The 72,089-nt window shown below is 40.4% G+C and overlaps 5 protein-coding genes across 5 annotated transcripts; all 5 read right to left on the reverse strand.

Annotated features, from left to right (window-relative positions):
* Positions 1-12,441: 12,441 nt before the first annotated feature.
* LOC144234215 (olfactory receptor 4B1-like) lies at positions 12,442-13,374 on the reverse strand. The gene has a single exon (XM_077767493.1). It carries the CDS (start codon positions 13,369-13,371, stop codon positions 12,442-12,444), a length of 930 nt encoding a protein of 309 aa, XP_077623619.1. The 5' UTR covers positions 13,372-13,374.
* A 16,179-nt stretch (positions 13,375-29,553) lies between these two features.
* LOC144234216 (olfactory receptor 4S1) lies at positions 29,554-30,483 on the reverse strand. Its single transcript, XM_077767494.1, has one exon. It carries the CDS (start codon positions 30,481-30,483, stop codon positions 29,554-29,556), a length of 930 nt encoding a protein of 309 aa, XP_077623620.1.
* Positions 30,484-48,291: 17,808 nt separating this feature from the next.
* On the reverse strand, positions 48,292-49,224 carry OR4X1 (olfactory receptor family 4 subfamily X member 1). Its single transcript, XM_077767496.1, has one exon. It carries the CDS (start codon positions 49,219-49,221, stop codon positions 48,292-48,294), a length of 930 nt encoding a protein of 309 aa, XP_077623622.1. The 5' UTR covers positions 49,222-49,224.
* A 10,021-nt stretch (positions 49,225-59,245) lies between these two features.
* Positions 59,246-60,190, reverse strand: LOC144234218 (olfactory receptor 4X2-like). Its single transcript, XM_077767497.1, has one exon. It carries the CDS (start codon positions 60,173-60,175, stop codon positions 59,246-59,248), a length of 930 nt encoding a protein of 309 aa, XP_077623623.1. The 5' UTR covers positions 60,176-60,190.
* Positions 60,191-68,618: 8,428 nt separating this feature from the next.
* On the reverse strand, positions 68,619-69,551 carry LOC144234219 (olfactory receptor 4B1-like). The gene has a single exon (XM_077767498.1). It carries the CDS (start codon positions 69,546-69,548, stop codon positions 68,619-68,621), a length of 930 nt encoding a protein of 309 aa, XP_077623624.1. The 5' UTR covers positions 69,549-69,551.
* Between the last annotated feature and the right edge of the window lie 2,538 nt (positions 69,552-72,089).

A 72,089-nucleotide genomic window follows, 5' to 3' on the forward strand; every position in this document is an offset into this window, starting at 1 on the left:
TCTCACCTTCCCCCAGGGCACCCAGTGGCCCCCATCCCTCCACAGTGTTTTCAGCATCCCAACTTTTTAAAAAACTTTTTTTAATGTTTTATTTATTTTTGAGAGAGAGATAGAGCATGAGCAGGGGAAGGACAGAGAGACAGGGAGACACAGAATCTGAAGCTAGCTGTCAGCACAGAGCCCGACGCAGGGCTCGAACCCACGAACCATGAGATCATGACCTGAGCTGAAGTCAGACACTTAACCGACTGAGCCATCCAGGCGCCCCTCAGCATCTCAACTCTTAAATGAAGCTCTGTGAGGTTTGGAGCTAAGCTTCAGTGCGCTAGTGCGTGGTGTCACCTGCTTCATGCATTTGTCTATTTCCTCCTCCCACTGGTCATTCATCACCCAGAGGGTGCATAAAAGAACTGTAAGAAGGAAACTCTATGAAGCTTATTAAAATTTTCTTGAAATCATGAAATATAAAATCTAGTACGGATGATGAAAGGTTTATATAGATCTAATATGTCATTTTCACAGAAAGAGAATAGCAGCTCAGAGAAGTCAATGAAAGAAGGGCAAATGGTGGAAATCAAGAGGTAGGATCCAGCTCAAAAAAATCTACAGGCTTGTCAAAGCCACTTCACCTCTCTGGCCTTCAGTCCATCTGTCCATTCTTCCATCTAAAAGGAACCAATACCAATGAGCTGAACACAAAGCATAGGGAGATGTAGGATTCAGGAAGATTAAATAGAAACACACACACACACACACACACACACACACACACACACACACACCTCCTTACCTCATGGCATAGTCAAGCTAGCAGATATAACAGTTCATTTGGGGAATATAATGTGGGTTCAGGAAGCTTTCTCAGTAATCCAACAACATAATCCAGGGACAGCCTAGAGTTGAAGACTATTGAAAGGAAGAATTGTGTTTGCTTGTATTAATGCATTCAATTTTACAGAGGATTTTCTCATCCATTAACATCTCTGTTCATCAGAATGTCATGTAGAAGACAGAGCAGATGTGACTAACAGCATTTTACACTCACTTATTCTATAATGTGGAGCTGCTCCACTAACCACTCATCCAGCTAAGGGGTCTCAAGTTTCCTAAGTTCAGAAACACCCCCAAGTAAAATTGTGATGTTCTTCCACCCCTGATGCAGTATTTGGGTACAGAGTACATCCTCTGGGCTGCAGGTGGCTGGGGGCATTGTGGGGAGGTATCCACAGGGATAGAAGGATGGTGATCAGTGCAGTCCTGAGGTACATCATGGCAAGGGCTCTACCCAACAGCTGGCCCCATGCCTAGTGCTCCTAAGAATGGTCCATTCATCCAGCCCACCCTAGGGGACCCCATCCCTACATTCCATCCCTCATCTTCTTGAATAAATTCATTAGAAGCCCTCTCTATTAGTTCTCTCTATTAATTAGCATGGGTTAGAAATGCTGCAATAATACAGAACAGCCCCAAATCTCAGGGGCATAATCGCAGGAAAAGTCATTCATACTGAATCCAATATAGATTGGCCTAACCAGACAGGTCTCATATGCAACTCTTCACCGAGGCATGAACCCCACATACAGTCCCATTCCCATTTTGTGATGCCTCCTGTCTCCTGGAACTTCAGGACCATGTGCTGGGTCATCTACACCCACCTAGCCAATGACCACACAGAGATTAAGAATCATGGAGGACATTTTATGAACTAAGCCTAAACTAGGATACATCTTCTACCCATTATTGATAAGACCCCATGTGGATGTAAGGAGGATAGGAAATGTAGTCTGTGTGCCCAAAAGAAAAAAATTTAATGATCTGATAAACACATTGCATTGTCTGAATCCTACCTTCTCACTTGCTGGCCTTTTTCCTTCCCCTTTTCCCTTCAAAATGTATTAGTCTACTCAAGACGCCTCTGAATCTCAGTAGGACTTCATGATCAAATCAAAACCAGAGTCAAAATCATTATAACACAAAAAGAAAGTTTAATGTCCATATTCTGCCATGTTGCAGTCATAAATATTTAGCAAGAACCTACTAGCATTTGTATAGTAAAAATTTCATATTTTAGACCCAGTCTCTATTATTTATAGGTTTATGATTTTTTTTTTTTTGAGAGAGAGAGAGAGGGAGCACGCACATACACAGGAGCAGGGGAGGGGCAGAGAGAGAGGGAGAGAGAGACTCTTAAGTAGGCTACACACACAATGCGGGAGCTGACATGGGGCTTGATCTCATGACTGTGATATCATGACCTGAGCCAAAAACAAAAGTCAGACACTTACCCAACTCAGCAACCCAAGTGCCCCTATAGTTCTATGATCTTGAGCCAGTAACTTACCTTCTCTGTGCCTCAGTGTACACTTTGATAAAATGGAGAGAATATTGAATTAGGGAAGTATTACGATTACAAGAGTAGTATTACAGAAAATAGCAGAGCAGGGAACTCTAGGGCTCCATCCCCCTAACCACCAGGAACAACTAATGAGATGACAAAAAACTGGTTTTGCAGAACCCTGGAATTTAGTGACCAGTGATCATCAGGGAAAACTTGGTGAGAATGAAGCAGATGTTTTGTTGTAAGACAGGGCTGTGAAATTGTAGCTGCCTGCCTACCATACCCCATACCCTAGAACTGGGGCAGCCAAGCGAACAGCAACCCCACTCCTGGTTCAGGTTTCTGGGTCACTAAGGAAATGCAAGTCAAATCACAGAGAGATTACTACTTCCCTCCCACTAGGACCGCTACGCTCAAAAACACGAGAAGTAACACATTTGCAAGAATTTGGAGATACTATGTACTGCTGATGGAATGTAAAATGGTATAGCTGGAAACATTTTTGTTATACTATATACTATATCCAGAGATCTAATACACAGTATAATGAATATAGACGATATTATATGATAATATATAATGTAAATAGCACTGTGTTGGTAATCACATTATAGTATAAAAGTGTATCAAGCAACACACTGTTCATCTTAAACTTACATGGAACACATGGAAATTATTCAATGAAACAATATTTTTAGGGGACTAGGTTAAGATGGCAGAGCAGCATGGAGACCCTCAGCTTGTCTCATCCCTGAAATGCAGCTAGAACAGCACCAAACCATTTTGCACACCTAGGAAATGGATCAGAGGATTAACAGAACAATCTGCATAACTTGAGCCACAGAACTCAGCAGATACGTGGTACAGAGAGGTGAACTGGAGGAGAGAAAAGCAGGGGAGGGGAGGGACCTGTTTTGCGAAGAGAGGACAGAAAAAGGGGAAGAGTGCGGTGCATCTGGAGAGTGCAGAAGGGGCACCTGGGTAATTCAGTCAGTAAATCCTCTGACTTAGGCTCAGGTCATGATTTCACGGTTCGTGGGTTCAAGTCCCATGTCAGGCTCTGTGCTGACACTTCAGAGCTTGGAGCCTAGAGCCTGCTTCAAATTCTGTGCCTTGCTTCTCTCTGTCCCTCCCATTTGTTCTCTCTCTGTCTCTGTCTCTCTCTCTCCCTCAAAAATAAACAAAAGATTAAAAAAAATTTTTTTAAGGCAGGGAGAGTGCAAGAAAAACACTCCCTGAAAGCAGCTGAAGAGAAAGAGAGGGAAATAATGAAAACACTCGCAGGGGACTGAACAAGAAATCTGTTCCCCAAAACCACTGACAGGAAGAAAGGAGAGTGTTTCAATAACACGAGGATTCTACAAACAGTGGAGTGCAGAGTCTGAAGATTTGGAGCCCAGTGCCTGGCAGCGCTCTGGTGAGGAAGTAGGGCAGATTCCCAAGAGCAGGCAGCAGGTCTGAGTGGTCCATATGCCACATGGGGAGAAATGGATCCCCTGCTTGGAGAGCACTTACTAGATAGAGGCCATTTGGCCTCCCAGAAGGCAAGCGTCCCTGCAGACCCCAGAGAGCAGCCATATTTGCCGGTATTGGGACAAAGACACTAGAGTGCAGTGAAACCTGGCACTGGCTGTGTGCTGTGATTTACTATAATCTCTGAACCTCTGCCCCTGCACGATTACACAAACGTTTTTTGGGGCAAGCCAGTACCCCGCCACTGCTCAGCTAGACACTCCCCCAGAGAGTCATCATGGGTCCAAGTTGCAGGGGTCTCTGAAGTTTGGAGTTTTGAAACACAATCCCATCTGAGATAAAACTCTGGAGGGAGGTGCTGCCTGGCAGGCCAATGGCTTGAACATGGACAGGGTAGAGGTAGGGAGTGGACAGAGGCCTGAGACAAAGGAGAGGTGCTTGATTGCAGGTCAGTGAGAGCTGGGTGAAGTCATTTCAACCTGCACCACAGGTGCACAAGCACCAAACTAATCCACCGTAGTAAGCTAAGCAGTGCCATCTAGTGTAGAACGGAGCTGTCATACCAAGCCCCATCCAACTGTACCATCCAAGCACATCCCAGAGAAGACGAGCATAAGTGCCTCTACCTGCTTAGTGTACAGACTATAGAAAGCTTCATAGTTTCAGTTCTAGGGGAAAATGGATGGAACTTCATTCAGGTTTCATTCTGTTTGCTGGTTCATTTATTAGTTTCTTATTTTTGCATCTGTTTTTGTTTAAATTGTTTTTTTCCTTTCTTTTCTTTTTCTAGGATACATAAAAGATATTTATTTTTCTTTTCTTTTTAAATTTTCTATTATTCTTTATTTTTTATTTTTCATTTTTTATTCTATTTCATTTTATTCTATTTTATATTTTTAATATTTAATTTTTTTCTTGCTTTTTTTCTTTCTTTTCCCTTTTTACTCTATTCTATCAAGTTTCTTTCAACAAGCAAACCAAAACACATCTAGGATCTAGCTTCCTTTATTTGTTTTTTTTGTTTTGTTTTTATGTTTTTAATTTTAATTTTTTATTTTATTAATTTTATTCTCCTTCCAAAATGACAATACAAAGGAATTCACCCTGAAAGAAAGAACAGGAAGAAATGATAGCCAGGGTCTTAATCGACACAGATATAAATAAGATGTCTGGACTAGAATTTAGAACCATGATAATAAGAATACTAGCCAGGGTTGAGAAAAGCATAAATTACTTTCTGTGGAGATAAAAGAAAATCCAGTCAGGATAAAATTAAAAATGCTGTAACTGAGATGCAGTCTCGAATAGATTCCATGACAGCAAGGATGGACTAAGCAGAACAGTGAATCAGCGACATAGAAGACAAAATTGTGAATAATGAAAAAGAAAAAAGGAAGGAAACAAAGGCAAAAGAATATTATACAAGACTAAGAGAACTCAGTGACTTATTAAAAAGGAATAACATCTGAGTGATAGGAGTTCCAGAAGACGGGGAGAGAAAAAGGGGCAGAAGGTTTATGTGAGAAAATTATAGTGAAAAACTTTCCTAATCTGGGGAAGGACACAGACATCAAAATCCAAGCAGCACAGAGAACTCCCATTAGAGTCAACAAAAACCTACCATCACCAAGGCATATCATAGTCAAGTTCACAAAATACACATACAAGGAAAGAAACATGAAAGCAGCAAGGGGAAAAAAGCCTAAACCTACAAAGAAAGACAGATCAGGTTAAGAGTAGACCTATTCATAGAAATTTGGCAGGCCAAAAAGGAGTGACAGGATATATTCAACGTGCTGAATCAGAAGAATATGCAGCCAAGAATTTCTTATCCAGCAATGCTATCATTTAAAATTGAAGGAGAGATAAAGAGTTTCCTGGTCAAAGAAAAACTAAAGGAGTTTGTGACCACTAAACCAGCCCTGAAAGAAATTTTAAGGGGGTCTCTGTGAGTAGACAAAGGTGAAACAAAACCAAAAAGGCCAAAAGCAAAAAAGACTAGAAAGGACCAGCCAACATCACCAGAAACACCAGCAGTATACAGTCAACACAGTGGCACTAAATTCATATCTTTCAGTACTCACTCTAAGTGTCAATGGACTAAACACTCCAATCAAAAGATAAAGGGTAACAGAATGGATAAGAAAATAAGATCCATCTATATGCTGCTTACAAGAGACCCATTTTAGACCTAAAGATACCTACAGAATGAATGTAAGGAGATGGAGAATCCTCTATCATGCTAATGGTTGTCAAAAGTAAGCTGAAGTAGCTATACTTTTTTTTTTTTTAATTTACATCTAAGTTAGTTAGCATATAATGCAACAATGATTTCAGGAGCAGATTCCAGTGATTCATCCTCTACGTATAATACCCAGTGCTCACCCCAACAAGTGTCTTCCTTAATACCCCTTACCCACTTAGCCCATCTCCCCATCCACAACTCCAGTAACCCTGTATTATTGGTCCATAAAAAGAAATGAAGTAATGATACAAGCTACAATGTGAACGAATCTTGAAAACATTACATGGAAGCCACATATGGTCCATATCTATATCATGCATCATTTGCAACCAGGAAATTTAGAAATACTCCCCTCAAAATTAGAAACAAGAATCTTATCATCACTGTTTATATCTGACATTGTGCAGAATTTCTACCCAGAGATGCTTAAAAATAAAATAGAGAGGGGGCGCCTGGGTGGCTTAGTCGGTTAAGCGTCCGACTTTCGCTTAGGTCATGATCTCGCGGTTCGTGGGTTCGAGCCCCGTGTTGGGCTCTGTGCTGACTGCCAGCTCAGAGCCTGGAGCCTGTTTCAGAGTCTGCGTCTCCCTCTCTCTCTGACCCTCCCCTGCTCACACTGTCTCTCTCTCTCCTAGAAATAAATAAAAATAAAAAAATAAAATAAATAAAATATAGAGGAAGATAGAGCACCAATAGCATTCCCAGATGAATTACTGTCTACTAGAAAACCCTAAAGTGTTTACAGAAAAATTACTGGCAATAGTAAAGGTTTGGTAATATAGATGGCTATTCAATTAAAAACAAAAAATCATTACATTTCTATATGACACAATTTAAAAGATGCAATTCTTTTTTAAGATTTTTTAAATGTTTTTTTTATTTATTTTGAGAAAGAAAGAGTGAGTAGGAAGGGGGCAGAGAGAAGGATAGAGAGAATCCTAAGCAGACTCCACTCTGTCAGAGCAGAGTCCAACACGGTCCTCCATCTCACAAACCACGAGATCATAACCCGAACTGAAATCAAGAGTCAAACGCTTAACCACCTAACCCACCCAGGTGCCCCAGAAGATGCAATTCTTAAGGACACTATTTACAATAGCAATAAAATCTTAAGTTTCCTAGAATAAATTTAATCAAAGGAGCTAATGGTGTTTAAAATATTTAAAAACACCAAAATTTAAAAAAATAATAAAAATAAAGAGCACCAAAATAAAGGAAAGCATGGCAAAAAAGGTCAAGGTTTATCCATATCCCTTTCCATATCATTTTCTCTCTCTCTCTCTTTTTTTTTTTTTAACCCATGAACTTTATGTGCCTTCACTGTCAACAGCTAACACATGCTGCCATTTTTTCCTGTATGAAAGTGTCTGAGAATTTATACTCAACCCAAACCCAGAGAAGCCCTTAGCTAACGTATAAAGAATCTGGGAGTATCGGGGTACCTGGGTGGTTCAGTCAACTGAGCATCTGATTCTTGATTTTGGCTCAGGTCATAGTCTCACAGTTCAAACCTTGTGTCGGGCTCTGTGCTGACAATGCAAAGCTTGCTTGGGATTCTCTCTTTCTCCCCCTTTCTCTCTGCCCCTTCCCTTTTTTTCTCTCTCTCTCTCTCTCAGTCTCAAAATAAATAAGTAAACTTAAAAAAAAGATATATTGGGCACCTCTGTGGCTCAGTTGGTTAAACGTCTGACTTCAGCTCAGGTCATGATCTCCAGGTTCGTGGGTTCGAGCCCCTCATTTGGCTCTGTGCTGACCCCTAGCTCAGAGCCTGGAGCCTGTTTCAGATTCTGTGTCTCCCTCTTTCTCTGACCCTCCCCTGCTCACGCAGCCTCTCTCTCTCTCTCAGAAATAAATAAAAACATTAATATATATATATAGTCTGGGAATATCAAAATTCCACTCACTTGCTTCTAATCAAACTCTAGGCATAATTTATACTCCAGCATTCTGCAAAATCAGTCTGAAGTGACCCCCTGCTGGAATTTACCTGAAACAGCACCCTTATTTATATTTCTCTCTTCTGTCCTGCTTTCTTTACTCCCTTTACAGTTTCCCTGGAAACAAATGTTTCATAAGTCACTTGTTAGTCACCGAACTCTATGCCTTTAGATTTTTCAGGAGACTTTGTTTATAGTAACACATAACCAAATCAGCTTATCACATACCTGTGAAAATAATGACACAATCTCATACAAGGTAAGTTCTTCCCAAAGCAATATAGAACAATACAAACAAAATCCCAGTAAGTTATTTTGTGGAATTTAACAATTTAGATTTAAAACTGTCCAGAAAATAAAGGATTCAAAACAGACAAGATATTCTTTGAGAGAGACAGAGAGACAGAGAGACAGAGAGAGAGAGAAACATGCCCTACCATATATCTAGACATAAACTATAGTAATTAAGAGCGTATAGGGTTATCCCCAAAACAGGCTCATGCAAATATAGAAATTTGATATATATGTGATGATAGAACACTTAGTGTTCCATATAAGAAAAAGTAAATAAAATTGAAGCCTTTCCTCAATAATCCATAACAATCAATTTCAAGTGGAATAAGGACTTAAGTGAAAAAGGCACATTACGCATTTGAAATAAAATATCAATTAAGATCTTCCTGACCTTGACCTAAGACAGTATTTCATAAACAGGTGCAAAAATTACTAACAATAATGGACCATGTAAAACTATTAATGACATGGCATAGCCACTCTGGGAAATAGTACAGAGGTTCCTCAAAAAAAGTTAAAAACGGAACTAACCTACAATTCAGAAATTACATTAAGTATTTACCATAAGTGCATAAGAATACTACTTCAAAGAGATACATGTACTCCAATATTTAGAACAGCATTATCTACAATAGCCAAATTATGTAAACAGCCCAAGTGTCCATCAGTTGATGAATGGATCAATGGTGCAGGTAGAGCTAGAGAATATAATGCTAAGCAAAATAAGTCACCCAGAGACAAATGCCATATTATTTCAATCATATGTTTAAGAAACAAAACAAGCAAAGGGAAAAAGAGAGAGAGAAACCAAGAAACAGACTCTTGATTCTAGAGAACACACTGATGGTTACCAGAGGGGAGGTTGGTGGGGGATGGGTTAAATAGGTGAAAGGGATTAAGGAGGGCACGTGGGGAGAGCACTGGGTGGTGTATCAAAGTGTTGCATCACAACACTGTACACGTGAAACCAATATAACACTGTGTACTGTCTAGAATTTATATAAAAACTTAAAAAAATGAAACTCTAAATCAAAATGGAAAACATTTCAGAGGTAATCGCATAAAGAGATCATCAGGCCAGTAAACCATTGACAGTGCAGTAACATGTCACCTGTAGCGTGACTTTAATTCTGACTCTTTAATTGGCAGGGCCAAGGAAGGGACACTGAAAGATCAGTATGTGTTCTCCTCAACACATTTCCAGGCTTTATGGTTAAGAAATCCTAAACAGGGGTGTTCCTGGGTGGCTCAGTCAGTTAAGCATCCAACTCTTGGTTTTGGCTCAGGTCACAACCTCACGGTTTGCGAGTCTGAGTCCCACATTGGGCTCTGTGATGACAACGTGAAGCCTGCTTGGCATTCTCTCCCCATCTCTCTGCTCCTCCCCCACTTGTTCTCTCGCTTTCAAAAATACATAAATAAATTTAAAAAACAAGAAAAAGAAATCCTAAACAGGGAGGCACTTAGAAGCCTAAACACAGTGGCCCCAATAAACAACTTCGGTGAACATTATTTAAATCTTCACAATAAATCTGCCTTACCTCATGATTTCTCATTATGCTTTTCTGTCATAGAACTCCTCCTTCTGTGCATTCTGACAAATAACATTGCTCTGACCAGCCTTTTCCAGCATCCTTTTCTCCTCTTTTCCTCCAATAATATCCTTCCCCAGAGGAGTCAAGAGGGGCTTCTCCTGTAGCTCCCTCGCTGAGCCTCCATCAGCTGTTTGATTTGGAAGGAAGCTCGTGGAATCCTCCCCCCACAGAAGGGGAATCTGGACCCAGAACCACACGACCCTTCAGACGGAGCTTGGACTAGACCAGGCTCCAGGGCTTCCACCCACCATCGCCAAACTGGGCCTCCAGGGAAAGAAGCCCGTGCCAGACTCGCCTCGGTGACCTGAGATCTTGTCTGCAGCTCCTTGTCACCAACGATTATATTATCCATAGGTTTACGACCTATGTTACACCTTGTCCCAGGCTTGGAACTCAGATGTTAATAGGAGTTTTTATTTGATCCCTGAATCATCGATCTGCTACTACGTCTATTTCAAAACCAAGGTATCACCATGGGTGTCCTGTACCAGTACAGAGGCTGAAATATAAGAGTAGCCATCTAGTACAAAATAAGTAAGCTCTTTTTGAAAATAATTCCACAGCACACCTCATAAAGATTGAAAGAATGAACCTACCTTGTTGCCCTGAGTCTTAAACTTTATTTTCTGAAGATTTTGTAGACAGAAAAGTGACTTCTCAAACCTGAGGACACCTGGACATCCAAATACAAGAAGCTGATAGATCACCTGATTAAATCAATGTAAAAAGATTTTCTCTAAGACACATTATATAAAAATGTCAAACCAAAGATAAAGAGAATCCTAAAAGCAGCCAGAGGAAGAAAAGGATTGTAACCTATAAAAGAATGTCCATTAAGCTATCAGATTTCTCAGAAGAAATCCTACGGACCAAGAGAGTACAACAGGACACATTCAAATTTTGAAGAAAAAAAAAAAGGAAAGTATATTCCATCTGGCAAAGTTGTCCTTCACAAATAAAGGGAGAAATTCTCTCCTAAAATATTTCCCAAATACTTGCCTTGCAAGAAATCCTCAAAGGAACTATCAAGCTGAAATGAACAGATGCAAGTTAGTAACACAAAAACATACCAAATTACACAACACAACAGTAAGGTGAAATATACAGATTTTGAAACCTATTTCTATAATACAATGATGTGAAAATCACTTAACAGTTGAAGGAAATGGTATTAACATAACAATATATACAGTAATTTGTTAATGAATACACAACATAAAAAGAAGTAAATTGTGATATCAAAAATACAAAGTAGAGAGAGGAGTAAAGGGTGGATATCTTATATGCAGTTGAGGTTAAGTTGCTATCAACTTAAAATAGATTGTTTTATTTATAAGATATTTTATGTAAGCCTCATAGTAACAACAAAGCAAAAACCCAGAGTAGATTCTCAAAAGCGTACCACCACAGAAAATTACCATTTTATAGAGGTAGACGGAAGCAGGGGCACTTAGTTGCTTCAGTCATTTAAGTCTCTTGATTTTGGCTCAGGTCTAGATCTCATATCAAGTGGCTTCTCTCCCTCTCTCTGCCCCTCGTCCACCCATTCTCTCTCTCTCTCTCTATCTCAAAATAAGTAAATAAACATTAAAAAACAAAAAACAATGTTACACAAAAACAAGAAAAAACAGAAATGCAAAACAGCCAGAAAGCAATTAATAAGATAAACACTAGGCTTACATATCAATAATTCACTCTGAATACTAATAGATTAAATTCAATCAAAAAAGCATATGGTGACTGATTGGGATAAGGAAAGAAAAAAAAAAGACCTAACTATGTGCCTAAAGGCGACACACTTCAGATTTAGGGGCAAGTATGGGCTCAAAGAAAATCAACAGAAAAGACATTCCAAAACAAAAGAAGCAGGGGTAGCTATATTTATATCAGGCAGAATAGATTTTAAGCCAAAAGTGGTAACAAACAACAAAAGATTGTATAGGGATAAAGGAATCAATCCATCAAGAAGATATAACAAATATAAGCATTTGTATTTCACCTCCAAGAGACACACCATTCTAGTAAAACCCTACTGTCATGAGATAAAGCTCCTATTATGGAATTTTAGGCACTGGAATTAGATTAATGGGGTAGGGACACCAAAAGAAGTAAAGATGCTTTCCTGTGGGAGTCACAGGATCACATCAGTAGGAAAGGACAAAGCAAATGATAAACTTAATTCTCCAAGTCCACAAACTTTTCACACACCATGCATGCTAACACCAAAAGGCAAAATGTATGGACCCAAGGTTGTACAGGTAGAAGATGAGAGGGTGAGAATTCCAGTTGGAAATTCCAGTCTAGATGATCCCTCTTGAAATCTGTGCACTTTGCACTATGGACAACAAAAGAAATGCAGCTCAGTTTAAAAATTCTCCAAAATACAGACAGCAATGAAAAAGCTATAATTGATAACAGGGAGTGTAAAGGGCTCATTCAACTACCGCACACATAAAAATATATATGAATAAGTTAGCTTTTGTTCTATTCTTTACATTTAACCAAAAACAGAATGCATATATAGCCCTGTTCTTAAGAATGTTATTCATGTTTTCATTTTTATCCCACTCCTGAGTACACTTTCTTCTCCCACAGCTTCCTCATGGCATTTTTCATCTCTGCATTTCTGAGTGTGTAGATGATGGGGTTCAGCATGGGGGTGACAACCGTGTAGAACACGGCCACCAGTTTGTCCTCAGTGAAGGTGGAGGAGGGTCGCATGTAGAGGAAGATGGCAGGTCCAAAGAACAAGAGGACCACGGTGATGTGAGAGGCACAGGTGGAGAGGGCTTTGCGCCTCTCCTCTGCAGAATGGTTCCGCAAGTTGACCAGGATGACAATATAGGAGGACACCAAGATGAGGAACGAGACGACAGAGATTAATCCACTGTTGGCCAACACAATAACCCCCTCCACAGAAGTGTCAGTGCAGGCAAGCTTGAATAAGGGATGGAGGTCACAGAAGTAGTGGTCAATCACATTGGGGCCACAGAAGGGCAGTTGAACAGTAACAAGGATCTGGACCATAGAGTGAATCATTCCCCCGAGCCAGGAGCCAGCCACCAGAAGGTGACACACAGACCGGCTCATGATGGTTGTGTAGTGAAGGGGTTTGCAGATGGCCACATAGCGGTCATAGGCCATTACCGTCAGCAGGAAGATCTCAGTAACTCCAAAGAAGTGGAAGAAGAATATCTGAGCCATACAACCTTCCAGGGAGATGGTTTTGACGTTGGCAAGTAAGTCTATGATGAATTTAGGGACAACAGTAGAGGAGTAAGTGATCTCCACCAGGGACAGGTAGCTAAGGAAGAAGTACATGGGGGAATGTAAACTCTTAGTGACATTGACTGTCAGAACAATGAGTCCATTGCCCACCACTGTGGCCAGGTACACAGGAAGAAACATCACAAAGCACGCCCTCTGCACTTCTGGATCCTGGAAAAGACCGATGATAATTAACACAGTCACGTTATTTGTACTCGCCATGAAATCTAATCAGGTGTTCTGGGCACAGGTAATGAGAGACCTGCAATAAAACAAACACTGATTGCAACCAGTTTACCTCATTTATAGCACGTTATAGCATGTTAGCACATTAGACAGTATAAACCCCTTCACTAACTCATTCATTTAACCCATATGTACTTATTCAGCATTAAAAATAGGCAATCTAATGACAGCTTGTATATTAGAAAACTATGGCTCAGGAAGATGGTTATTTACCCAGGATCACACAGAAAGTGGTGAATTATGGGTCTCAGAACCAGGCTTTCAGACTTCAGCCAGTATACTTTCTAGTTCACTACAAGGGATTCTGAATTTGGGGAGCCATTCAAATTCATAGCCTTTATCATCTTCATTGCATTTTAATAGCTCTCTTCGGTTGGGGAATCCTCATGAGACACTTCTCCTGAATTCCTGGTTTCCTTCATTTCTCCCTTGGGAAACATCTTCTTTCCTTTCCAAAAGGTTCTGAGTATATTTCCTTCATTCAGTTATAATAGTCTTCAACTTTCTCAGGTCAGAATCTTTTACCAGTCTTCAGCTTCAATGACTGTATGACAAATGCTCAGATCCTGGACAAAATTCAACTTACTCGTTTGTCTCCATCATTTCATATTACTTTCACATCTCTTGCCTCACTTTTCAAACTACTGAGATACCTGAATTCAAAGAGATTGTCCTCTGAGAGCATCATTTGGCTGCCCAATCTGCCTGCTCTAGTTCCATGTTGGTAGTTAGCAGCAAAATGTACAAGAGTTAAGAGATCTCTAGGAGTTACTCTTCTGGAACAGATAATTACAGAGCACCTCTAATATATGTATAACCACACTAGACTATATGGAATAAATACATATCTGATATACACCTCAAGCTAACAATGTCATGTGATTCAAAACAATAGTATCTAGATTAAGGTGTCATGTTAGGATTTTTTTCCACGGCAGATGACCCATGAAAAACACGAATGAAAAATCACCATACCTTGATTCTCTGCTCTAAAGTTAATCTCCATGGGGGGAGGCGGGGGAGAGGGGAAAGTAGGTGATGGGCACTGAGGAAGGCACTTGTTGTATGGAAACTAATTTGACAATAAATTATATTTAAAAATGATAAAGTTAATCTCCACTGTTTTCCCCCTTAACTCTGATTTCATACTGAAAATTTCAAGAAATATACTTAAGAACTAAAAACACACCTGAACATCTAGTACCAGAATCCAGAGAAAACAAGTCAGTAATATGGATAGAACAGAACAAGGTACTTTGTTCTCAGAATTCCTCATATAAGCACACATGTTGAAGTTTAAAACTAAATAAAAATCATTGAGCCTTAAGACTAATAAAGAAATTCATGTTCTAGAGCAATATAACCCAACATGAAAACAACCTTCTCTAAGAAATATACCTGTATCCCAATAGAAAATGGGCAAAAGATACAGATTCACAAAAGAATAACAAAAAATATCAGTATACATATGAAAAGATTTTAAGAGTCACTAAGAATCAAATGCTCATAAAACCATCCAAGATGCCCAGGCTGTAGCTCTGAGGTTATATTTGATCCATGCCTCTCATTCATGTCCTCACCGGTCATTATCACCCCCCACCCCTTTAATTTCTCATTAAACCATCCCCCTGTGTGCCCTTTCTCTCCATTCTTCCCACCGCCCTTTCTCACAGGCTGTCAGCAGATGCCTAAATTACTAACACTTCTTTGTCTCCAGATGCTCTTGTCATCCATCCCGCACACCACAGGCAAAAAGTTGTGTCCTAGACCCTTCTTTCCTTGGATCCTCCCGTGTGGGAATAGCTGGGAGAAAACCTGAACTCCTATGATTCACTTTTAAAGACTTTCACAGACTGAGCCACCTCACAATCACCCTCTTACTCACTAACCTTTGACTCACGTCTTTCAGGTTCTCTCCCTGTCCCATGGCCCACCCTGCTTATTCTCACAACAGAGCCCCCCTTTTCCAGAAATGCCCACTCCTTGTCCTTCCAATACTACCTGCCTTCCAACCCAGTTCCAGTCTTGTGTGTTGAACAAAGCTTGCATTTAATACTGCAACCCATCTGCACCTTCTCGTCCCTGAGCATTGGACAATACTTTGGTGATTATCCTTCAATGTAAATCTGGTCATGTTACTTCTCTACCTAAAATCTATCAGTATTCCCCATTGCCCACAGCCTAAATTACAACATTCTTAGCATAAAGTCCAGGCCCTGCTTGAACTGTCCATTCCCTATTTTTGCATCCATGTTATTTCCAAATGACTGCTATATGCCTATTTCCAGCTCCAAGGTGCCTTTCTCCCTTCTCTGTGTTTAGTGTTCCTTCCTTCTAGTTGCACAAAGAATATCACTGTATCAGGAATAATATATCTCTCCTTTGTGCTCCTATGGTTTGTTAACAGGTTGTTTTATAATTATAGCTTCAGGGACTGTATCTTCAACTAAGAAATATACCATCATAATAATCAAATATATCTGTTTAATATTATTAAATATTTTTATTAACTGCATTTTTTCATTAATAATGATGTCTAACATTACAATAGTATTTGAGCCATATATTTTATAAATGTTCTAGATACATTATGGATTTGACTCTCAAAATAAACCCATGATTTGGGTATTAATATCACCCCCTTTTATACATAGAAGAAAATGGAATCAAAGAGAAATTAATTACCTGGCCAGAAGCTCCACAGTAGAGGAGTCAGGATTCCAATCCAAGTAGCCTCACCATGGATCCAGAGCTCTATACCACTGCCCTGTACAATTTCTAAATACATAACACATAAATGAAGAGTTAACTATGTCCTTTCATTAGAGGTCCAAGGTATATTTGTTGGCCTACAGAAACATATACCTTCTATCTGAGCATGAACTTAACTAACTGTTTTCTTATCCATTCCTGAAATTAAGGAAAATATAATAGGACCAATCTGAGAGATCACTCAGAGGCAAGAAAGAAATCATTAGGTCAAGTTTTTCCCGGTTTTATCTCAAAGAGATAAAATAATTGGTAGTCTTTCTTTCTGAAAACCACCTTTTTCCTTTCAGTCATTTCTGTCTTTTCTGCATTTATTCCTCTCTCTGCCACCTGCCACTCCCATCATCTCTCCCACAGAGCTGATAAGAAATACCTCCTCTCTCCCACAGTATTGCCTTAGTGAGAGGCATGGAAAGAAAATGTGATGAGCAGGTAAAAGCCTAAATCAGCATTAGAGCATGTAGATTCTACATCACGTGACCTAGAATGCAGACAATGCCCAGAGTTCAACGTAAGAAAGAGCTTGATGTGCTGATGGGACTGATCTCAGGTGACCTAATGAAACCTCCATTCCAAGCACGCATGCCCACTTCATAATTCCCAAATGGGACCTCACAGAATCCCAAAATTGAAAAGATCTTTGAATTCATCAAATTTTATGTCATATATATTTAACAATAAAAACAAATGAATAAATTTAATCCATAGCCTCCCCCTGAGGACACCCCGAAAATTACTCCAAACCAAACCACCTCCTTTAAAATTAAAAACTTGTGGCTTAAAGAAAGGAACTGACTTGCTCAACATCACATGGCTGACTCTGTGCCTTCTTTCCAGCCATATCACTTAGTTGGTGTGGTTTTATTCTGCTTTGGAACTAGGAATTGGGTCAGATGGATCTCAAATGTACTCAAGTGCCTCTAGTCAGCATGAAGGTAGTCATTCTGTTAGAATAACTCATTTTCAAGGCAATGATCTGGTACAATAAGATGGAACATTAGATTCCTCTCTGGAAGTCATGATCCCCTGGATAAGTAAGGTACTTTGGCTAATATTCCCCACCCAGCTGATTTTTCACTGAAGGGTCCAATGAGCACAGTTCAAGTCACACTCAACTAAGCCCGAGAGAGGTGCTGAAAATATGTAGACCTTTTACTCAAATCTCCTCTAATTACAAATGAGGCAACAGAGGCTGAGAGGGGTTAATTGCTTCCCAAAGCCACACGCTAGATACTTGCCAAGCTACTCACTCAGAAATCAGGGCTCTTGCAACAACACTAAGCTACCTTCTGATGGCCCTGGGTGGTTGTCGCTACTGCAATTCAAGAATCAGGTCCCCAAGAACAAAACACCATGTTCCTGGGGGCTTTTAGAAAACAAATGATGGCATCTAAGATGAGTCACAGAAGAGGAAAGTTCAGAGGATCTGGATCTGGGTTGACAGTTGGATAATATCTAAGAAATAAACAAAAGCCACAGAAATCAGCAAACTCAGAGAATTTAAGATGTTGTGTTTTATGTAGAAAACATACCCACCCACTGAGCCCAAGGGTTCTGATTAAATGCTTAGATTCTTGAACTATTTAAAATAAACTAAGCCACACACTATAATCAAGGGAATGACTTCCCCATGGAATTTCTTTTCTCTCGGGTGAAACACTGCCAAGTAAACTATGATCAGGAAAGGTTCAAAATCTGTTTCAATTAGTAAGATTTCTGTAAAGTTTTTGCACCAAATAATGAGGTGCAAAAGAGAATAGAGAAGAAAAATAAAGAGAAGGAAGTTGAAGAAAGGACATAAAGGGAATTCTTTTCCAGACTGAACTACGGAGAATGAAAAGGAGAATGAAGAGAGAGGAAAGTGAGGGCTGGACAGGGGCCAGGACACTTGGGCACCAGCTCTGGTCATTAATGATCAACTAACTAACTTGAACATGTCATATATATCTCCACTTCTCCCCCCACCCCCACCCCACTCCAGTTCTGATTCTATATAAAATGACTGAGTTAGGCTGGATTGTCCCCATGGTACCTGCCAATGCTAATGTTTATGGATTCATGTATAAGTCCCTTAGATTCTAGTGCCTCACTCTCTATCAGTATCTGGCATATAGTACATGTTCATTAAGTCCTGTTGATGTAGTCCATACTATCCAAAGCAATCTACAGATTCAGTGCAGTCAAAATCATAATTCCAATGGCATTTTGCACAGACATATCAAAAACAGTCCTAAAATTTGTATGGAAACAAATAAAACCCACTATAGCCAGTTGTTAGAATTAATAAATGAATCAGTAAAGTTTTAACATAGAAAATCAATATTTAAAACTCAGTAGTGCATCTACACACTAAAAATGAAACCATCTGAAAGAGAAATTAAAAAACTCCACTTATGGTTGCACCTAAAGATATACAATACCTAGGAATAACTTTAACCAAGTTGGTGAAAGATCTGTGCACTGAAAACTATAAGACATTGATAAAAACATTGGAGACACACATCAGTGGGAAGATATTCTATTCTCATAGACTGAAACAATAAATATTATTAAAATGTCCATACTACCCAGAGTAATCTATAAACTCAATGCAATCCCCATCATAATTCAAATGTCATTTTGCATAGAAATATAAAAATCTGTCCTAAACTTTGTATAGAAACAAAGAAAACCCTCCAGAGCCAGAACAATCTTCAGAAAGAACAAAACTGGAAGCATCATTTTTATTTTAAACTTTGTTACAAACACATAAATCAGTGGAACAGAATGGAGAACCCAGGAATAAACTCATGCATACATAGTGTTTAATTTATGACAAGTCGCCAGGAATACGCAATGGGGATAGGATAGTCTCTTCAATAAATGGTGATTGGAAATCAGGATAGCCACACACAAAAGAATGAAACTGGGTCCCTTCTTAACCATACATATATATCAACTCAAATGGATTAAAGACTTGAACATAAGACTTGAATGCATATCGTAAACTCAAGCCCTGACGGTGGAGAACCTGCTTGGGATTCTCTCTCTCTCTCTCTCCCTCTCTCTCTGCCCCTCCCCTACTCACACTCTCAGTCTCTCAAAATAAATAATAAATAAACTTAAAAAAGTAAAATACTTGAAACCATAAAAACCCTAAAGGAAAAATTGGGAGAATTCTCCTTGACATAGGTCCTGACAACTTTTTTTTGGGGGGGGTGGGGGGGTGGCAGAGGGGATTTGATGCCAATTTTAAAAGAGCAAAATTAAACAAGTGGGGCTATATCAAACTGAAATCTTATGCACTAAAAAGGAAACCAACAACATGATAAAGCAACCTACAGAATGAGAAAAAATAGCATAAATCCTATACCTGATAAAGGGTTAGTATCCAAAATATATAAAGACCTTACTCAACTCAATAACACACACACACACACACACACACACACACTAAAATGTTGGGCAGAGAAATGAATAATGAATATACAGTTTTCCAAAGAAGAAAAATAGTCAACAGGTACATGAAAAGGTGCTCAAAAGCACTAATCATCAGAAAAGTGCAAATGACAGCCAAGGAAACAACCCAGAAAATTAATAGGCAACCAACGGAATGGGAAAAGATAGTTGCAAATGACATATCAGATAAAGGGTTAATATCCAGAATCTATAAGGAACTCACCAAACTACACGCCCGAAAAACAAACAACCCAGTGAAGAAATGGGCAGAAGATATGAACAGACACTTCTCCAAAGAGGACATCCAGATGGCCAACAGACACATGAAACGATGCTCAGCATCCCTCCTCATCAGGGAAATACAAATCAAAACCACACTGAGATACCACCTCACGCCAGTCAGAGTGGCTAAAATGAGCAAATCAGAGAACTCTAGATGCTGGCGAGGATGTGGAGAAACGGGCACCCTCCTACACTGTTGGTGGGAATGTAAACTGGTACAGCCCCTCTGGAAAACAGTGTGGAGGTTCCTCAGGAAACTAACAATAGAACTCCCCTATGACCCAGCAATAGCACTGCTAGGAATTTACCCAAGGGATACAGAAATGCTGAGGCATAGGAGCACATGTACCCCAATGTTCATAGCAGCACTCTCCACAATAGCTAAAACATGGAAAGAGCCTAAGTGTCCATCAACAGATGAATGGATCAAGAAGATGTGGTTTATCTATACCATGGAATACTACATGGCAATGAGAAACAATGAAATCTGGCCATGTGTAGCAACATGGATGGACCTTGAGGGTGTTATGCTGAGCGAAATAAGTCAGGCAGAGAAGGACAAATATCACATGTTTGCACGTATAGGAGGATTAGGAGGAACTTGACGGAGGAACAAGGGGGAGAAGAAGGGCAGAAATGGTGGGGGAAAGGGAGAGAGGCAAACCATGAGAGACTCTTGAATGCTGACAAAAACTGAGGACTGATGGATGTGGGGGGGAGGGGGGGATGGGCATGGAGGAGGACACTTGTGGGGATGAGCACTGAGTGTTATGTGGAAACTAATTTGACAAACTATTTGTAAAAAAAAAAAAAGAAAAAAGAAAAAAGAAAAAAAAAAGTGCAAATGAAAACCACAATGAGCTACTGCCTCACACCTGGCTATTAGCAAAAAATGACAAGAAATAACAAGTGTTGGCAAGAATGTAAGGAAAAGAGAACTTTGTGCACTGTTGATGGGATTGTGAATTGGTACAGCCACTATGGAAAACAGTATGAACATTCCTTAAAAATAATTAAAAATAGAATTACTATATGAACCAGCAATCCTCCTGGGTATTTATTCGAAGGAAGAAAACAGTATATCAGGGAGGTATCTGCACACTCCCTTGTTTATATTAGCATTATTCATAATAGCCATGATGTGGAAACAACCTAATGGTTGTTAACAGATGAATGGATAACGATGTGATAGATAGACATATAGATACACACACACACACACACACACACACACACACACACACACACAGAAATATANTGGAAAACAGTATGAACATTCCTTAAAAATAATTAAAAATAGAATTACTATATGAACCAGCAATCCTCCTGGGTATTTATTCAAAGGAAGAAAACAGTATATCAGGGAGGTATCTGCACACTCCCTTGTTTATATTAGCATTATTCATAATAGCCATGATGTGGAAACAACCTAATGGTTGTTAACAGATGAATGGATAACGATGTGATAGATAGACATATAGATACACACACACACACACACACACACACACACACACACACACACAGGAATATAATTCAGTCATGAGAAAGAATGAAATCCTACCATTTCATCAACATGGGTTGTCCTTAGGGACTTATGCTAAGTGAATAAGTCAGACAGTAAAAGACAAATACTGTATCATATCACTTACATAAATTCTAAAATAAAATACTAAATCTAAAAAAACTCTGAGAAACAGCAAAGTAGTGACTATGAGGGACTAGGGGATAAAAAGAAGAGGGAGATATTTGTCAAAGCGTATAAATTTTCAGTTGTAAGATTAACAAGTTCTGGAGATCTAAGGCAGAGCATGGTCATATACTTAATAATACTGTTTTATATAGTTGAAAGTTGCTAAGAGTAATTCTTAAATGGTCTTACACAAAAAAGAAACAGCAAATGTGCCGTGGGGATGGAGGTGTGTGCTAATGCAATGGTGGCAATCTATTTGCAATATATAAATGTATCATACCAACACCTTGTATGCCTTAAATTTACACAATGTCATATGTAAAGTATATGCAAATAAAGCTGGAAAAAATAAAGATGCTGTTTACAATAGCAGCAAAGCCATAAGGTTCCTAAGAATACATCTAATCAAAGGAGCTGGATGCAGAAATTTATCAACCTGATTTAAAATGTTAAACAACACCAAAATAAAGAAGAACATGACAAAGAACGTCAAGGTGTGTCGAGAGCCTTGTCCATATCTCTATCCTTTTTTTTTAACCCATAACTTTTATATACTTTCACTGCTAACAAGGAACACATATTGACCTGAGGCTGTAGTCAATTTTCCCTATATTAACACACAGACAAAAGTGTTGGGAATTTATGCCTCAACTCAACACCAGAGATGCCCTTAGCTAATGTCTAAACAGTCTGGGAGTGGGGCGCCTGGGTGGCTTAGTCAGTTAAGCGTCCAACTTTCACTTAGGTCATGATCTCGCAGTTCGTGGGTTCGAGCCCCACGTCGGGCTCTGTGCTGACTGCCAGCTCAGAGCCTGGAGCCTGTTTCAGAGTCTGTCACTCCCTCTCTCTCTGACCCTCTCCTGCTCACGCTGTCTCTCTCTCTCTCCTAGAAATAAATAAAACATTTAAAAAAATAAAATAAATAAACAAACAGTCTGGGAGTATCAAAACTCCACTCATTTGCTTCTAATCACACTCTAGGCATAATTTACACTCCAGAGTTCTCCTGCAAAATCAGTCTGAAGTGACCCTCTGTTGGAATTCACCTGAAACTGCATCCTTGTTTATATTTCTCTCCTCTGTCCTGCTTCCTCTACTCCCTTTACGGTTCCCCTGGGAACAAATGTTTCATAAGTCACTTGTTAGTCACCGAACTCTATGCCTTTAGATTTTTCAGAGGACTTTGTTTACAGTAACACATAACCAAATCAGAGTTACTTCAATGTAAGTTCTTCCCAAAGTGATCTATAGAACAATACAATTCAAAACAAAATCCCCGTAAGTTATTTTGTGGAATTTGACAGTTTAGATTTAAAACTGTCTAGAAAATAAAAAGACTCAAAACAGACAAGATATTCTTTTTTTAATGTTTATTTTTGAAAGAGAGACAGCGCACGAATGCAGAACAAGATGTTCTTAAAAAGGAAAAAAGAACAAATTAGAGAAATTTGCCCCTACTGAATATCAAGACATAAACTATAGTATTAAGAGAGTGTAGGGTTGGTCCAGAAAGAGAGTCATGCAAATACAGAAATTTGATATATGTCAGAAGTGGCACTATAGATGAATGGAGAAAAGGACTATTCAATAAATGATGTTGGAATATTTGGTTTTCCATAGGGAAAAAATAAAATTGAATCCTTTCCTTCACAATGCCCAATAATCAATTTTAAATAAATTAAGAAACTAAATAAAAAGGCACAACTTTAAATTTTAGAAATATCAATATCATCCTGACCTTGATGTAAGAAACTATTTCATAAGGCATAAAAAGCACTAACTAACAATAATGCAAATTTAAAACTATTAACTACATTGAAAACAAAAATGTTAAACAGCAGAAAGTGAAAAGACAAGTTATGAGCTAAACTTATAATAGACATATCTGACAGAAGGTTAGGCCAAAATATACAAAAGAACATAAAACATTTAGAAATCTACTTTTTTTAATTCAAGAAACTCAATAGAATAACAAGCAAAAGATAATAATCGACAAATCATAGAAAAAAGCAGCATGTAGGCCCAGAACCATGAAAATATTCTCAATTATTCTCAATATCCTTAGTAGTCAGGAATTATATACCGTACATACACTCTAGATTGGCAAAACCATTCAGAAGTCTTGGCAATACCACATGTTGGCAAGAATGTACATCAGAATGTACAACAGAATCTCTTATGCATTACTAGTGGGAATGAAAACTACCACCACCATTTTCAAAAGCAAGTTGGCATGTTTGTTGTAAAGTTGAACAATCTGCATACTCTTCAATGCAGCAATTCCATCCCTAGGTATCTATCACAGGTAAACTTTTCCACGTATTCATAAATGCTCACAAAAGCACTCTTAGTATGGAAACAACCAAAGTACATTGACAGAATAAGAAAAGATGACATATTCACCCAATGGAATATTGTATACTGAGACCAATGGTGAAATATGGCGAGAGGCAACAACATGGATGAATCTCTGAAATATGTTGAGGGAAAGAAACAAGTCCAGGAGACAATATATGTATAACAACATTTTTATAAAATTAGAAACAAGCAAAACTGAACAAGTATTATTAAGGCATATATCCACATGTTAGAATATTTTCATAAAGGAAACCCAAAAACCCATCTTCAGTATATTGGTTATCATTTGTGAGAAACAGAATAGAGAAGAAGCACATAAATACAAATTACTAGGAATGTTTTAGTGCTTGAATTGGATATCAAATTCATGGATGTCCACTATATAATGATGTTTATAACGTGTATATTTTATATCATGTATTTCTTCATACCAAATATTTTTAAAAGTACATAAGAAAAAAATACTTTTTTAAATGTTTTATTTATTTTTTGAGAAAGAGAGCGTAGGCAGGGGAGGGGCAGAAAAAGATGGGGATAGAGAATCCAAAGCGGGCTCTGTGCTGACAGGCTGACAGCAGAGAGCCTGATGTGGGGCTCACAACCTGGAGATCATGACCTGAGCTGAAGTCAGATGCTCAGAGCCACCAGGTGCCCCAAAATTACTTTCATGAAAGATATCTGCCTCAGGGTGCCGGCGCCTTTAACTTCTGCTCCACCTTCCTTTTCTGCCTTCATTGCAGGCACTTTTTTTTTTCGTTTTATTTATTTCTGAGAGAGAGAGAGACAGCGTGAACAGGGGAGGTTCAGAGAGAGAGGGAGATACAGGATCTGAAACAGGCTCCAGGCTCTGAGCTAGCTGTCGGCACAGAGCCCGATGCGGGGCTCGAACTCACAAACTGTGAGATCATGACCTGAGCCGAAGTCGGAAGCTTAACCAACTGAGCCACCCAGGTGCCCCCATTGCTGGCACTTTCAACCTCCAAGGAGTTCACAGTCCTTTCCCCAAACCACAGCTACCACAACATCGCCTATCTACTCTCTCTCCAATGATGCAGAAGAAATAAATATGCAGTAAAAATTACATCTTGTTTACATTTGGAATTAGGCAGTCCTCCTGGGAGACTCCGTACCAGAGGGTGAATGACAGTTAAGAAAACAAAAGTTATTAAATGGGGTTTAAAGACAGCAGAGAGCAAGTGGCTCAGTGTCCAGTCAAGAAGCTTTATCTATTTACAACTTCCAGGATGTCTGTAGTAGAAACATTAAAATGGGGTTTCACTGAGGAAAGAGGAGTAATTGGGAAACAATGAGGTCTTCTTATGTGATGGTTTTGTCTATTGTGATAAGGGCACTAACTAGCAATGAAAAGTCCTTGTATGTAACTCTACGTAGGTGATTTAGCCTGTGTCTCTCTACGCTCGCATTTATCTTTAAATTTTTTTTTTTTATGTTTTATTTATTTCTAGGAGAGAGAGAGAGACAGCGTGAGCAGGGGAGGGTCAGAGAGAGGGAGTGACAGACTCTGAAACAGGCTCCAGGCTCCGAGCTGGCAGTCAGCACAGAGCCCGACGCGGGGCTCGAACCCACGAACTGCGAGATCATGACCTAAGTGAAAGTCGGAAGCTTAACCGACTAAGCCACCCAGGCGCCCCTCGCATTTATCTTCAAACCTCAACAGCCATACATGTTCCTGCATTCTTCTAAGGACTTTTAAAGGAAGGTGATTTATTCAACACAGATTAAGCTGATATATGCAAACTTCTCAGAATATTGTGTTTTTGAGGTGTCCACTGCTGTTTTATTGCTATTATTTTCATAGTCAAGATCAACATTTGCACCTACGTTAGGCATCAGATGGAACGAAGTTTTACAGCACTACCGTCCCCACCCAACCTGATCGCACTTCTGAGGAGTCTGTCTACTTCATAGGTTGTCCTAACAACCAAAGCAGTTAATACAGTCAAAATAGGGAGAATGGAGATTCCAGTTCAGTTCCCACTGAAGGAGCTTGGAAGTCACCACTCCATCCTAAGTAAAAAAGCTGAACAGACTGAGAAGTCAATAACTCCTTTTGGATCCGTAAGAGGGAGGACACAGGGCAAACCTCTGCCCCCAAGACTGGGGAGAAGGCGGATGGACATAGGGGTTGCAGCCTCCCAAAGAAGAGATGCACAGAGGAAACCACATCAGGGATCAGTGGCGGGGTAGGAAAACCTGAACTATAATCCATGAAGTGCTGGTGGCTCAGCATGAACAAGCCTGGGAGTTAAAAACTCCAGGGGAGCCCAGGAAGGAGATCGCCCACAATATTGCGAGATTTACCTACAGGATCTCGACCAGGTGCCCACAGTAAATATCAGAGAAAACTCCCCTCGAGCTTCCAGCAGGGAACAAAGAAGGAACCATTTTTAAATATACCAGAACACCTGTTCTTCACAAGGCCTGCACGCAGGAGGAACTAGCTAACCAGCACCTAAGCTGCGGGGAGGGAAGCTTATCAGGTGCAGACGCCCTATCCAAGGGGAGAGAAAACAAAACTGAGAACTCTTTTTTTTAAACGTTTTATTTACTTTTGAGGGAGAGATGAGCATGAGACAGCATGAGCAGAGGAGGGTCAGAGAGAGAGGGAGATACAGAATCCGAAGACAGTCTCCAGGCTCTGAGCTGTCAGCACAGAGCCCGACATGGGGCTCAAACCCATGAACCGTGAGATCATGACCTGAGCTGAAGTCGGACGCTTAACCGACTGAGCCACCCAGGCGCCCCAAAACTGAGAAACTCTTGTGAAGTTCACAGTCCAGAAGCAAGGACTCACTAAAAACACTTAGAATAGCGTCTGGCGTACTGGAAGAATTCAGTTAAGAGTAACTTTTATCAGACACATAAAGGTAAGCTTCAAGGTGCAAGGATTTCTGCCCGCTGATTTCTGCTCTCCTCCAGCTCCTACCCAGGAAAGGCACCAGGGCTGGGGCCTGGGCCTCTCCTTCCTTCCGTCCGCCCCCCCAACTTCCCAGCCAGATGGACAGTTTAGTCTCTGAAACTCCAAAGAAAGAACGCAGGGCAGAAAGGAAGGGGGGCTGGAAGCAGCGGAAAGCCCAGGACTTGTTCCTTGCAGACACCTTCACTGCCCCCCAAACCCCACCCACAGCCTGGTGGAAATAGGGGGTCGGGGCGGACAGCCAAGGCCAAGGGCCAATGTTTCCTGTACACCTTCACCTCTCCCCAGCCTCCACCGTAACCCACATTCTCACCTCCGTGGCCCTCTTTTTGTTCCCCAAGTTCAGCCACCCCCCTGAGGAAGGGCTGACTGGCCTGCACTGAATAAACTCAAACCCAGATAGGAAAAAAATAGAAGAATGTACTTACCACCTGCTAAGTTATCGATAAACATTTGAGGAGTGAATTAATCCGCCTGGGGTTTACGAGAGTATTAAGGGGTTCAGGACAAAGGGCAGGAAATAGATGACCACAGCGTAAAGAAACAGTGTGGCAGCCACCTCTGTACACAGACTTTGATCTAGGACTTTACAAAGCAACTTTCTGAAGCTGCTATTGTTACTGTATCCATTTGTAAATGAGGAAATTGACATCCAATGGGGGCGAATGACCCGTGAATGGTTCATTGTTGCAGGAGGTCATTGAGAGGCCATGACTGCTGGTCGGCCCTCAAGCTGGATCCACGGAATGGCAGGATCCCACCAGCCCCTCTCCAATGAATGTCTCTCTGCCCACCTTCCCAAGACCCTTCCAAGCACTCACCTTAAGAGAATAAGGAGTTACTGAAACCACCTGAACTGATGGGCTCTATATAAACTTTTACAATACTGGCAGCAGGTGTGGAAATGTACTGGTCTGGGTCCCACTTAAGGCAGCCTCCTATGTAATTTCCTTGCTCGGTAAACCTGCCGCCTGCTGATCTGCCTCTTTCTTCGGCCTCTCCCTGCCCGAAGGGCAGTTTGCAAACCAGCATTAATTAAGCAAGACATCCAGGGCAGCCCTCCTAATCCATCCTGCATAGACTTGGCTCCCTCTAGCAGCGAAGTGAAGGAAGACAGGGGGATATTAATGTGGGCTGATGAAATAATGAAGCGGGGTTCATGAGCACATGGCTAAGAAAGAATGCGATGTTTTGGTGCAAAAAGGTGATTTTATTATAACACAGGGACAGGACCCTTGGGCAGAAAGAGCTGCACTTGGATTATGAGAAGTGACTGATTATTATAGACTTTAATTTTGTGGAGGGAGGGAAGAGTCAGTTCCAAAGGAATCTTTGTTCGGTGAAAGTAGGGTCTTCTAGGACCCTGAAGATTTAGCTATTGTCAACATAAGGTTGCTTTGAATTTTTAATGCAATGTAGACATTAAGGCAGCCAGAAACTCCTTGAAGCATGTTATATATACATTGTAGGTCTCTGGTATCTATCAGCGGGCTACAAGCTGTAAGGAGACTTAATTTAAACTATATTCTTCTTGCCTTAGTTTCCCTCATCGGGGGCCGCAGTCCCTGCTCTGCTGGAGAGAGGAAAAGGCTGACAACTTGCCTTCCCTGGCTCTGTTCTCCATCCTCACTGGTCAGCACCAGTCCTTGGTCCTTCTAAACTTCCTGCTCCATCCTACTCAGTGTCTATTGGCTCAGCTGTTAACCTTAAAAATAAAACTGCCAGTTATCTTACCAGCAAAAACGGGTTTAAAGGAGAATAGCACAGAATTACGACCTAGAATTAGAATAACCACGGAAACCACAGCTTAGTCGCTGAAATTAAGGAGTGGAACACTCTTTTATAGCGGCGGGGGGGCAGTGGCTCTTCTAAACACAGAAAACACAGAATTCATTGGAGTAAACTGGGAGTTCTCAGCATAGTGTCTTTTCATTGTCTGGGCTGCTGTCTGGGGCGGAGCAAAGCCTTCCTCCTCCTGCAGGGACAGTAAAGCAGTGGGAGCTTGCAGGGTCCTCTTTTCCTGGGGACTCTGTGTTTGAGGACAGTGGTAGGTAGGCCATGAGTGCTCCCCCTGCTGGCCTCCTGACTCCATTTCGGTCAGGACTCTTAATTTTCACACCATCTTTGTCAAGGCGTTCTGAGGTAAGAAGTGCCCTGAAAGTGGACTTAGGGGACCTAAATTTCGGTTTCCTCCTGGCTCGGGATGTATTTGGTGACTTTGAGTCAATCCTATAACCTCTCTACACTTATATATTCATCTGCCTGCTGAGAGCATGAAATGAAGGACTGCAAGTAAAGTGCCTTGAAGATCATGAGAGAATAAATGTCCTTGAGCACTGTGTTAGCCACAATAAAGGAATTATGTAGTCGTATTACCCACAGTGTAGAGGAGCCACTCAACCTTCCTGGAGGGTCCCTCAATCACAGACCTCACAGGTTGCCTGAGTGAGCCCTGAAGTATCACACTAAGAACCTCCCGGACTGCGATCCTCTTGGCGGGTAGAGATTACATCTTACTTTTATTCGTATCCCCAGTGCCTCAGTGATTGCAGACAATAAATATTGAATGAATGAAGGGTTGAAGGACTAGGTGGGATTATTGTCATTACAAGCAGTAAATTGGAGATGGTACGAGATGGAAGTCTCCCAAGTCCCAGGCTGGATGAGATTCCCTGGAGTGTCACTTCTCCCCCATCCTCCCTTCTATCCTAAACAGTTTCCTCATGGCACTTTTCACCTCGTTATTCCTCAATGTGTAGATCAGAGGGTTCAGCAAAGGTGGCATGACAATGTTAAAGAGAATGACGAGTTTGTCAGCAGCCAGGGGGGTGGAGGGACGAATGTACATGAACATGGGAGGCAGGAGGACCAAAAAGACAGTGATGATGTGTGAGCCACATGTGGACAGAGCCTTGCGCCGGCCCTCAGATGACTGGCTTCTCAGGTTCAGTAAGATGACCACGTAGGAGATGATAAGGATGATAAAGGACACCAAAGAGATCATGCCACTGTTGGCCACCACAGTGAGCCCCACCACGTAAGTGTCTGCACAGGCCAGCTTCAGCAAGGGATGAACATCACAGAAGAAGTTGTCAATCTCATTGGGTCCACAGAAGGGCAGCCGGACTGTCAAGAGTGTCTGTAGGATGGAATGCAGGAAGCCAGCCACCCAGGAGGCCCCGGCCAGCAGGCCACACCTCCACCGATCCATGACAGTCGTGTAGTGCAGGGGCCTACAGATGGCCACATAGCGGTCATAGGCCATGGCTGTGAGGAGGAAGATCTCAGTGCCACCAAAGAAGTGGGCAGAAAAGAGCTGGGTCATGCAGCCATTGAAGGAGATGGTCTTACGCTCCACAAAAGTGTCTGCAATCATCTTGGGTATGGTAGCAGATGGATAGCACATGTCGGCAAAAGAGAGGTGGCTGAGGAAGAAATACATGGGAGCCTTCAGGGTCTTGCTCGCATTGATGGTGATGATGACCAGAGAGTTCCCCAGGATAGTGAGCACATGGAAGAGGGAGAAGACCACGAAGCACACATGCTGCATCTCCCTGCTCTGGAAAAGGCCGAACAACACAAATTCAGTCACATTGTTCTTGGTTCCCATGGCTTCTCTGAGCACCAACAAAGTAGTTAGCTCTGCAAGGACACAAATTATGTGATATAAGAAAGTTTCAACAATCCAGCAAACCAGAAGACTGTTTTCAGGTCTCAATGATTCTAACACTGGACCTGTTCGAAGGGAGGGGCCGAGATGGAGGAGCAGCATGGAAGCTTTTTGCTTCTCTTGTCCCTGAAATGCAGCTAAATCAACACCAAACCATCTTGCACATGCAGAAAACTGACCTGAGGATTACACAACATTCTGCAGAACTTGAAGTTGGCAGCTACACGGCAAGGAGAGGTAAACTTGGGGAAAGAGAAGCCATGGAGAGTAGGGAGCTGTTTTTGCTTGTGGAGAGAGTACAGATTTGGGGGAGGGGGGAGTACAGGAAAAGCACTCACCCTGAAAGCACATGGAGAGAAAGAGGAGTGGAAACACCCATAAGGGACTTACCAAGAAAGGGAGAAAGGAGAAGGTTTAAATACCATTAAGACTCCATAAACAGGGGAGCACAGAGTCTGAAACTCTGCAGCCTGATACCTGGCACAGCTCTGGTGGGAATGGAGAATCCCCAGGAGCAGACAGCATGGGCCAAGGGATCCTTGGGCCACACACGGAGAGGTGGTTCCCCTGCTGAGAGGACATTTGGTAGAGGCTGTGGCTGCCTCCCCACAGGCAATGGTTGCAGGAGACCCCATAGAACAGCCACATTTGCTAGTGTTGGAACAAGGACATTAAGAGCCATGAATAAAGAAGATGTGGTATACATATACAGTGAAATATTACTAGGCAATAAAAAAAGAATGAAATCTTGCCATTTGCAACTACGTGGATGCAACTAGAGAGTATTATGCTAAGTGACATTAGTCAGAGAAAGACAAATATATGATTTCATTCATATGTGGAATTTAAGATACAAAACATCATTAGGGAAGGGAAGCAAAAAGAATATAAAAACAAGGAGGTGAACAAAGCATAAGGGACTCTTTTTTTTTTATTTTTTAAAATGTTTTATTTATTTCTGAGAGAGAGAGAGAGACAGCATGAGCAGGGGAGGGTCAGAGAGAGAGGGAGTCACAGACTCTGAAACAGGCTCCAGGCTCTGAGCTGGCAGTCAGCACAGAGCCTGACGCGGGGCTCGAACCCACGAACCGCGAGATCATGACCTAAGCGAAAGTCGGACGCTTAACTGACTAAGCCACCCAGGCACCCTGATAAGGGACTCTTAAATACAGAGAACAAACTGAGGGATTGCCAGAAGGGTTGTGGGCATGGGGAGGGCTAAATGGGTAAGGGACATTAAGGAAGACACTTGTTGGGATGAGCACTGGGTGTTAAACATAGGGGATGAATCACTGGAATCTACTTCTGAAATCATTATTGTAATATATGCTAACTTGGATGTAAATCTTAAATAAATGAATGAATGAATGAATAAATAAATAAATAAAATTTATAAATAAGTAAAAAATTCTAACACTGAACAGCAATTGAGGGAGAAGGGTTCCCCATACCTACAAGCAATTCTCAGAAACCAACTGGGTGTCCTACAATTCAACTCAATTCTGACACTATCTACTTGGGGAAAGCTTCAGATCCTACAGGTTAAGGGTTCAGTCCTGCAAGACTGGCTCCGCCCCCTGTTTCTGATGCCACTTGAAACCCAAGTTATCTGTGCTCCTAACCCAATGGCTGTAGATCTGAGACTCCAATGACCACCACCCTCCTTGGGTTTGATTAATTTGCTAGAACGGCTCACACAATTCAATTTAAGATTTATTATATAAGGATAGAGCCCAGGAATAGCCAAATGGAAAAGATGCATACGGTAAGGTTTGTGGTAAGAGCATGGAGTTTCCATGCTCTTGGAGTGCATCAGTTTCCCCAAATCTCCACCTGTTCACTAACTTGGAAGTTCTCCAAACTTGGGTTTTTATGGAGGCTTTATTACTTTGGCATGATCAATTAAATCAGTGACCAGCCATCATTCAACTATTAGTACCCCTTTGCTCCCCCAGGCTCCAGGGGTGGAAATGTAAGTACCAACCCTTCAATCACAAGGTTGGTTCCTGGGCAACAAGCCAGCCCCTTCTTTAGTTGACCTTGGGCATATCAAAGGTCACCTTATTAACATAATGAAAAACATTTCTATCTCTCTCATTACTCAGGAAATTCAAGGGTTTGAGAAGCTCTGTGCTCCAAATGGGGACGAAGACCAAATATATATTTGTAATTGTAAACCAGAATATCACAAGGTCCCAACAATGCTAGATAGTAACTGTGAACTTTTGCAAATCAATTAACTTTTCAGGACCTCAGTGTCAATGTTTTAAAAGATAGACAGAGTTCAATTCAAGATGCTGACATAGGAAGACTGAACCCACCTCCTCTATGGAACACACCAAATTATACCTAATAATAGAACAATTTCTCCTGAAGAAGAACTGAGGGCTGACTGAACAGGCTACTGAACCAAAGAGAGAGAGGGAGAGAACGGCAAGAGAACAGGAATAGAGGCAGATACACAATAACAAAGGGAACAGCACGCCTGACACTCTGAATGGGAGTGGGAAGGGACAGTCCTGAGGACCAGGGAACACATCCCTCTGTCCTTGGACACAGAAAAATAGCCTTGGTGTAAAAGAGCAACTAGTGTTAGAGGAAGTTAATTAGGTTCCAACAGGATGCCTGGAGGCCAGTAAAGCAGTCCTGTGCAGCCATTGGGAGAGTAAGAGGTCGGTTGGCAGCACTCCAAAACAAAGCCATGAGAAGCCAGATCAAACCAGGCTGACCCAAGAAAAAGAATTTCTCAGACAAACAAAAGAAAAAGGAGTTTATCACCACTAAACCAGCCTTACAAGAAATGTTAAAGGGACTTCTTTAAGTGGAAAAGAAATGGCCATAATTAGATATTTAAAAAAACTGTGGGGGCACCTGGGTGGCTCAATTGGTTGAGCAGCCAACTTTGGCTCAGGTCATGATCTCACAGTTCGTAGTTTCAAGCCCTGCGTCGGGCTCTTTGCTGACAGCTCGGAGCCTGGAACCTACCTCAGATTCTATGCTTCCCTCTCTCTCTGACCCTCCCCAGCTCACATTCTGTGTGTGTGTCTCTCTCTCAAAAGTAAAAATAAACACTTTAAAAAAATAAAAATAAAAAATTTAAAAATATGAATAAAAAGATGTCAAATATGACAGCATATACATAAAATGTGAAGAAGGAAGTTAAAATGGAAAAGAGAAAAGAGAAAAAGATTTGTCTTTTTCTTGTCATTTTTTAAATTTATAATGTGTTTGACTTAAATGACCATCAAATTAATATACACTGCTATTTTCCTAGGATGTTATATGTGAGCCTCATGATAACCACAGACCCGAAATTTATGATAAATACACAAAAAATAAAGGAGAATAAAACCAATCAAAACACTGTAGGTATTCATCGATTGTAAAGAAAGAAACAAAGAACTATGAAAACAAAATTTTTAAATGGCACTAATAGCATGCCTATCAGTAATTACTTTAAATGTAAATGGCCTAAATCCTCCAATCAAAAGACACAGAGTGGCAGAATGGATTAAAAAAATAAAAGACACATCCATATGCTGCCTACAAGAAACTCACCTCAGACCTAAAGATGCATACAGACTGAAAGTGAAGGGATGGAAAAATATGCAAATGGAAATGAAAAAAAAAAAAAGCCAGGGAGGCATACCATTGCCAGACAAAATAGACTTTAACACAATGACTGTAACAAGAGACAAAGAAGGATATTACATAATGATAAAGGGATCAATCCAACAAGAGGGTACAACAATTTTAACTATTTACACACCCATCACTGGAACACCTAAATACATAAAGCAAATATTAACAGACATAAGGAGAGAAATTGACACTAATACAATATAATATGGAACTTCAATACTCTACTTACATTAATGGAAAGATCATTCAGACAGATAATCAATAAGGAAAGAGTTGTGTCTTTGACACATTGGACCAGATGGACATAATAGATATATACAGAACATTCCATCCCCAAACAACAGGATACACATCTTTTTAAGTACACAGGGAACATTCTCCAGAATAAATCATATATTAGGCCATAAAACAAGACAATAAATTTAATCAGATTGAAATCATACTATGTATCTTTTCCAACCAAAACACTATGAAACTAAAACAAATCACAAGAGAAGAAAAAACACAAAAGCCTAGAGACTAAACAACATTATACTAAACAACCAGTGGAGCAGACAAATGAAAATGACACCACAATAGTCCAAAGTCTCTGGGACACAGTGAAAGAAGTTCTAAGAGGGAAGTATATAGCAATACAGCTCTACATCAAGAAACAAAAAAAAACTCAAATAAATAATCTAACCTTACACCTGAGGGAACTAGAAAAATAAGAACAAATAACACCCAAGGTGAGTAGAAGACAGGAAAATCAGAGCAGAAATAAATGACATAGAGACTTAAAAAAAAGAAAAAAGAAAAAGACAATGAGACCAAGAGCTGGTTCTTTGAAAGATAAACAAAACCGACAAACCCTTAGACAGACTCATCAAAAACAAAACAAAACAAAACAAAACAGAAAGGACCCGAATAAATAAAATCAGAAAGAAGAGAGGAGAAGCAACAACTGACACTACAGAAATATAAATGATTATAAGAGAATACTATGAAAGATTATATGCCAACAAACTGGACAATCTAGAAAAAATTAATAAATATCTAGAAATATACAATCTTATAAAACTGTATCAAGAAGAAATAGAAAAATTGGAACAGACCAGTTGTAAGTAAAAAAAATGAATTGGAAATCAAAAACTACCAAAAAATAAAAGTCCAGAGTCAGATGGATTCACAGGTAAATTCTACCAAATATTTAAAGAAGAGTTAATATCTATTCTCCTATTATTTCAAAAAATATGAGGCCAAAATTACCCTGATACCAAAACCAGACAAAGACACCACATAAAAAAAAAATAAAACTATAGACCAACATCCCTGATTAACACAGATGCAAAATATTAGCAAACCAAGTCTGACAATATATTAAAAAGATCATTCACCACAATCAGGTGGGATTTATTCCTGGGATGCAGAGATGGTTCAATATTTGCAAAACAATCAACATCATACACCACATCAACAATCAAAGGATAAAAATCATATTATCAACTCAATAGACACCAGAAAAGCATCTGGCAAAATTCAACATCCATTCATGATTAAACACACACACACACACACACACACACACACACACACACACACACCTCTCAGCAAAATAGGGATAGAAGGAATATATCTCAATATAATAAAGGCCATTTATGAAAATCCCACAACTACATCATATTCAATTGTGAAAAACTGAGAAATTACCCTCTAAGGTCAGAAACAAGACAAAGATGTCCACTCTCGCCACTTTTATTCAATATATAATGAGAAGTCCTAGCTACAGTAATTAGACAAGTAAAAGAAATAAGAAGCATCCATATTGGTAAAGAAGAAGTTAAACTATCACTATTTGCAGACAACATGATACTATGCATACAAAATCCTAAAGACTTCACCAAAAAACTACTGTAAGTAACAAACAAATTCAGTAAAGTGTAAGGATACAAAATTAGTACCCAGAAATCAGTAGCATTTCCACACACTAACAACGAAGTTGCAGAAATAAATAAAATGGTATTTTAAAAATACCATTTACAATTGGACTCGAAAGAATAAAATACCTTAAACAACGTTTAAGAATAAACTTAAACAACAAAGTAAAAGACCTGTACTCTAAAAACTATACAACACTGGTGAAAGAAATTTAAGATGACAAAAGCAAATGGAGAGATATTCCATGCTCATGGATTGGAAGAATTAATATTGGTAAAATGTCCATATTACTCAAAACAATCTACAGATTCAATGCACTCCCTATCAAAATACCAATGCATTTTTCACAGAACTAGAACAAATAATTCTAAAATTTATGTGGAACCACAAGAGACCCTGAATAGCCAAAGCAATCCTGAGAAAGAACAATGAAGCTAGAAGTATCACATTTTCAGGTTATAATAATACATACTACAAAGCTCTAGTAATCAAAACAGCATGGTACTGAAACAGAAAGAGACACATAGATCAATAGAACAGAATAGAGAGCCCAGAAATAAACCCATAGCTATATGGTCAATTAACCTACAATAAAGGAGGCAAGAATATACAATGGAGAAAAGACGGACTTTTCAATAAATGGTACTGGGAAAACTGGACAGCTATGTGCAAAAGAATGAAACTGGACTAGTTTCTAACACAATACACAAAAATAAATTCTGAATGGATTATAGACTTAGACCTGAGATCTGAAACCATAAAAATCCTAGAAAAGTACACAGGCAGTAATTTCTCTGACATTGACACTTTTCTAGATATGTCTCCTAAGGCAACATATCTTTTTCCTAAGAAAAGCAGAAATAAACTAATGGGACTACATCAAAATAAAAAGCATTTGCTGGCCACTTGGGTGGCTCAGCCAGTTGAGCATCCAACTCTAGATCTCAGCTCAGTTCTTGATCTGTAGGTCATGAGTTCAAGCCCCACACTGAACTCTGCACTGGATGTGAAGCGTACTTAAAAAAAAAACGTATTTGTACAGTGAAAGAAACCATCAACAAACAAACAAAACCCTACTGAATGGAAGAAGACATTTGCAAATGATATATCCAAAAGGGGTTAATAGTAAAGAACTTCTACAACTCAACACCAAAAAAACCAAACAATCTAATTAAAAAACAAGCAGAGGAACTGAATAGACATTTTTCCAAAGAACACATACAAATGGCCAATAGATACAGGAAAAGATGCTCAGCATCACTAATCATCAGGAAAATGCAAATCACAAGCACCATGAGATATTACCTCACACATGTTAAAACAGCTAAAATAAAAAAGATAATAAACAATAAGTGTTGGCAAAGACGTGGAGAAAAAGGAATTCTCATGGACTGTTGGTGAAAATGTAAATTGGTACAGCCACTATGAAACAGTATGGGGATTCCTCAAAAAAGTAAAAATAGAAATACCATTTGATGTAATAATTCCACTATTGGTGATTTACCCAGGGAAAATGAAAACACTAACTCAAAAAGATACAGGCACCCCTGTGTTTATGGTAGAATTATTTATAATAGCCAAGACATGGAAGCAACCTTAAGTGCCCATCAATAGATGAATGGATAAGGAAAATGTGATATACATAGAATATTACACAACCATAAAAAAGGATGAAATCATGCCATTTGAGACAACATGGATGGACCTAGAGGGTACTAGCCTAAGTGAAATAAGTTAGACCAAGAAAGACAAAAACCATATGACTCTACTCATAAATTGAATCTAAAACAAAATTAATTAATTAATTAATTAATTAATTAATTAATTAAAAAAAGCAGAATCAGAACTATAAATACAGAAAACTAATGGTTGTCAGATGGGAAGGGGGTAGGGGGTTGGGCAAAAATGAGTGAAAGGGAGAGGGAGAACAGGCCTCCAGTTACGGAATGAGTAAGTCACAGGAATAAAAGGCAGAGCCTAAGGAATTACAGTCAAGGATATTGTAATAACAATGTAATGGGACAGAGAGTAGCTATACTTGCAGTGAACATAGCTTAATCTGTAAACTTGTCAAATCACTAAGTTGTACACCTGAAACAAATATAACATTGTGTGTCAACTATACTCAAATAAAAAATTAATTAATAATCCTAATATTATAATAATGCTATATGGTAACTACACACACAGTGAGCATTGTGTCAGATACAGAATTGTTGATTTACTGTGTTGTACACCTAAAGCTAATGTAACACTGTATGTCCACTATTCTTCAACAAAAAAGAAGTTCAGGGGGAAAAAAAAGAATAGAAAGCATGAAAGATGATTCAAATTTAAAGAAATAAAGGTAAAAACTCCCCCTCCAAAAAACGTTTAAAAAGATAAGGATACCTGTCAGTTTCTCTGTGTTCCATTACTCCTGGGACACACTGTCATCATGACATTTATGACATTTTGCTCTAATTGTCCATTTACATATTTACTCTCCCCAGTAGACTGTGAGGTGCTTGATCACAAAGCTCCTGACCACTAGTGTCTCAATAGTGTTCAAGATCTGCACATAGTATGCCTTCACATAGTATACAATATGTTCACCTAGAATGCATTCAGTGTGTGATTGTAAAATAAAGGAACAAATAAATATCTGCTGGGTCTACCACAGAATGTCCAATAAATGAACTCCTGCCCCTTCCCACAAAACATATTCTTCTGGCAACTTTCTATCCCAGTTGATGCAACAACTATGCCATTCTGAATGGCCAGCCTAAAAATCTTGGAGTCATCCTTGATTCCTCTTTTCTCACATCTCACACCTAATCAGTTAAGACTCATTTTGTTATTATCTTCACGATGTGATGACAATCTACTTCTACCATGTCCACAGCTTCCTCCTTGTCCTGAGCCACAACCACCTCTCCCTTTAGCTGGTTTCTTTAATTCTCCTCCATCCCTAGTCAGCTCTCCTGGTGACAGCTGTTGCACTCTCTCCAAGCCCTTCCATTCAGAGTAAAATCCAGGACGTCTCACACACAGGGTCCTGCACGGTCCCATCCCTACTGCCTCTATGACCTCATCTCCTTCCATTTTCCCCCTTGTTCCCTCCTTTCAAGAACACTGGCCTCTGTAATATTCGTCAAACACATCAGGCATGCTGTCACCTTGGGATCTTTGCTATGGGCTTCCTTCTGCCCGGAATATTCTTTCCCTGGATATTTATTGGTGAACTCCTTCACATCCCCGAAGTCTTTGTGCATATAACTTTCTCAAGGCAGCTATTTGATCATTCTATTTAAAACTGCAATGTCAGTTGAACATCCGACTTCGGCTCAGGTCATGATCTCACAGTTCCTAGGCTTGAACCCCATGTCGGACTCTGTGCTGACAGCTCAGAACCTGGATTCTGTTTCAGATTCTGTGTCTTCCTCTCTCTCTCTGCCCCTCCCCTGATGGCTCTGTCTCTCTCTCTCTCTCCAAAAAACAAACAAAAAACAGTTAAAAAATTTTTAATTGCAATGTCTCAACTCTCCCAATCTTCCTTACCCTGTTCTGCTTTTTCTTCTTTCTATAGCACATATTACTATCAAACATACTATATAATTTATTATAGTTATGTTTTATCATCTGTCTCCTCTACTAGAATATGAGTTTCATGATGCAGGGCTTATTGTCTGTTTGGTTCTCTGATATATCCCAAGTGCTTAGGAGATACCTGGCACTTGGTAGATGATAAATTGATATTTTTTCATTACACAAATAAATAAATGAAGGCTATGGAGGTCAAAATTATGGTAACAACCCATACATGTGTAGGACTTTACAACTGTACATAATCTTATTTCACTGACTGATATTAACGGACACTAATATGGGCCAGACTCAGATTTAGCTCCTTGCGTATATTATCTCAAATCAACACAACTACCTTTGAAAAAATATTTTAGGGGCACCTGGGTGGCTCAGTCAGTTAGGCTTCCGACTTTAGCTTAGGTCATGATCTCACGGTTTGTGGGTTCGAGCCCCACGTGGGGCTTTGTGCTGAGAGCTCAGAGCCTGGAGCCTGCTTCAGATTCTGTGTCTCCCTCTCTCTCTGCCCCTCCCCCACTTGTACTCTGTCTCTCTCAAAAATAAATAAACATTTTACAAAAAAAAAAGAAAGAAGATGCATTTTATTTATTCCTTCATTTTACATGGGCAGGGTCTAAAACTCACGGTTATTTTCTCAGGGTCACACATTGTCATAACTAACACCCATAACCCCCTCTTTATGCCATAGCTAAAATACCATCTGTGGAAAGCACTTTGTTATCTAGAAACTGTGAAGTCCCATGTGCATGTCTACCCTGGAACATGTATAGTGTTGTAACACAGACCAAAGGCAGACCTGGAAAATTTATTCTCCCCTCCCTTCTATTCAAGAGCTTCTGCTCTGACCCAGACTCTCCCAGAGAAAATCATCATCATTACTGTATTTCACTTTCGTGATTTGTATTATAAAGTAATAAAATAATACATGGCTTATGTTATTTAATCCTCAAAACATGCTTATGTATTTACTATTCTTTGCCCCATTTTACAAATAAGGAAAGTGAGGCTCAGAGAGATTAAGTAATACGCCCAAGTTTGTACTCATTAGAGATACTTTGGAAAGTAGAGAAAATACAATGAACTCGTTAATATTACTGTGAATTTCTTTGGGTTGTTTCCTTTCAATTATGTAAATGTTTTTTATAAATTTTAATGTATACATAATTCTATATTCAGCTTTCACTTTTTTTCCCCTTAACACTTCATTTAAGTGTCTCCCCAGGATGATATTCTCCAAAAGATATCATATGGTGCTTATAAAAAAGCACCATAATTTATTTAACCATTTCTTTACTTATAAGCTTTTGTGTTAATTCCCTATTTGTAGTATACTAAATGACTTTTTTGGTAAATGTCTAGACAATTTTCCTTAAAATTTAGGGTCCATATAGAATCTCATGCAGCATGAAGACATGGCCACTTGTTCCTCTAGAAATTAGAGAAGATGCTGATAAAACAGTCATTAAGTCCCGACCCCAATGACTCTTCTCCAACCTGAACATCTTCAAACACCTCAGCCCCTCCTCCAAGGACTCCTTTCTGTCCTGGTTTCTTCCTCTCTCTACTGAGTCCCTCATGCCATCCTTACGCCATCAACACATAGTTGGACCTCATAGTCAGTGAAGACAGGATGTGTGTGCTACACCCTTCATTCCCTAGCCTCATACTACTGAAAAACTTCAGAGAGTCACATTGGACTTAACTTTGCCCAAAGCAGGTTACGTGACACTATGAAAAAAAGCACTGGTCTAGAAGCCAAAAGACAGATCTCAGTTTCGGCCCCAGCTCTGTCTCACTGGTGGCTGAGTGAGCTCAAACAATAGCCTCCCTCTGCTTGGTGCTCGATTTCCCCACCTAGACATAAGACAGCTGGATTAAGTGCTGTGATTCTATGCCGGAAAGGTAGAAACACACCAAAAAAGTTCATTTATAGGATAATAATAATCAGTATTTGAGGAGTTAAAAAAAACAACTAGAAAGCAAGTAAGTAGCTTTCCATCATTGCTAATTCCTTTCCCTGTTTTGCCTGAGGTCTGCATTACATATTTTCCATGCTCTACCCTGAATATGATCCCTCACCAGTTTTCAGAGTCATTGTCTTGAAAGGGAAAGGAAATTTGCAATGCAACCTAGAAACATTTCTGTTTTAAAAGATTAAAATATAAATAAGTCTTTTAAGAGTTCTTTAAGCTTCAGGTGTCAGAGGATTCATTTATGGGGAAGAACACCTTGTCAGGTGGGCCTGTGCTTTGGGAAAAGGTTCCAAGACAGCACCTCAGTGAAATACACTCTGGAATTGCTCTAATTTCCAAAAAGTTAAGTGGCATCAGGGACCACATACCAGGAGAGCCCATTTGAAAGGCTGGGAAAGCCAGCCAGCTCTGTCAATTCTGATCCCTCCACTCTTCTATGCTGCGAGAAGTCCCACCACCATTATTCGGGCATTCATATGGCAAGCCTTTATGTAATAGAGGATTTGCATGGAGGCATTCTCTGAGCTTGAAGTTCCCACAAGCAGAGGGAACAGTAACCCTAGTGGTATAACATGTACTTGCATTTATCGAACAGGGTTGTATGCCAGACCCTGTACACAGCACTTTATACATTTTTTAATGTTTAGTTTTGAGGTGGGGAGGGGCAGACAGAGAAGGAGATACAGAATCCAAAGCTGTCAGCACAGAGCCCGATGAGGGGCTTGAACCCACAAGCCGTGAAATCATGACCTGAGCCAAAGTTGGATGTTTAACTGACAGAGCCACCCAGGTGCCCCCCAAAGCACTTTAAAGGCATTATCTCACTTAACCACCGCAACATCACTCTGAGAAACTACTGTGATTGTTCCTATTTTTTCAAATGAGGAAAATGGAGATTAGAGCAAATGAGTGACTCGGCCATATCCTCGCACTAGTAATTACGGGAGAGCCAGCAATGCAACCCAAGGTCCTAGGTCAAAGCTACCTTCTTAGTCACTATACAACACTCCTGCCTGGGGAAATGGGGGCATCTAAGCACCCAAAGAAGACATGTCCTCAGCCAGCTAAAGGGTAAACAAGAAAATGGCCAAAGGAGAAGGATTCTAGAGATGCCACGAGAACCTGAAAAAGATACATATATATCAACTCATACTTGGTGCATTTGAAGGCAGAATCTGAAAAATAGCTACTATGCAGCAGGACTGTCATCTGGACATTGGGAACAAAACAGAGAGAGCAAATCCAGTGAGGATATCTGTTTTCTGTAAGGATCTTTGATCAGTTCAGGTTTATTCCAGCCAGAGAGTCACCTAATAACCAAGATTCCATGACAACTGACCTTAGTGAGTCCCTTCTCCTCAGTGGAACAGTAGATGTCAAGAAGGCTGGCTAGAAAAGTGAAAGGCTACAGTAAACTTTTAAGCACAGAAGGTTTAGGAAAGCTCACAGGGAATCACCCCAGCCAAAGCCATTGCCAGACTTTAGCACCTCTGCTTTGGAAGCCATAGCACATTCATGGTTAGGAAGAGCACCTTGAGGCTTGCTAATGAGACCCCAGGGAAACTGCATCCCAATTAGAGGAGTGGGCCATAGAGACAGCCAATCCCTTTGTCACATCAACTTAGTGGCACAGACAAACTTCAGAGGCCAAGGGAGCCACTGTTTTCATCCTGACTTTGGATTTTTATGGTGAATCATCCTGAATTCATTGATTCAATAGTAGTTACTAAGCAGTTACCATATATGGCATCTATTTAGAGAAGTATTTAATATAATATATATTACATATAAATATATAAATATAAATAGGCAGTATTAAATATGAACTGATCTATGTTTTCTATTGTTTTTTTAAATAACAGGGACAAGTTTGACTTAAACTAGCCCTTTGACTTTTGTCTGATGTTAACACAGCATTTTGAAAAGTAGTTCTATCCTGTGAGGAGGGTAAGACAGACAAGGGCAATGTAATAGGGGTGCTTAAAAGCATGAATCAAGGAATCAAGCTGCTTTGTTTAAAGACTGTCTTTGCCAGCTGAAGGATATATAACCTTTAAGAAGTGGCCTAACATCTCAGGTATGCTACTTACTCNCTCAAGTCATGATCCCAGTGTTGTGGGATTGAGCCCCATGTAAGTGCATGAGATTTTTTCTCTCTCTCTCTGCCACTTGTGGTCTCTCTCTCTCATTCTGTCTCTATCTAAAACACACACACAAACACACACACATAAGCACTGGGTGGGTGCCATATGTAAGAGATGAATCACTGGGTTCTACTCCTGAAGCCAATGCTACACTGGATGTTAATTAACTTGAGAAGAAAATAAATAATAATTAAAAATTAAATAAATAAAATCAGGAAAAACATAGATCTGAAACATATGAACCACCTTAACCTAAGTGATTTTGGTAAAGCATGACACCTCAAAACTGAATACACACTCTTTCAAGCATACGTGGTACATTCACCAAGATAGACCTTATGACAGGCCATGAAAGAAGTTTCAATAAATGCGAAAAGAATGATGTCATTCAAAATGGAATTAAATTAGAAATCAGTAACAAGAAAATATCAAGGAAAGAAAATAACTATTTGGAAAGTGAACTATGTACTTTAATCCATTAGTCAAAGACAAACTCACTTTTAAAAATTAGAATACATTTTAACTAAATAATAATAAAAATATGTGAGAAATTTTATAGGACACAGCAAAAGCATTGCTTAATGAACCTTAACAGTTTTAAATTCTTATATTAAAAGTGAAAAAAGCTGGGGGGCACCTGGGTGGCTCAATCAGTTAAGTGTCCAACTTCAGCTTAGGTCATGATCTCACGGAGTGTGAGTTCAAGCCCCACGTCAGGCTCTGTGCTACAGAGCCTGGAGCCTGCTTCAGATTTTGTGTCTTCCTCTCTCTCTGTCTCTCCCCACTCATACTCTGTCTCTCTAACTCTCTCTCAAAAATAAATAAACATTAAGAAAATGTTTTCACTGGAAAGGTATAAAATCTATGAACTAAGTCTATACCTTGAGAGAGAAAAGAAAAAATTAGCAAATTTAAATACAGTCAAAGTAGAAGGAAAGAAGAAATATAATAGATATTAATCCCATAGGAAACAAAAACATAAAAAATTTGATAAAAGCTATACAATGATTCTGTGAACATATCAAGAAAACTAATAAATTCCTAAATAGGCTGCTGAATTAAAAAGAAAAAAAAGACAAAAACAGAGGAAGTACTTTTTTTTTCTGAGAGAGAAAGATAGCATGAACAGGGGAGGGTCAGAGAGAGAGGGAGGCATAGAAACCGAAACAGGCTCCAGGCTCTGAGCTAGCTGTCAGCACAGAGCCAGATGCAGAGCTCGAACCCATGAACCATGAGATTATGACCTGAGCCGAAGTCGGCTGCCCAACAGACTGAGCCACCCAGGCACCCACAAATTTTTAATTTGGGGAAGGAAATGATTAGCACACATATTCTGTAGAAAATAAAGGATAATAAGAGAATATTATGAATAACCTTAAGTTTTAATATTGTTGATCTAAGGTCATCAAATTCTACAACTTAGGTTAAAAGTGTAAATCCCTAAAAAAATATATACCATTTATATAACTGACCCAAAATGAAACAGAAAATTTGAATAGCCCTGTATCTGTTTTAAAAAATTGAATTCACATTTTACAAAACATTACACACACCAAAACAGTTCCAAGCCAAGATAAATTCACTGGTTTCATCAAACAATTAAAGGAGAAATAACACTGAATTTACACAAATGTTTTAAAAACTAGAAGAGAAAACGTACCAAGTTATTTATGAGAGCAGCATAACTCTACCACCAAAACCAGATAAAAAAATTTTTTAAAAAGAACATCACAGATAAACATCATGCATGAACATAGAGGCAAAAAATCCTCAGTAAAGCATATTTCAATCAAATGCAGGAATGTATGCAAGGGACTAATAGATCATGACCAAGTGGAGAGTTGTTTATCTTAGGAAAACAAGGTTGTTTCAATATTCAAAAATCACAGAGGCGGTTCAAGACCGCAACACGGGAAGATCCTGAACTCACCTCTAAAGCATTCTGGACTCTGAAACAGTTGATAAACAACTTATGTAGATAAAACATCAAGGACTTTGGTCTTCCAAAGCCCTCTTTGACCTCCAGTTTCCTCCACTGCAGGATGAACATTGTATCACATAAGGGGCAGCATTCTCCTGAGATTTAATTTTAGGAAATTTATTTGTGAGTTCTCAATTCCTATAGTTTTTGGACTCCTATTTCTCATTTTCCAATCTGTACGGTATTCTCAAGAATGGTGCCATTTTCAGCATTGTCACTAGAAAAAAAATCTTTCTTTGGCCGACATATTGAGTTTGGATCCCATGCATTAGGTAATTCTCTCAGCTCAATGCCTATGTTTTGCCTGATGAGAAGAGGAGTCTTGGCTGACCGAAGCATCATATCTTCCTGCTTCCAGATCTGGCATCTCAGGCAGTGGTGTTCTGTGGACTCAGAAATACCTGTGAATACTCATAAGGCAATTCTACACAGTTTTAAAAAACACTTTTTATTTACTCTGAAGTGATTCCAAAAGGAAATACTTGACAATAAGGAGATTTTTCAGCCCTCAGATTTGGAATTCAGAGACTTGGAATGGAGTTTTGTTCTGATGATCTTTAAAGAGAGGCAGAGGAATGCACCCAGAGAGCAAAGGCTTAGGTCAGGTAGACCAGGGTTTGAACTCAGGCTGTGTGACCTTGATCACAATATTGATCTTCCCAAAATTCAGTCTCTCCACCTCACCAGAGTGTTTTAGGATTAAATGAGATAGAATATGTGAAATCTCTTGGTTAATAGTAAAATATATACATACACATATGCTCCTTGTTTATTTATAAATATTCTCAGAAACGATATCAAGAGTCATTATTTGTCTTCAGTGATATAACATTGCTATCTCACCTAAATAATTGAAAAGAGAGATATAACAACCATTTTTATATCTGAAGCACTAATGACTTCCAGAAATTTAATTGACCAAATGTTTATTGAGTTTTACTACATGTCACTTACAAAAGATTCAAAGGTAATTACAATTCAAGCCATATTCTCAAGATAGTGACAGTCAGGGGTGAGGGGGGTAAAGCCCTGAAATACAGTAAAGTAGTAAAGGCTTTAAAGGACTCTAGCTGAGTGCTGTGGGTACTAAAAAAAAAAAAAAAAAAAAAGGCAAAGGACATATCTGAATAGGATCATCATGGAAACTTCCTAAAGGTAGAAGCATTTTAGATGGGTATTGGAAGGTAGGTAGGATGTTAACAGGTAGAGAAAGGAAAACTATTTTAGGTGGAAGGCACATGGCAATGAGTATTCAGGAAACAGTGAGCTCTACCGAAGTGTCACTGAAAATAAGTAAAGAACATTAAGAGAAGGTCATGCCTTAAAGGTGTTGCATGTCAAGAAGGAGTTCATGGTTGACTCTGAAGGCAATGAGGAGTCACTGAAAATTTTTGAGGGAAAATAAGATAAAATAAGAGAATTAATTCCAAGTGATTAATCTGAAAGCATATGGGGAAATTATCTGCTGTGAATGAGGGTCACAGTTGGGGTTATAGTTTGCAGGCATATGGTCTGACTCAAAAAAAGAGGATTAAAATATCATGGGACAAAACGGTGTGGACACAAGGGCAGTTAAACTATTAATCAACAGGAAGCCCCAGAATGAAGACTGGGATGGAGTGGGGGGCTCACAGATGGAGGAACGACAAGGTAATATGGTGGTATAGGAGAGCAGGTTATCAGGGTGCTTAGTGGGAATGGCCAAGAAGCACAAGAAGTCAAGAGACTGAAGACGGAGAAAATAAAGAGGCCAAACAGCCAAAGGTGTGAGGAGAAATCAAGAGAAAAAGAAGGACAGACAGGTATGAACAGAAAAGAATATTAGACACTAAAATGTTACTGATAGATTAAAAATAAAGCTTGTGCCTACATGTAGGTTTCATTGTCTAGTACTTTCAAGTCACCTAAAATCTCCTGTGGTTCCGTTTGATTCTTTGAAAACATGAGCTTAATGCTAATATGAGCTCATGTGAATCTGCTGGCAAGAGTCAGATGCCTTCTGCTCTGTGGACTAGACCCTTCTAGGTCAGACCTGACTAGAACCCACTGGGAAAATCTTTAGTTTATCAAGTTAACAGAATTTCTAAGTATCTAAGTGACTTCTACTTTTCTCCCTACCTTCCTCCTTCCCAAATCCAAAGGTTCAGACTCTTCCAACACAAAAGACACATGGCCACTGATCCCCAAGACATCCCTCCTTCTCTTCCACCAACTTCTTTGTTATTCCCAGAAAGACCCCAGTTTTCTGGAAGAGTTCATTCTCTTAAAACCAGTCACGCTGCCTCAAGGTCACTGTCACATGTGGAAGTGCAGCATTAGAAAACCCCTGCCAGACTTCATTCTAGAGCCTTCTTCAATCCTGTCCAATCCCATAAAGACGAAGAACTAAAATTTAAAGAAAACGGTGATAGGCTGAAGGCCAGCCCATAAATTAAACGTAGAGGCAGAGTGAAATCTGCCCCAAATTCCCATCCCTTGCTCCTCTTATTTTCCCTAACTAAATCATCTATTTCTCTTGCCAAATCACTTTCCTCCGCATCAGTCTCCTCATGGCGTTTTTCACTTCAGCATTCCTGAAGGAGTAAATGATGGGGTTTAAGAGAGGTGTGACCACTGTGTAAAACACAGCGACTATCTTGTCTGCAGGGAAGGTGACACAGGGTCTCATGTAGACAAAGGAACAGGGTATGAAGAACAGGCCCACAACTGCAACATGAGAGGCGCAGGTGGACAGAGCCTTGCGCCGACCCTCTGAGGTCTGGGTCCTCAGGGAGTGCAGGATGATGACGTAGGAAGCAAGCAGTACCGTGAAGCTGATCACTGAAATGGAGCCACCGTTGGCGATGATTAACACACCAATGAGGAAGGTGTCTGAGCAGGCCAGCTTCAGCACAGGGTGGACATCACAGAAGTAGTGGTCAAGGACCTTGGGGCCACAGAAGGGCAGCTGGAAAATAAGGAATGTTTGCCCAACAGAATGCAGCAAGCCCCCACCCCATGCTGCCCCCACCAGGAGGCCACGTGTACGCCGGCTCATGATGACAGTGTAGTGCAGGGGCTTGCAGATGGCCACATAACGGTCATAGGCCATCACTGTCAGGAGAAAGATCTCAGTGCCACCAAAGAAATGGAGGAAAAAGATCTGTGTGATGCAGCCTTTGACGGAAATGGTTTTCCTTTCGATAAAAGAGTCAAGGATGAGCTTGGGGGCTGTGACAGAGCAGTAACAGATCTCCACTAAGGACAAGTAGCTGAGGAAGAAATACATGGGGGAGGTGAGCCCTTTGTCGGCCATGATCGTCACCACAATGAGGCTGTTACCCAGCACAATGGCCGTGTACATGAGGAGAAACATCACAGAAACGGTCTTCTGCACACCTGGATTGAGGGAAAACCCCAAGAGAATGAGTTCAGTCACATTGTTTGTAGTTGCCATGTTTTAAAGCCTAGCAGACTGGAATCAAGAAATCAAAGAACTCTCCTTCAATAATTAGAAAAATCCTCCTCAGGCCTTGAGGACAACTGTCATTCTCCTCCTTGGGCTTCTCCAAAACATGTTCTCCTTGAGACAAGTGGACAAAACAACATCATCAAATGCTTGATATTGGTCCCCAAATAGGATTTTGTAATAACGCTGCCTGGAAGTGTTTTTCGCTAACCCAGGCACATACATTAGCTAGTGAATTCTCACAACAAAAACGAGAGGATATTTTATACAGAAAAAAAATTGAGCCTCAGAGATTCAGTCACTACTTGAAGGCTTCACAGCTCATGTCTGACCTGAGATCTGAATCTTTCAAGACTTAGCAGCTTCCACTACATCTTATGCTCCTGAAGTGGGCCTTACACTGATTGCATCATTTAGATTTCAGATTAGTCTTGAGTCTTAACACCCTCGTATGGAACCAACTTTTCACAGTGGGCACTAGACCTTCTCAAACTCAATGATCCCACAACCTGTGGAACTAACCAGCCTCCCCAACAGGTATTTTTAAAAGTTGGAAGGGGAAAGGACAGTCCCCAACTTCAACCACTGCCCATAAAGGGAGAGATGGAGAAGGGAGGTGTGAGTCACTTGTAGACTGCCTCAATAGCCCTGGGGCCAAATGGCTAAGAAACAGTTCCAGGGTCACTTAAGTCCCGCTTCCTAACAGCCTGGTGTACCAGCTCGCTAAGTCAGGGCCTCAGAGCACAGCGAGTCCACACAGGGAAAGATGCTGAGGTGAGTACCAGGACTGTCACTCCAAGCAAAGCATGTTAGGGAGACCCCGATACGCACTGCAGAGAGCTCTGGAGATGGACAGAGGGGGAGCAGACATAGACGACCCATGATCATGGCCTCTGCAGCGGCATTCCTGCAGGGAGAAACAAGCCCTCCACGACAGCCCTCCACATGTGGGACAGTGGCTGTGGCACAGGTGACATGAACACAGAGCATGGAGTCAGAGGACCTGTGTACAATCCTAGCACGGCTGCTTTCCAGCTGTGTGACATTAAACATGCACGAAAACCCCTCTGAGCCTGTAATTTTCATCTGAGAAACAGAAATAATACTATCTTTCCACAGTGCTGTTTTGAGCACTGCACTCAAAACTATGAGCTCTCAAGTTCAAAAGCAAATAATGATAGTGTTAAGAGTGTCAGAATAGAATTGAGGGTGCTTGTCAGTGCGGCATGATGGGGACACAGTAAGGGCCCTCCTTCACAAGGCAGGCCCTGCCACCCACCTTTGCGTGTGTAGACTTGCAGCAGGTTGGGTTCTGATTTATGCATCTCACAGCTATACTATGTAACAGTGGCCTTTGTAAGGAAACAAGACTGAATATGCTAAGTGACATGCTAAGCCTGTCACAAAAAAGGCATAAGGCTTCTTTTTTGCACAAAAAAATAGAAATGCTGTGTGAGTTTACTTTTACGAGGTCCCTAGGGTACTAAGTTCATAGACAGAGATGGTAGAATGGCAGTCGCCAGGGGTTGGGGACGGGATGTGGAGTTAATGGGTACAGAGCTTCAGGTTGGACCAATGGAGGCACAACAATGTGAATGTGCTTTAATACCATGGAACTGTGTTCTTAAATAATGGCTTAGCTGGTAAATTTTTATTTTGGTTTTACCACTATTAATTAATTAGTTGATTAATTAAACAAACTCACATGACTCTCACATTTCCCCTTCTCCATACCCACCTCCAAGGACAATGGCTGAACCTTGGCAACTTTGTCCCTCACCCCACCTTAGCTTCTGACTAATGCGTATTTAGGGAGCTGGTTAGTTTCACAGGATAAGGAATAACTGAGAAACTCTTGACACTTACTGTGGAGAATCCATTCCACATTATGGGGTAAGGCAAGACAGATGTGATACCCTTGTTAGGCAATCAATAGAAGTCACTCTTCAGAAGAGACTGGAAGCATCTACATTTGGAAAGTATGGACCTCAGTTCAAATATGAGTTGTGCAGCCTTGGGCAAGTGACTCAACCTCCCTGAGCCTGCTTCCTTATCAATAAAATAGGCATAGACTATCCACTCACTGTCGTGTCCTTCGCTTTCTTCCTCACAGGGTCCTCTGTATACCCACCTGATCCAGCTGCCACGTGCCAATATTCACACTCAGCTGTTTACACAGAAAGCAGGAATCATACATGGGCAGCTTCACCCCGATGGCAAAAATGGCTCTATTAGTATCTGAATAATCTCTGTGAAATCAGATTTGAAGGTAATTGCTCTCTGATTCTACAACTGCTTCCGAGCTCGGGTATCAGAGAGTTCCTCTCAGAGGATTGGTAAAGACCACATTAGATTTCAGATTTAAAAAAAATAATAATAATAACAGTTGTGTTTTTCTCTCCAAAGTTGTTGAAGGAACAAAGCAAGATGTATGTAGTATAACCATCAAATTATTCTCTAAGAAGTTAAAAATTTTAAGTCTTTACAATGGAAGAAAGAAAAGGAAATTAACATTTTCAAAATTCTGAGTAGAAATGGAAAACATCTGAGAGACAATTTCACAAAGAGGTCATCAGACCGATGAACCATTGACAGAGAAGTGACATGTCACCTGTGGGGTGACTTCAATTCTGACTCTTTAATCAGCAGGGCAAAGAAAGAGACTCCAAAAGGTACATATGTGTTCTTCTCAAAGAGCAAGGAACTGCACATTCCTAGGTTGTTTGGTTCAGAAATCCTAAACAGGGAGGCAATTAGAAGACTAAACACAGTGGCCCCAATAAACAACTTCGGTGAACATTTATCAAATCTTCACAATGAATCTGCCTTACCTCATGATTTCTCATTATACCTTTCTCACCATACAACTCCTCGTTCTGTGCATTCTGACAAATAATATTGCTCTGACCACCCTTTTCCAGCATCCTTTTCTCCCTCTTTTCATCCAATAATATCCCTCCCCAGAGGAGTCAAGAGGGGCCTCTCCTGTAGCTCCCTCGCTGAGCCTCCATCAACTGTTTGATTTGGAAGGAAGCTCGTCGAATCCTCCCCCCACAGAAGGGGAATCTGGACCCAGAACCACACGACCCTTCAGACGGAGCTTGGACTAGACCAGGCTCCAGGGCTTCCACCCACCACCTGCATCACTCTCCTCTCACTCACTGGCTCCTCCCCGCTGCCCACCACAGCCAGCTTCCAGAATGGGAGTGGGTCACACAGAGAGGGGAGATTCCTGCTCACAACACAGGCAGAGCAAACCTGAGAAGCAAGATCTAAAAAAATACACCAGCGAGAAAATGAACAATGATGTGGTCCGACTCAGTTCTCCATCTTCCGTGGGTGTCATTTCTGTGCAGTCTGAGCAGAGTTCCAAAGCCCGGGCGGGGAGAGGATGTTTCCAGAGTTGGCCAAACTGGGCTGCCTGGGAAAGAAGCCTGTGCCAGACTCGCCTCGGTGACTTGAGGTCTTGGCTCCGGCTCTTTATCACCAAGGGTTATATTATTCTCTAGCAGTTTTGCATGCCACTGTCACATCTCTCCAACATGACAAGAGAGTGTAAGCTTTGCAGGTTTTTGAAGGGTCTCTTATGACCTTTTTCAGAGCTGGGAACTCAGATGTTAATATGAGTTTTTAATTTGATCCCTGAATCCTCCATCTGCTACTACATCTATTTTAAAACCAAGGTATCACTGTGGGCATCCTGTATCAACACAGAGGCTACAGGCTATGTAGCAATACCTAGTATAAAAAATAAGGTCTCTTTTTGACAAGAATTCCAAAGCCTGCCTCATAGAGATTAAGTGAAGGAACCCACCTGGAATACTGTTTGTTGCCTTGATTCTTAATTTTATCTTCTTAATCTTTTGTAGTCAACTTCCCAATTGCTTCCTTCAGAGTCAGAAGACTCTGATTCACATCAATAAATCACCCCAGGAAAACAGATTTGCTTCACTAACAACCTCTACAGATAAACTGATCAGAGAAACAAAAGGGGTATGTTAGCGCTCATTGATCTAAAACTTGGAAATCTTGGTTCAAGATGGTCCTCAGCACAATGTAGGCTTCCATAGAGCCTAATGTCCACCCAGGCTCAAACGGAGCTAATGCCTTTGTTTCTACAAGAGAAGGCCAGGTGTGAGAATGTCTTAGCCAGGCCCCTTGAATTTTTCAAAAGAATTTCTCAAAAGGGCACAAGCCAGTAGGGAACTAAAAACTAGCTTTGCAAACCACTGCAAACCACTCCACGTTGGCCACGTTACCAGTAGCTCTGGTGAGAATCACTACAACACCTGCTCTCAGCTTATGCCAGAGAGTTATGTTCTCACCCTGTCATTTAAGCAGGCAGGAAAGACTTTAACAGGGTGATGTCTAAGGTCTGCCCATCAGCTGAAAGACTGAGCAAATCTAAAAAAAAGTCTCCCCATACATGGAAGTGCGTGGACGCCAGAGTAACACCAGAACGGTGCCAATGTGTGTGGGAAAGACTCTGGCTGAGTGTCTGCCCATCCATGGTAAGGGTTCAGTGAATGAGCTGACTGCGAACCTGTTCCATACATAAAGTTACCACTAAATTCTGATCTTCCCCTGTGGACTCACCGGGTGCCATCAATGCCATGACCTCCATGTGCCACATTCAGCACTTCATAACTTTCTCACTAAAAAAGCTACAGGAACATGAAACAGGGCCAGTCTAGATATTCCTTAAACCCACTAGAATGAGGTTTAAGGAGAATATGTGCTCCCAGTGTATAAGGTGTATGAGATGTAGACTTCGATCAGAGAATTGAATTCCCTGAACTGTTTAGCATCTCCTGTCTGGGGAGTTTCTGAGAAGAGCAAAAGTCAACTTCCCAACTGCTTCCTTCAGAGGTTAAGGAACATAGCTCTAATTAATCCAATTATAAGGTTGGTACTTCTACTTGCCCTACATGATTAACCCCCTCTTGTCCTGCCCCCTAGAGGTTTCCCTCTGCATCCTCAAGCAAGTGGCAGAGAAGAACTCAGTATCAAAAATATCTCTCTGTCTCCACCACAGACTTCCTCAAGCACTCTTGGGTGGCCTATTCTGACCTCACCCCTCATTGGACCAATGATGCCAATGAGTTCCAGGGACACTTTAACCCAGTGGACCTGGACCACTTCACACATATGCCAACATGTCACCTGATCAGAGAATGCTAGCCATGGAAGGGCCTTCCAGATCACCTTGCCTGTATTATTCACTTTAAAGGTAGGAAGACAGCCAAAGAGGAAAAATGATTGTGTAGTCACCCCATGCACTGGTAGCATGGCTAACTCAGCTCCTTCCTGACTCGTAGTACAAGAGTCTTCCAACTGCTCATTCTCAAAGGTCTAAGTGTTTTACCACAAATTGTCAGCATATGATTTTCATGTGCAAGAGCTTCAGGAAGACCAGAGCCCCCTAACTGCTAATCCTAGCACACATCATACTTGCATTGGGCAGTACTGTGCCTTTCTACCTTTCTTTCTTTCTAACACCTCACAGATAGAGTAACACTCTACTGTAGTAGCTACTACTGCCATTCAACAGATTAGGTAACTGAGGCTCAGAAAGATTAGGAGAGTGGTTCAAAACTACACAACTAATAAACTGTCCATCTGGGTCAAATGTCTACACGTAACATTTTCTGCCCAAACAGAATATGTCACCAGCCACTGACGCCCCATTAAGAAACAAACAGGCCAATGGGAAACCAAGTAGGAAATGTCCTCCTCCCCCCACATCTGCTTCTGCTCTATGTAGTAAGGCTGTTTCATCAAATTCTGTATCATAGGATAAACAAATTGTGAATCAATGGTACACATATGGTCTCTTCCTCCTAACCAGAATCCTCCTGAAACACCACAAAAACTCAAACTCTTTTTTTTAAGCTCCAGAAATTATCACTGTTTTAAGAAACCTATGTTAAATCCTTCTGCACATACATCAGTAACTTCCTAATTTATTAGTTGCATACTACAGGGCATGGGCTCAGCCTTTCTCAATCTCTCACTAAAAAAACCCCCCAAAAAACAAACAAACAAACAAAAAAGAAATAAAAAGCAAAAACAAAAAACAAAAAAAAAAAACCCAAAAACCCCAAAAAAATGCCCAAAAACTTCTGGAGAAGAAAATAATGTTGAAAAATCTCAATATCATTCACATCTGGCTTACAGTCAGAACCTGGGGAGGAATTCTGGGAGTCACAAAGGCTGGTGGAATGGTATGGAGAAACACAAAATGTTGCCCGTGCACGCATTTCGCTGGCCTGAAGGATGTACAGAGAGAGCACTTCTTTCCTACCTTACATCACACCTCCTTGCCTCAGAACCACACATGTGTGCACATGCACACACATACACACACACGCACACATCGTTTGCTTAGAATGTAATACAGATAACCAATATTTGGTTTGTTTTCATCTTTCCAGCTTTATTGAAGTAAGGTTGACAAGTAAAAATTGTATATATTCAAGGTGTACAACATGGTGTTCTGATACATAACAGACATTGTGAAATGATTACCACAGGCAAGCTAAGCAAACAGGCACTGTGTAGCTGTGCACTACAGTGAAAAGAAGAGAAAAATGCAAGAGAACAATGGTGTCAGAATTGATTGATCAGAACAAAGACTCTACGAGTAAAAGGACTTCTGAATTTATCCAAAGGAGAACACAGAAAAAATAAATAAATAAAGGGGTGTAGAAAGCCTCTACGAACAGTGGGATATCATTAAAAGAAATAGTCTAGAACTACTACAAGAAGAAGAGAGGGAAAGGGGGCAGAAAGCTTATTTAAAGAAATAATGGCTACATATTTCCCAAATCTGGGGCAATGTTTGGACATCCAACTTCATGAAGCTAATAATAGACCACCCCAAAATTTCAATGCAAAATGATCTTCTCCATGTCTATCAGAATGCAACTGTTTAAAAGCAAAGATGGAGACAACTGATGAATGGATCAAGAAGATGTGGTTTATCTATACCATGGAATACTACATGGCAATGAGAAAGAATGAAATCTGGCCATTTGTAACAACATGGATGGAACTAGAGGGTATTATGCTGAGCGAAATAAGTCAGGCAGAGAAGGACAGATAACATATGTTTGCACATATAGGTGGATTAGGAGGAACTTAATGGAGGACCATGAGGGAGAAGAAGGGGAAAAATAGTTGGGGAGAGGGAGGGAGGCAAACCATGAGAGACACTTGAATGCTGAGAACAAACTGAGGGCTGATGGGGGTGGGGGAGAGGGGAAAGGGGGTGATGGGCATGGAGGAGGGCACTTGTTGGGATGAGCACTGGGTGGTATATGGAAACCAACTTGACAATAAACTAAGAAAAAAAAAAAAAAGAGAGTCATTTACACAAGAACAAACTAAACCTCCATGGCATGCTGTTTAATTTGGTGAGGATGTTGACTTAAACAGTTATTCTTGATTGTGGCTTCCTATCCATTGAAAGCATAATAGCTATGGATATCCCTGGGTATTGTGCAGCTTGACTACTTTTTGTAGACAGAGACTTCCATTCTTGTACCCTAAATATCAAATTGATTAGCATAAGCATTTGTTGATCTTTTAGTAGTAAGAAACATGGTAGTAGTCAAGTTAATGATTTGAAATTGGAAATGTTTAACTTAGCACATTATCACTAAAAAGACTTTTGGATGTGGGGGATAAGCACTGGGTGTTATATGGAAACCAACTTGACAATAAACTTAAAAAAAAGACTTTTGGAGGCATTGAAATCCATTCAAAACAGATGCCTAGAAGCATTTTGTCTCCTTTTTGTTTCCCTTTTTTTCCTTTTCCAAATATCAAGTAAGGTTTTTAACAAATATATGTTTGAACAAAAATGTCCTTTCTGTAATAAGCAGGGTAACACCAAAGATTGTTTGAATCAATAAATGGTCATGGATAGAATACTTAAAAAAAATAAAAATAAAAAAATAAAAGCAAAGATGGGGAGAATTTTTAAAAATTTTTTTATGTTTTATTTATTTCTGAGAGAGAGAGAGACAGTGTGATCAGGGAAGGGTCAGAGAGAGGGAGACACAGAATCTGAAACAGGATCCAGGCTCTGAGCTAGCTGGCAGCACAGAGCCTGACGCGGGTCTCAAACTCACGAACCGTGACCTGAGCTGAAGTCGGACGCTTAACCAACTGAGCCACCCAGGTGCCCCAAAGATGGGGAGAATTTTAAAAGCAGAGAAAAAATGTTCTCTCACACAAGAAACCTCCAAGACTATCAGTGCCTCCCTCAGCAGAGGCCTGGAAGGTCCACTCCGGGAAGAGTGAAATGGTATCTTCAAAGTGCTAAGGGACGGATACCTGGGTGGCTCAGTTAGTTAAGTGGTTAAGCGTTCAACTCTTGATTTCAGCTCAGGTCACAATCTCAGGTTTCCTTGAGATCAAGCCCCACATGGAGCTCTGTGCTGACAGTGTGGAGCATGCCTGGGATTCTCTCTCCCTTTGTCCCTGCCCTTCCCCTGTAAACTCTCTTTTTCTCTCAAATAACCGACTTATGGGAAAAATCATTTTTAAAAATCCCTACACACACACACACACACACACACACACACACACACACACACACTGAGCTATCTAATTTGCAAAACATTTTAATTTTATATTTTAAAATAACTGATTTACAAAAACATTGCAATAATACAAAGAATTCTTGTACACCCTTAATCCAAATTCCCCAAATATTAATATTTTACCACATTTTCTTTAGAATGACTAGATAGTAGGCAAACAGAACTTTTTCTGAAATGTTTCAAAGTTGATGACATAATGCCCACTTACCTTTAGACACCTTAGTAAATAACTCCCCAATCCAAGGACATTCTCTGACAGAGACACACTACAATTACCAGAATCAGGAAATAACTGTGATACAATTCTATTGTCCCCTCTACACAGCTTGTGCTCACTAATGACCTTCCTCCAGTACAGAATCCAATCAAGGATCACAGGTTGCCTCTAATTATCTATATCTGTATCTGGAATCTGGAAAAATTCTCCAGTCTCTTAATTTGAAAAATGCAGGCTATTAATTTTGCAGAATAATTTTCAGTTGGGGTTTGCCTGATTTTGTCATGGTTAGACTCAGATTGTGTATTTTTTGGTAAGAATACTACAGCAATGTTACCCTGTGCCTCTCCAGTCTCCATACTGATGATGTTTACTTGAGTCAATGGTCAATGTTTAAGGGAAGGTCTTCCAGTTTTCTTGACTGAAGAGTTATGTTTTGTTTTTTTTGCAATTAATAAGTATCTTATGGGGAGATACTTTGAGACTATGTAAAATCTTGTTTCCCATCAAGAAAATGTTTCATGACAGTGCTCAATTTGTCAAGAGTACTTTCACATGAAAGGTTATTACAACAACCCCTTTAAAGTTTATTTATTTATTTTGAGTGAGAAAGAGAGAGTGAACGCAAGCAGGATAGGGAGAGAGAGAGAGAGAGAGAGAGAGAGAGAATCCCAGGCAGATGCTGCACTGACCATGTAGAGTCCTATGCAGGACTGGAACTCATGAACCATGTGAACATGATCTGAGCTTACATCAAGAATTGGACACTCAGACAACTGAGCCACCCAGATGCCCCAACAATCTTTCTAAGAATCAATTTAACACTATACATCAAGGTCATTGTCCCTTTAACACAGTAAATTCATTATAACAAGTGAATCTAACAGAATTTCAGAAGTATAAAGATTTCCATTCAAGAAAACTTACCACAGAGTTATTTACAGCAATAAAAAAAAATTAGAAACAATCTAAACATCTAACAGAAAATGGGCAATCAAGTTATAGATACATCCATAAAAGGAACTTTGTTAGAGGTAATTTGAATACAGTTTTTGGAGATGAGACCATTAGAATTACTCCAGAAATAATACTCCAGGTCCTGTGGCCTTTCCTTCATCCCATTCTCTCCCTTCAGTTCAGACTCAGCATCATTCTAAACCTACGGATCAATACCAAGACTCAGCCTCTATTTCTCATCTAGCTTCATTGTCCTGATCCACAGCTTCTTCATGGCCTTCTTCACTTGAGCATTTCTCAGGGAGTAGATGACAGGGTTGAGGAGTGGGGTGATCATGGTGTAGAACACAGCCACCATCTTGTCTACAGACAAGGTGGTAGAAGGCCTCATGTAGATGAAGATGCAGGGCCCAAAGAATAAGGTAACCACGGTGATATGGGACCCACAGGTGGAGAGGGCTTTACTCCGCCCCTCAGAGCTTCGAGTCCTCAGATGGAGTAAAATGACCACATAGGAGGCTAAGATGATCACAAAGCTGATCACAGACAAGGTCCCCCCGTTGGCAACAATCAGCAGACCAATGAGGAAGGTGTCAGAGCAGGCAAGTTTGAGCAGGGGAAGCAGGTCACAGAAATAGTGGTCGATCACATTGGGGCCACAGAAGGGCAAGTGGAAGATCAAGAGGATTTGGACAAAGGAATGCACAAAGCCCCCCGCCCATGCTATTCCCACCAAGACAGCACACACTTGCCGGTTCATGATAGTTGTGTAGTTGAGGGGCCTACAGATGGCCACATAGCGGTCATAAGCCATCACAGTGAGCAGGAAGATCTCCGCGCCACCAAAGAAGTGCATAAAGAAAAGCTGTGTCATGCAGCCCCATAGTGATATTGCTTTCCTTTCAGCCAGCAAATCTGAGATGAGTTTGGGGGCTGTAGAAGAGGAGTAGCAGATCTCCACAAAGGACAGGTAGCTGAGGAAGAAGTACATGGGGGAACCCAGACTTCTGCTGGTCATGACAATGAGCATGATGAGGAAATTCCCCAGCACGACTGCTGTGTACAAAAGCATAAACAGCACAAAGCAAAATTTCTGCACCTCCTGACTGGGAGAAAGTCCTAGAAAAATGAATTCAGTCACATTGTGTATGCTAGCCATGAAGTCACTACAGGAGGCGATTTGGGTGGGGCGATCTGAAATGATACAAAAGACTTCTTCATTAAGTGCATGAATTACATACTAATCCCTGGCAAATCTTTGAGCTGGATATTGAATGATGAGTAGACATTAGTTATGTGCAGAAGAAGGGAAGAACATTCTAAAAAGGAAGAAGAGCATACAATGCCATGAAAATCCACCCACGTGTGGCTGGAGTAAAGGGCAGAATAGCAAAGATAAAACTGGAGACAGAGTCTAACACTAGTTCCTGAAGGGCTGTTATGCACTTGGGGGTTTATCCTGCAGACAATGGGGAATCTTCGGGATTGTTCATCGGCTGGAAAGTAAAACCCGTTTGTATATGGAGGTTGGACTAATGGGAGCAGACCAGAGGAGGGGCCACCTATTAGGAGATTAATGTCTCCTCAGATGATGGTGACAGCAAGCATAGTGTTGCTGTCTCTATTTTAAAGGTCTCTCTATCACCTTTGAATGCTTTCAGTTGTCTTTTTCCTGCAGCTTTTCTTTGTGACACTTCCTTTGTCCCCTTTCCATCCTTGGTTTGCAGAACATGATTCTCACCTCTCCACTTACCGCTCAGACTCATCAGAAAATATACCTCTTGACACTCAGCATTCTCTCTTATTTCTGCTTCTCTTCCTAATTCCCTCCTTCTGTACTTGGTCACTTGGTGACCTCATCCCTTTCCAAAGGTCCAGCTCAACCCATACACAATTCTTCTCTTTACTGATATCTCCTATCATATGCCCTCCCCCAGGGGGCAAGAGAAGTACAAACACCCTCTGCCCACAGTGTCTACTCGTGTTCTGACACAACCTCCTCCAACTCCAGTCTTCCAACAGCACAGTGCTTCAGCAAGATTGTGCACTGACTGATCTGTACACTATCCTCATCCATGCTGGACTTCGTTTAAAGTGGCTGAGATCTGTGTGTATCAATACAGCCCCTCATACGGCGAGGTTCTGGGGTTCTGAGATTAGGAGTCACATGACATCCACTCATGCCACAAAGCTTCCTTCCTCTAGTAAATGGGCTAGGCTCAGCTGGTGAAGGACCACCATGAGCCAGAATAGAATCACTGATAGAGTTTATGCCTTCAGAGACAAAGAGAGCAGAGACCAGCACCAAACTCTCAGTCCAGCTGGGGAATTTTTAGCAAGAAGCCATTTATGGAAGAAACCCCGACTCCTGGGTTTACATCAGGTTTCTTCAGGTGGTATCTATGTGATGTCTACAAAGTTCTTAAAAATAAATGGATGGATGGGTGGATGGATGGACAGACAGATAGACAGATAGATGATAGAGTTCTTTAACCTCTCAGAGACAGGATAGATAGATAGATAGATAGATAGATAGATAGATAGATAGATAGATAGATAGATAGATATTCTTTAAACTCTCAGAGACTCAATGTCTAAACTGTAGCATGAAGACACTATCTGCCTTAGAGATAGATCCCACCCCCAGCCCATCCCAAGAGAACTTAAGTTCCCATCCTCTGTGTTGCCTTGAATTCTTCTGAGATAAGAAATCCATCTTCCAAATCCAAAGCCCTTACAGTCAGTGGCCCTCTTCTTGAAGGACATTTTCAAATCACAGCACTTCCCACACTAAATTGTAATTGTTCTATGTGACCATCTGCCCCCAGTAAATTGTGGATTTCCTGGAGGCATAGATTGTATCTCACTCACCACTCCACCTCCAGTGCCAACTGAAGCATCTGCCATGAGATAGCATTCAGTGAATATACAGGGGAGGGGGAGGCACCTGGCTGGCTTAGTCAGTAGAGTATGTGACTCTTGATCTTGGGGTTGTGAGTTCAAGCCCCACTTTGTGGGTAGGGAGTACTTTTTTAAAAATGGAATTAACAGTGGGTAGAGCTATTCCCTAGCCCCTAGCCTTTTTAGGACAGTATTTGGTACACTGTAGGTATTCAGAAAATATTAAGAGAATAAAGATTCCCAAGGGCCAAGACCACAGCTTCTCCATCCCTGAATCCCAATACCTAGCACTGTGATTGCCTCAGGAAAAGACCAGACCTATATGAGAGCTTTTTGTAAAATGCCACACACCTCATGGCCATTCCCTTTGCTTCCAAACTGGAATTATAATCATGACATGGAAAGAAGCACATGTTCACAAAACAAAACTCACCCCAATGTTTCTGCAGCTCTGCTATTCTCACCAAAATTCCTCCTTTTGTACTGAACACAGAGATTTAAATAATGTTCGAAGAGTCAGCTCCTGCAGGGTCCAGAGTTAGCCAGTCAGAAGGCATTAAGACGCAGCTACCAACCAGAGCTCCTATCTTACAGGAGACTCCAGACAGGATCTGCTCATCCTGTATGTAGCCTCAGACCTGGAAATGCTGAGACTAAGCCACAGAGTCTTGATTCTACCCAATTTAAAAGAAGAGTAAAGTAGACTTGCCTCCCAGGTATTCCTGAATTTTGGCATCTGAGCCTTGAGTACACCCTGCTTGAGAGATACCAGAGGGGAAGTCATCATGATCAAGTGAGAGAAGATTGCTCCCAGAGAGCTATACCTTTCCCCTTCCCAATCAGGCAGACAACCCCATGGGAAGCAGTACCTGGATAATAAAATCTCAAACTTCCTTGGAAGTAGCATAACTTCGGAATCAAAAGGAAATGTAAAATAAATAAATTTACCTAATGTTCCCTGGTACTTACTCTATATGGGACTCTAATAGGAAATAATTACATGAAGCTCCAAATATTGAAGGAAAACATATTTCTTCTCTCACAGGTCATCATGAAGTTGACTTTCTGTCAAAGTCTGTCAGAAAGAATATATTCCATATTGAAATATTCAGTTTAAAATCTAAGGAGATAAATTTTTAATGTGAGTCTATGAATATTTATTATAGGAAACACATTTGTTAAAAATGTTTGTGGTATAAAACTGTTTGTTCACCTAAACTGCATTTGTTATAAGAGGTCGATTTCATTTCCTAACCTGGTAAAGATCAGCCCATTGGCTATGGACAAATCCTTCACCTCTCCAGTTGTAATCAAATCCCACCATTGTAAATGATGTACAGATTCATTCACAATTAGGAATATATATACAGTGTTCCTTCCAAAAAGATATTTTGCAAGAAAAATAAATACATGGTTCTATTGGTTTATGCTTTTAAAAAAATGGGAACGTCAAAGAATGTTTATAGCAGCTTTTATTCATAACAACAAAAAAACAGAAATCAAATCAAATGTCTACCAACAGGGGAATACATTTTCTTCTGTTGTGGTAGATGTATACAGTGGAATACTATGCACCAAACAAAACGAACAAACACACAATAACTGTAACCCACAACACAATAAATCTTTAAAAAACATTATGTTGAGTTAAAGAAGCCAGACACAGTAGAGAACATGTTTTATGATTCTGCTTTTGGAGTTTAAGAAGGGGCTAAACTTCCATGATGATAGAAATTAGATTACCAGTTGCTTATGGGAAGTGGAGACTGCTTGGAAGAGGTCATGAAAGAAGCTTCTGGGGTAATGGAAATACTCTACATCTTGGTTAGGACTTAGGTTACAGTTATATAAATTTGTCAAAACTCAGTGGGTTGTACACTTAAGGTCTGAGCATTTTACTGAATATAAGTTGTACCCCAATTAAAAAAAAAAAAAAAAAACTAGCTAGGATGGGGACCACAATGGAAGGAACATCTAATCCCAGTGTCAGAATACCTGAGTTTGTGCTCAAGTTTTGTGCCTGATTTATTCAGGAGCAGAGATTGCTGGTGTTCCACAACATTTGTTTTCTCTTTCTTTCTTCTATAGTTTTACAAACTCCGAATTTTTATCTGGGCACATACCCAGCTGGAATAAAAGTTACATTACCCAGCCTCCCTCGCAACTCTTTTTTTTAAATGTTTATTCATTTTTGAGAGAGAGAAAGAGAGACAGAGTGTGCACTGGGAAGTGGCAGAGAGAAGAGGGAGACAGCATCTGAAGCAGGTTCCAGGCTCTGAACTGTCAGCACAGAGCCGGCTGCAGAGCTTGAACCCATGAACTGTGAGAACCATGACCTAAGCCGAAGTCTGACGCTTAACTGACTGAGCCACCCAAGTGCCTCTACAACTTTAATAAAGGGGACATGATGCACTTATTCTGTCCCTTTATCCTTCCTGATGCCAGGAATGCTGTCACTATGGCTGCATCTGCAGCACCATCCTGGGCCAGGAGATGACTTCAGGATGGAGAAGCAAGAGAGATCATTTCCATCCTGAATTGTCTACTCCTTGACTTCCGTCTTACTTCAGATTCTATTCCTTGCAGATAAATCCTAGTCTAAGTGACGTTTCAAACTCCAAAAATGTACACTGGGAATGGTTCAGATTTCACTGACCTCACAGGATTACTATGAGACTCTGATGAAATAATAGATGTGAAAGGGCTGTGAATTACACACAAGATATTGTGCAAATATAAAATATATCAATTGCTCTACTAATAACCCTAAATACAGCTTTGCAGCATTTTCATGCAGTTGAAAAGTTGTTATATTTTCCTTGTAAGGTAATAGATTAACATCCCTTCTATATTGCAACTAAAAGTAATTCACAAGAAAGAGCTTCTCTGGCATCAAATTATTTCACATCTACCTCAAGCCTTTCCAAAATGAAAAGATAGATAATGTTGACATCACTTTGATATCTTTTATGCACTCAGTAGTTACTGAGTGCCTATCATTCATCACGCTAGGTACTAAAGCAGAGTTAATTCTCCTAAAATCTTTTCACCATCTAGAAGTTTGCCAGAAATAAACAATTCAGAGATTTAGGTATTAGGCAAATGACCAATTCACTGAACTACTAATGCATCAAAGACCTGCTTCACTTCTGATCTATTCTACTGCTTTTACTATTAATTAAGCCTTGCAAAATCTGGGGGCGCCTGGGTGGTTCAGTCAGTTAAGCATCTGACTCCTGATTTTGGCTCAGGTCATGATCTCATGGTCCCAAGTCAGGCTCCATGCTGTCAGTAGAGCCTGCCTGGGATTCTGTCTCCCTCTCTCTCTGTCCCTCCCCAGCTCATGCTCTCTTTCTCAAAATAAATAAATAAACTTAAAAAAAAAAAAAGCAGCAGCAGCCTTGGAAAATCTGAATTGTAAAACACACAAAAATCAACATGCAATAAATCTAGATCAACAAATCCATAAAACAGACGGGAGAAATTGAGTTATGCCAAACTGGCAAAAATTTGCAGACACTATTTCCAAATAGTTCAAATCAAGAGTAAAACCTCCAAGGTGGCAGGAAAGGACGTGTCCATGCCCATGCTCAACAAAATAAAGAATGTGCGGTAAGCATGACTTTTCTGCTCTTCTTTGATATGTGTATTTGTCATTCAACTCTAGTGAGTTTCTGCTGAAACCGAATAACCACAAATCCTCAGGAGTGTGCACAGTGAGCATTTATTCCTACATTAGTGCCGCGTGTCTGCAGGCTGGCAGGGCAGCTCTATGTCAGGCTGCAATTCAGTGGGGGTTCAGGTGAAGTTCTCCACGTACGTCATTCTACAGCCCAGATGATGAGGACATCATCTCATGATGGCGACAGGGACACATGAGGGAAAAGACACAAGTTTTAGGCTCTAACCAGCATGCTGTTTTTTCAATTCATATTCTGTCAGCCAGAGCAAGTCATATGGCTGAGGCCAGAGTCAAGGGATAGAAAAGTATATTCCACATATGGCGGAAAGAACTCCAAAATTACATGGAAAAAGGCATAGACACAAAGAGTAAAACACTGTGGTGAATAATGGAACCCAAAACAGGAAGGCTTGGCTAACACAGGTGAAAACATTCCCTCATCTGCTCCCTGTACCTGCATCCCTTTCTCAAGAAAGTAAACCAAAAATGAAGAAATGTAGCAAAGTCAGTTGACTAGGCTGAAAACTCAGTTAGTTAGAAGAGAGAAACAGACATACATAAAATGCTTGATATTTATTATTTTCAAAAAAAGCTGAAATTCAAAACACAAAAATTCCCCCCAAATATATTGCTCATCACAGGCTTCAGCAAAACCTAAGTGCCATGAATTTTATAAAGCCTTAATATAAATATGTGTCTGATTAATCAAAAGTTCAGCATTAGCAAACTGCTGCTTGGGGAATTAGCCAATTGCCAATTAGTGAATTAGCAAACTTTAAGCAAATTGTTGCTTGGTGACTTTATTTGCAGTGAATTGGCCCAGAACTCTGGGTGTGGGGCTATGTATTCAAACAAGACTCATCCATGCCATCAAGAACTGTAGGGTGGTTTGGTTTCTTTTCTTTATTTTTTTTTATGGTCACATATTTTGTGAAAATATAATTATGACAAAATAATGCAAATGGAAATAAGTAATGCAAAATGGCATTGTTTGAGTTTTTGCAAACCCCCTTAATATTTGGCTTAAGAGATACAGCTGAATTCTCATATTGGCTTGTGTTTTCAATCTGCTGGATATGTTGTCTTTGTTGAAACATATGGAGAAAATTCAGCCTTGAGATATGGACTTGGAAGAAAGAGGATAATGCAAGATGTTAGATTTAAAAATGTTTTAGCACCTCACTACATATCCCAAACACTCAAATCTCCGTATGCTATCCAGTATTTCTTCCATGCATAAAAATATGATTTTTTTTTACTAAGAGGACTCATCTCAGCATATACAAACCTTAAATGATATAATTTATTTTGACCTATAGTAGGATGGTTTGGTTTCTATTCACAACACTCAGGCATTCACAGCCCGGGGCTTCATTCTCACATCCTCTAGAGGGAAATTAAAGCAGATGCATTCACAGGAAAACTTACATTGTGGAAAAGGTTTCTTGTACTTGACCCACGCGTGCATGCCAAGGACACTGGATTGCAGAGAGTTTCGGTCACATGCCTGAGGCGGAGTCACCAAGGGACTGAGCTGGATTTTGGTCTGTCACTCTGGCACCAATCCAAATCCACCCACTATGCCCAGGTGCACCAACAATCCCTGTGGCAGACATCTCTTCCTAATAACAACCCTGACCTTGTTCAAGCACTGATATGCCCAGCCCAGGAGAAACACAGAGCCTAATCTAAACTGGTAACATAATCCCATTTCCCTTTACCACTATTCACTATCCCAGCCTCCCTCGCAGCTAGGTTTGGACATGCAGTAACAAATACAAAAATTTTCTGTTCTTGCCAATAAAAAATAGATGTAAGAGTTGTTCTGAGGGGTCTCTGGGAAATATTTCCCATATAAAATAAGAGCCCCTCTTCCCCCTCATGTGAGCATATAATACCTAGACGTGCTATAGCCATCCTGCGGCCACGGGGTAGGGGGGCAGGCAAGAGAATTCAAGACACACAAACCAGGTGCTCTGGCATCACAGAATTAACAATACAGCCCAAGAACTGCTGGCCTCCAAACTTTCTGTTGAGTAGGCAATAAATGCTATATAACTTGAGCCAGGGGTTGCCAAACTTTTTCTCAAAACAGTGACATATCTTAGGCCTTGCAGACCACAGTCTCCATGACAACCACTCAACCATGCTACTATACCACAAAGGCTACCACAGAGAAAAAGTAAGATAACTGGCATGACCGTAGTCCAAAAACCTATTTATAGACACTATAATTTTACACTCATATAACATTCATGTATCATCAAATATTTTTCTACTTTGATTTTTTTTAAGTATAAAAACCATGTTGGTTTTTAGGCCATACAAGAACAGGCAATGAGCTGGATTTGGCTTAAGCAACACCTCAGTGCCCAGACAGTAACTGTCAAGAAAGAAAAAGGTCTTCTAAAATTGTCCAAATTAATGGTTAATAATACCTTCATTGTATTTCACATCCAAGAGACATTTCTGTTCTAACAATATCTTATTCCTGTGAAATACATCTCCAAATGTGGAATTTCAGGCATCAGAATCAGATAAATAAAGTAGGGGTACCAAATGAAGTATAAAAGCCTTCTTGGGACTCCCACAAGATCCCACAACATTAGCAGAGAAAGACAAAGCAAAACATAAACTTCTGTCTCCAAGTGCCTCAGACTCCACACCCCACAGCATGCTAACACCAAGAGGTAAAGTGAATGAACTCAAGGTTGCACAGGCAGAAAACAATAGGGTGGGAATTCACAGTCTAGGCAATCCCTCCCTGAAGGCTATGTACTTCCAACCAAGGCCAACACAAGAAGAGAAGAGATGCAGCTCTTCTCCAAAACACTCTCCAAACTACAGACAGCAATGAATTAGTGCAGCTATGATTAGTACAGTAGAATATAAGGGGCTCATCTAAATACAAGAAAAAAATATGAACGGGTAACTTTTCCTCAATTCCTCAGAGTTGACTAAAATCAGGATGCATATTTGGTCACCTCCTATATAGGATCATTTTTTCGTGTTTTCATTTTTAGTCCATCCCTGAATTCACTCTCTTCCCCCACAACCTCCTCATGGCAATTTTCACCTCTGCATTTCTGAGTGTGTAGATGATGGGGTTCAGCATGGGGGTGACAACCGTGTAGAACACGGCCACCAGCTTGTCCTCAGTGAAGGTGGAGGGTGGCCGCATGTAGAGGAAGATGGCAGGTCCAAAGAACAAGAGGACCACGGTGATGTGAGAGGCACAGGTGGAGAGGGCTTTGCGCCTCCCCTCTGCAGAATGGTTCCGCAAGTTGACCAGGATGACAATATAGGAGGACACCAGGAGGAGGAAGGAGAAGATAGAAAATAATCCACTGTTGGCCAACACAATAACCCCCTCCACAGAAGTGTCAGTGCAGGCAAGCTTGAATAAGGGATGAAGGTCACAGAAGTAGTGGTCAATCACATTGGGGCCACAGAAAGACAACTGGAGAGTGATAATAATCTGGACCATGGAGTGAAAAAAGCCCCCAAGCCAGGAGCCAGCCACCAGAAGGCGACACACAGACTGGCTCATGATGGTTGTGTAGTGAAGGGGTTTGCAAATGGCCACATAGCGGTCATAGGCCATTACCGTCAGCAGGAAGATCTCAGTAACTCCAAAGAAGTGGAAGAAGAATATCTGAGCCACACAGCCCTCCAGAGAGATGGTTTTAATCTTGGCAAGTAAGTCTGTGATGAATTTAGGGACAACAGTAGAGGAGTAAGTGATCTCCACCAGGGACAGGTAGCTAAGGAAGAAGTACATGGGGGAATGCAGATTCTTACTGACATTGACTGTCAGAACAATGAGACCGTTGCCCACCACTGTGGCCAGGTACACGAGAAGAAACACCACAAAGCACACTCTCTGCACCTCTGGATCCTGGAAAAGACCGACGATAATTAACTCAGTCACGTTATTTGTACTCGCCATAGAATCCAATCAGGTGTTCTGGACATAAGGTAATGAGAGACCTGCAACAAAACAAATGCTGATGGTAACCAATTCACCTCATTTATAGCATGTTAGACAGTGTAAACCAATTTACAATACACTAATCACCAACCCATTCATTTAGTCCATATGTACTCACTCAGCATTAAATATTAGCAATCTAACAACAGTTGCATATTAGAAAATTCAGACTCAGGGAAATGGTTATTTACCCAGAATCACACAGAAGGTGGTGAATTCTGGGCCTCAGAACCAAGCTTTCAGACTTCATCCAGGGTTCTTTCTAGTTCACCACCAGTTGATGTGAATTTGAGGGGCCACTTGGGCTCATGGCATGCACTTTTACCATCTTCACTGAAGCTCTCTTCTATCGGGGGATCTCCATGACACACTTGTGCTCCTAAATTCCTTGTTTCCTTCATCTCTGCCCCTGGAAACATCTTCCCACTGATAATTCTTCTCTTACTAAAAGGTCCTGAGTACAGTTTTCTTCATTAAGTTATGCCAACCTTCAACTTATCATAACAAGAGTTACCCCCTGGAACAGGGGACATTTTCCACATCTGCATGTATCTGTTCAAACTATGTGGCAGAAGTACAGATCACAGAACACACTCATGCTAACGATGTCATATTATGCAAAACAATATTCTTCAGATTAAGGTGCCATATTCAGAATATTTTCACCACATATGAGCCATGAGAAGTAAGGAAGAAATAATATGAACATCTTGATTCTCTACTATAAAATTTATCCTCCCTGCATGTCCCCTTATCCCTGAAATTTTCAAGAAATACTCTTTTGAAAAAGTAAAAGTGTACCTTAACATCAAGGACCTAAATCAAGAGGAAAAAAACAATAGTCAGTGACATAGGTGGGAAAAGAGCAGTGTGTTTCAGAAATCATCAGGTAAGGACTTGCTAAAGTGTGAAATTTCCTAACAGATACAGGAATGTGCATTAAAAAAAAAGTATATGAGGAGATGAACATATTAATCAGCTTAACTGCAGTGATTATTTCACTATGTCTATCAGAACATCAAGTTGTAAATATTAAATAGATATCATTTTCATCTAAGAAAGAAAATGTTTAAGATTTAAAAAAGTCATTGAACCTGAAAACATTGAGAAACTAGTATTCAGGAGCAAGAAAAATAGAAAAGTAGACCATGGCATTTCAGAGATAAAGAGAGTATCCTTGATCCTTGACTTTCCATCTCTGATTCAGTCCCTTATAGATTTGGATCCCAGAGAACGCTACTCCTCAAATAAATTCTCCTCTTTGCTTAAAGTAGTTTGATGGGTTTTTGTTTCTTGGAAGCAAAACCTCCTAAGATATGAACCTAGGAAAAAACTAAATAGATAAAACTGAAAAACAAAGTTGGGGCACCTGGGTGGCTCAATTGGTTAACCATTAAACTCTTGAGTTTGGCTCAGGGCATGACTTCATGGTTCATGAGTTCAAGCCCCATGGAGGGCACAGAGCCTGTTTGGGATTCTCTCTCCCTGCCCCTCCCCTGCACTTACACTCTCTCCTTTTCTCTCTCTCTCTCAAAATAAATAACTAAACACCTAAAAAGAAAAAGAAAAAACAGAAAACCACAGCAATAATAAGAAAGTTCAAAATATGATTACTAGCTAGAAAGGACAACTGAAAAATATTCCCGTTATAATGTAGTTATGCAGAGAAAACCATAAAAATACTAAGGTAACACCAAAAAAAGTCACATATAAAAGACAAAACATATCCATCCAAAGTGATTTTTATAAACTCATGTTTAAATAATAAATTCAACGTAAAGATTTCAACTCTCCCTAAATTTATCTACAAATTTATGCAATCTTAATAAAATCCAATGGAATTTTTCTTGGTAATTTATACAATTACTCTAAAGTCCATCCATAGAGGATAAAAAGCCAGGGGAAGGTGATCAGCCCATCCGCCAAAGCAAAAAACAAAAGAACAAAACAAGCAAACAAAAAAACCTGCCCATCCAAGAGCTAAAGTTTCCAGAAAATTAGGTACAGCAGAGAATTACGTTGATACCCCCTGCTAAGCATAAGCACGATTGCTAAATTAGTCAGTGTAGAGCCCTTGACAACAGGTGCAGTGCTGGGGAAACCAAGCACCCAGAATCATTAGGAATATCTAAAACCATTTCAGCACCAATCAAGTGTATGGATGGTTAAAATACAAGAGTGTGAGACTCCTCAAGGATCACCTTTTATCACATCCTCAGGAGCCCAAGGAAAGGATTTGGACAGAGATTAGGGTTACAGTTGAGATTAACTGTGGAAAATCAGGAGACCCACAGGCAAGTGTGACCTGGAAGATACTCTGATGACACCCTCACCCTCCATGCTGTTTAGGCTGTTGCTCTGAGTTCATATTTGATCTATGCATTCCCTTCATGTCCACACCAGTCATCATCACACCCCATTAATTTCTCATTAAACCATGCCCCTGTGTGTGCTTTCTCTTCATTCTTCCTGCCATTCTCACAGGCTGTCAGCAGATGC

Source organism: Crocuta crocuta, unplaced genomic scaffold (genome assembly GCF_008692635.1).
Source record: "Crocuta crocuta isolate KB4526 unplaced genomic scaffold, BGI_CrCroc_1.0 scaffold330, whole genome shotgun sequence".
Classification (NCBI taxonomy): domain Eukaryota; kingdom Metazoa; phylum Chordata; class Mammalia; order Carnivora; family Hyaenidae; genus Crocuta; species Crocuta crocuta.

Bases quoted from the DNA above. Each gene is read 5' to 3' on its own strand.
- LOC144234215 (XM_077767493.1), bottom strand. From the start codon at position 13,371: ATGGCGAGTACAAATAACGTGACTGTGTTAATTATCATCGGTCTTTTC.
- LOC144234216 (XM_077767494.1), bottom strand. From the start codon at position 30,483: ATGGGAACCAAGAACAATGTGACTGAATTTGTGTTGTTCGGCCTTTTC.
- OR4X1 (XM_077767496.1), bottom strand. From the start codon at position 49,221: ATGGCAACTACAAACAATGTGACTGAACTCATTCTCTTGGGGTTTTCC.
- LOC144234218 (XM_077767497.1), bottom strand. From the start codon at position 60,175: ATGGCTAGCATACACAATGTGACTGAATTCATTTTTCTAGGACTTTCT.
- LOC144234219 (XM_077767498.1), bottom strand. From the start codon at position 69,548: ATGGCGAGTACAAATAACGTGACTGAGTTAATTATCGTCGGTCTTTTC.